Source organism: Homarus americanus, unplaced genomic scaffold (genome assembly GCF_018991925.1).
Source record: "Homarus americanus isolate GMGI-L3 unplaced genomic scaffold, GMGI_Hamer_2.0 scaffold56241, whole genome shotgun sequence".
NCBI classification, from domain to species: domain Eukaryota; kingdom Metazoa; phylum Arthropoda; class Malacostraca; order Decapoda; family Nephropidae; genus Homarus; species Homarus americanus.
Window position 1 is genome coordinate 3,217,676 of NW_024740202.1, and position 72,089 is coordinate 3,289,764.

The window sequence follows — 72,089 nt, forward strand, 5'->3', positions numbered from 1 at the left end:
GGCAGGCAGGCGGGCGGGTGGCGCGTGGGCAAAATCTAAAAATAGCATCTCGAGCCAGACACTCACCGCGTATATGTGGAAAAAATCCGTGTTAAGTGAAAGTTCAGCTCTGGCAAGGCACCGCGTATATGCGAAAACGCGCTAAGTGAAACCGCGTTAGGCGGGGTAATACTGTACTCTGCACTTGCTGGTGTTGAATTTCATTTGCCCTTCAGTTTATTTAAATCCTCCTGTAGTGCATTTGCATCCTGCCCTGAATTAATCTGCCGCCCTATTTTGGTGTCATCCGCAAACTTGCTTATGTCACTGCTGATCCCAGTAACTAGATCATTTATGTAGATTATGAACAAGAGTGGGCTTAGTACTGACCCCTGGGGAACCCCACTGGTTACACAGCCCCACTCAGATTTAACACCATCTACGCGTTCTGTCGGTGAGCCATGATTTTATCCAATTTAAAACTTTCCCTAGAAGCTGTCGCCAACACAACAACCACACCCTAAGTTAACGAGTTGCATGACCCAGTGTCAAGAAATAGTCCGAGAAGACCGGACAACTCACCAACTGCACTGGCTAACCATTACCCCGGAATACTATCCGCAAATCGATTAACATCCTGGTTCCCAATTACTGCTGGGTAGACAGAGGCAAGTGGCGTAAAGAAACTTGCCCATAGTTTCACCCTGCCTGGGATCGTACCCGTGTCCGTCACTTGCAAGGCGAGCATGCTGACCATTACACCACAGGTCGCACACACGTATGCATTAAAGATACATTTTTTCGTGCTAATTTAAAATGTGAAACTCGTCTTTTACGGCGGCAGCACCCCCAGGGGCAGGGGCGGCAGCACCCCGAAGGGCCCTCTCACGGGTGATGGCACCCCCAGGGGCAGCGGCTCTCCCAGGGGCGGCAGCACCCCGAAGGGCCCTCTCACGGGTGATGGCACCCCCAGGGGCAGCGGCTCTCCCAGGGGCGGCAGCACCCCCAAGGGCCCTCTCACGGGTGATGGCACCCGCAGGGGCACAACCAGGGGCGGCAGCACCCCCAAGGGCCCTCTCACGGGTGATGCAGCACCCCCAAGGGATGGTGATGGCACAACCAGGGCAGCTCCCAGGACGCACCCCCAAGGGCCCTCTCACGGGTATGGCACAGGGGCACAATCAGGGGCAGCGGCTCTCCCAGGGGCGGCGGCACCCCCAAGGGCCCTCTCACGGGTGATGGCTCCCTAGGGGCGGCGGCACCCCCAAGGGCCCTCTCACAGGTGATGGCACCCCCAGGGGCAGCAGCACTCCCAGGGGCGGCAGCACCCCCAAGGGTCCTCTCACGGGTGATGCCACCCCCAGGGGCAGCAGCTCTCCCAGGGATGGCGGCACCCCCAAGGGCCCTCTCATGGGTGATGGCACCCCTAGGGGCGATGGTACTCCCAAGGGCCCTCTCAGGGGTGGTGGGACCCCTAAGGACTCTCCCAGGCATGGCGGTGCCTGCCTGGGGTTCTCCCAGGGGTAGAGGGGCCCCCCAGGCAACCTTCACAAGGGCGGCGGTGCCCCCAGGAGCAGCGGCGCCCCTAGTGGCTTGATCATGGTGTCGTACATATTGCATACGTCCAGCAGTCCCTGACTTAACAGTGATTGGTGGACTAAAATATAAATCCACCAAATTACAGCCAATAGGAGAACACAGCAGTCAGTCAGCACAACACCCCAACTTATGTTTTCCTGTTGGATATTTCTTCTCCTTTTCATTGTTCAGGATGCGATGATAGTTCTAAATAGTGCAAAAAAACTGACCCCAGGGGACCTCCTTAAGGGCAGCGTCAGCGCCCCCAAGGGCCCCCCAGTGGCGATGGCACACCTAGGGACTCTCCCAGGGGTCCTTCCTAAAGCGGCGGCACCCCCAGGGGTGCTTCCTAAGGCGGCGGCACCCGCAGGGGTCCTTCCTAAGGCGGCGGCACCCCCAGGGGCCTTCCCAGGGGCGACGGCGCACCTAGGGGCCCTGCCAGGGGTGGTGGCTCACCTAGGGGCCCTCGCAAGGGCGGCAACCCTCAGGACCCTCCAGCTGCTCTAACAACAGCGGTGGAGCCCCCTGGGGCCTTATCAAGGGCTGTGGAACCCCCAAGGCCCCTTCCAAATGACCGCGACCACCACCAGGTGACTGAGGCTACATCACCACCACATACTACAGTAGCACCAGCTCTGTAGACCACATACTACAGTAGCTCAGTTATTTGTTAAAAAATAAGTTTTTCTATATATTAAAATTTCAGTGAATAAACTTTAGATTAATCACCCTAATACAATCTGACCCCAGACATCTTCTGGCTTCTTGTGTTACACTCCTAGTCCTATTACATTATGTACTATATAATAATCTTGTACCTGTAGTTCATACCCTAATGTGTACTTTATTGTATTACAAATATTGTTTCTCTTGTTTTCTGGTGTAATGTATTAATAAAGCCTCCAAGTACTCAACTATAATATACATAATGTATTAATAAAGCCACCAAGTGCTCAACTTTAGTATCCATAATGTATTTTTACTGAACATGTGATGAATTCCCAATAAAGATGAATGAATCAGTCGAAATTGTGTCTGTAAAACCTTATTGAGACGTCACATGTAAATTAATGGACTGACAGCATAAAATAATGACATTGTTAATAATAATAAAAATACAATCGTTTTCAATATGTTAATACTGTAGTGGATTTCTCCCCTACAAACGCTGTTTGTCGCTGAGTAGCCGACCCATTGAATTCGCCAGTGTATGCCTCGTGGTCTGGGTCAACCAGCGCCGCCATACATCACGGAGGTCAACTATTAAGCCACGCCTACCCCCACTATTTAAGACCTGACCTCGTGGTGACCACTCTCCTCTTCTAGCTACAGCCGCAGCAAGCTACACCTCCTCCTCCGCCTGCCTGGCGGTCCTCGCTCCCGCCGGCGAGCATGGCGACCCACAAGCTGTCCTTCTCTGAGCGTCCTCACCAACCAGCTCTCTCTACATCACGCTTGTAACCATGCTGCCTTCCCAGCACCAAGCTGTATTGTACATCCAATACAACATGTATACAGAGAGCACATTGTGAGTTTCCTTTCTCCATCCCATCCTAAGCGAACCCAAACAACTCATACCCCACAATACTCCTAAAAGCTGTTAATAAATAAAGCACATTATATACACAATAAAAAACTCGTTAAAGAATCAATACAACTGCCCGAGAGTAAGCTGATAAGAGCTAAAAATATACATATAACAAAAAATAAATACAAATAGAAGTACCATGAATAGTAAGCAGTACTCTTAACCACTGAGCCATGATAGGCTTCCAGTGGTTATACCTTAACGTCATTATTAAAGCTCAAGAAACTGGATGAAAATAGTTATTTGCAACCCAAGTGACACTACGAGAGCTCAGGCCTCCAATTGGTTAAATAAACTGTTTCAATATCAAGTGTAGACGAGCTGCTCTAATCCTGCAGCTCACAGAGTTGGCAGAGCATATGACCTATAAGAGAATAATAAAGGTATATACTATTCACTTACGTTTTAGCCCAGTGGATGAGACTCCTTCTTGTTACATACAGAGGTCCGAGTTCGATACCCGACAATTCTGTTTTATTTCTCTTTTTTTTTTTTCGTTATGAAGAACTATTATCGATATGTTATCCCCTAAAAGTTAATTGAACGATGAATTCGAATTGTTTCAATATACAGTATATTCGAGCTGCCCCAACCCTTCAGAGCAGTGGGGAGGGCACCTGAGGTATAAGAGAGAGATCAAATTCTTAATATTACGTTATTCGTCGTGGTCTAGTGGATAAGAGTTTCACCTCCCACTCATCAAGGCCCGAGTTCGATTCCCGGCATATCTGTTTTTGTATTATTATTTCTCTTAGTTTTTTCGTTATGGGACACTATTTTTGCTGTATTGTTCCATAAAAGTTAATCAAAAGTGAAATTGGACCATAAATTTGACGTTTTTACGTATTTTAACGTATATTCATGTTCGAAGCTTCAAATGCTTCAATGAAACATCAAAATGATTCAATGAAGCTTCAGTGACGTCACTGTGAACCCTCGCATATAAGGCCTCGAGTAAAACATTTCTGTCATTTTTCCTCAACAATCATCACCGACTGGTTACAGCTGACACCTGCAGGTAAAGCCAACACTCCGTACCTCTAGTCTCCATTAATATCCGTGTAATTTATTTTCCCGGGCGAGTATATGCGCAGTGACCAATAGAAATAGTTATTCCTTGGATATAGTTTAATAATAATGTTTAATATAATTAATTGTGACGTTATAAGTGTGCATTTAAGTCAATAGTTGCCGGCCGGTTGTTAGCAGTTTTGTTACCTTGTAAGATCGCACCCCAAGTTTCACTGGGCTGCAAGGCCTAAGGTATCCACCTTGCAGTTTAAACAAATAATATGGTTTAGTATTATATTAAGTGCTACTCCGCCAGTAATTTCTTTAAGTTTAGGGCAAATATTCCGCCAAACGAGCCATGACAAACGAGCCTGAACTATAAGCCGGTAACGAGCGTAAACCGTATGTAATTATTTACTTAATAATTACCCAACAATAGAGTACAATGACCACATTAAGTTATATTATACATAATTTATTTAACATATTCCCACTACTTCGAGGCCCAGCCCACTTTTGGTGGAGTCGTGTGGCCATAACTCAATAATTACACATTTTCCCAAACATTCGTCACCACCACTGTATTCGGCATTAAAAACTGCTCTAAAATTATTTAACAAATATAACGGGTTTTTTTTAGGAATAAATTGAAGTTATTTCTTAACATTTACTGATATTTTTATTTAATAGTTGGTTGCTTGCACTTTATCTACGATTTCTGGAATGGTTGGGGGAGCGGGTGTTGTGTGGGGTGGGGTGTGTGTGCTGGAGGTTCTGGGGACTGTGTGTGTGTGTGTGTGTGAGGGCTCGGGAGGTTGTGTGTGTGTGTTGGAGGGCTCTGGAGGACTGTGTGTGTGTGTTGGAGGGCTCTGAAGGACCTCTGTGTTGGAGGGCTCTGGAGGACTGTGTGTGTGTTGGAGGGCTCTGGAGGACTGTGTGTGTGTGTTGGAGGGCTCTGAAGGACTGTGTTGGAGGGCTGGAGGACTGTGTGTGTGTTGGAGGGCTCTGGAGGACTGTGTTGGAGGCTCTGGAGGACTGTGTGTGTGTGTGCCGGAGGGCTCTGGAGGACTGTGTGTATTGGAGGGCCGGAGGACTGTGTGTGTGTGTGTTGGAGGGTTCTGGTGTGTGTGCCGGAGGGCCTGGAGGACTGTGTGTGTGTATCGGAGGACTCTGGAGGACTGTGTGTGTGTGTGGAGGGTTCTGGGGACTGTGTGTGTATGGGACTGTGTGTAGGGGGCTCTGGAGGACTGTGTGTGTGTGTGTGTGTGTGCGTTGGAGGGTTCTGGGGGACTGTGTGTGTGTGTGTTGGAGGGCTCTGGGGGACTGTGTGTGTGTGTGTGTGTTGGGAGGCTCTGGAGGCTGTGTGTATGTTGGAGGGCTCGGGAGGACTGTGTGTGGTTGGAGGGCCTGGAGGACTGTGTGTGTATCGGAGGGCTCTGGAGGACTGTGTGTGTGTGTGTTGGAGGGTTCTGGGGACTGTGTGTATCGGAGGGCTCTGGAGGACTGTGTGTGTGTGTGTGTGTGTGTGTGTCGGAGGACTCTGGAGGACTGTGTGTGTGTATCGGAGGACCTGGAGGACTGTGTGTGTGTGTGTGTTTGAGGGCTCTGGGGGACTGTGTGTGTGTGTGTGTGTGTGTGTGTGTTGGAGGGCTCTGGGGACTGTGTGTGTGTGTGTGTGTGTGTGTGGAGGGCCTGGAGGACTGTGTGTGTATGAGGACTCTGTGTGTGTGTGCGTTGGAGGTTCTGGGGACTGTGTGTGTGTGTGTGTGTGTGTGTGTGTGTGTGGAGGGCTCTGGGGACTGTGTGTGTGTGTGTGTGGGAGGGCTCTGGAGGACTGTGTGTGTGTCGGAGGACCTGGAGGACTGTGTGTGTGTGTGCTGGAGGCTCTGGGGACTGTGTGTGTGTGTGTGTGTGTGTTGGAGGGCTCTGGGGACTGTGTGTGTGTGTGTGTTGGAGGGCTCTGGAGGACTGTGTGTGTGTGTGTGTGTGTGTGTGTCGGAGGGCTCTGGAGGACTGTGTGTGTATGTTGGAGGGCTCGGAGGACTGTGTGTGTATGTTGGAGGGCTCGGAGGACTGTGTGTGTCGGAGGGCTCGGGAGGACTGTGTGTATGTTGGAGGGCTCGGGAGGAGTGTGTGTGTGTGTGTGTGTGTTGGAGGGTTCTGGGGACTGTGTGTGTGTTGAGAGCCTGGAGGACTGTGTGTGTTGAGGGCCTGGAGGACTGGTGGTGTGTGTGTGTGTCGGAGGGCTCTGGAGGACTGTGTTGAGGGCCGGGAGGACTGTGTGTGTGCTCGGGAGGACTGTGTGTATGTTGGAGGGCTCGGGAGGACTGTGTGTGTTGGAGGGCTCGGGAGGACTGTGATGACTGACACATGTTAGATGATCTTGGAGTCCTAATATTATTAGATGTAGTGACTTGGAGAAGCTTAATAAAGTTGTATATAAATGTACAGGACTAACTGCCAATTAGATACAGTATTATAGTGAGCATTGGTAGTAGTAAAGTGATTAATATAGTAAGTAAAGCTGGTTGACTGTAGGTGGGTTTCAACTAATAACTTAAACTAACCTAATCAGCCCGACTTGGATGAAATGTAACTAACCTAGACTGACCCCAAATTAATAAGTTACATATTATACAGTATATATTTTATATAACAATAATAATGTAACTTCTATATCTTAACATTTGCCACAAGTTAATTGATCATTAATTAAGAGAGTTAGTGTTGAAGTTTGAAAGAATTTGACTTGTTTGAATTATTAAAAATCAATATCTTGTGTACTGTACAGTTTCCTTTACAAAATCTCATAATGTACTGACTTTATCCTCAGGTTAAGTTGGCCAAAAGTGACACCATACTGAACCTCGGGAACATAACTTAAAATGTCAGAACAGGTAAAGTTTACTTACTGAAAGTTTTATTAAGGGAAGCTTATGAGACTTGTATGTTGGGAGGGGGACTATATGGCGTGGGGGATAGGCTTGTGTATTGGCATATGGGGAGAGCAGGTGTATACTATAAGTTGGGTGTAGTGGTAAAGTTTATCATTCAAGTTTGATATGACCAAGTTGTTGAGGGGAACACCTAAGGGGGCTTGAGGGGTGGGAGGAAGGGTTCAGTAGGTGAACTGTGGTAAACCTTGTGTGTTGTGTAAGAAGCAGTGTGGAGACGTTTAGTAGTGTAGCAGTGACGGTGGAGGCTTGTAATGATTGGCTATACTGTTGTGGTAAATGTTAGTTGTTGAGGTATTAAGTAACTAAAACACAAATGCATATTAAAATTAGATCTTTTGTAGATAAAGTGCTTAAGTAAACAATTGGTGACAGTATAAGTACAAGTGGTCTGGTGGTAGATGGATATTGTATGTTTAGTATTCATTGTACATAAATTACAACTTTAATCATGTTGCAGGTGACAGCTGATGTACTTCAAGGACAAAGTAGAGGAAGTGACTGAACCTTGAGCAAGATGTAACACCCACCATGTTACTTCAGCCTACTCAGTTAAGTGACTTTGGTATCTTAGTATGGCCAACCCCAAAACTACTGGAAGTAAGACTCGAGGGGCGCTCGCACAGGGGAGGGAGGCACTCGTACAGAGGGGGCGCTAGTACAGGGGAGGGGCTCTCCTGCATGGTTGGTGGTGTGCTCACACAATGGTAAACAGTGCGTGTCAGAAATGTGATGCAAAAATAGCATGTACTGTGAAGTTGTGGTGGATGTCTATAAGACGGCTGCAGCCATAAGTGAGGAGGAATGATCATGTGTAAGGTGGTATAGGAAGGTGTTCGAGCATATGGATATCCACAAGGATGCATGTTTAGATTCCAATAAATTCTGGAGTAAATGTTGTGTATTGGTAGTGATATATTCAGGTTAATTAAGATTTATCTAAATACAAAATAATGTTGTAGGTGGTTGGTGTAGAAGATGGATGGACCAGACAAGGTGACCACTACTGTCCAGCATCCCACACATTGAGGACTACCACCTTACTAAGAACAGAACAGAATTGGTATTCTGTACACTACTAAGAATAGTGTTATGTAAAAGTTAAGTATTACAGAAACATTTTCTATATAATTTGACAAAACTTGACAAATTATTCAAAGTAAAGCATTCAAGAATGTACAGTATAAGTAAACCTTGATTAAAGCCACACAAAGGATTAAAAATAGCTAGATATTATGGTAGCCACAGTAAATATTGTTGTGGTTGCAAAAAATGTCCATTTTATAATGTATTTTTTGTCCACAGGTGAAGTATCAACAAGGTGTAGAACAAGACGTACATCAATCAAACGGATCCATTTCCCTTATTGGTTTGTAAAGTTAAGTGTAATTGTTGTTCAGTATGGGGAGGCCTCGGATGGGGTTTGTGCCGGGGCGAGGCGTTTGTGCCGGGGCGAGGCTTTTGTGCCGGGGCGAGGCGTTTGTGCCGGGGCGAGGCGTTTGTGCCGGGGTGTGTTTATAATGGTGGCACTCTTTATATATGTATATAATCAAATAAATAAATATTGAATAAACTTTACGTTTTATATTCCAAAATTGAATGATAATGATCTTTGAAACCATAAGTACTGTAAACTTAACATGAAAGTTAACTAGTGATCAACTTGGATACACCCACATGATTGTTTCTGGGTAACTTAATGCATCCATCATGTTCTATGTACAGTATACTTATCACTAAATGACATCCAAGTGCCATCCTATGTATAACTGTTACAAACTAATGGCCATGTGATCGTATATTGGGTCTGTATAATAAAACTAAGATACCCACAGATGGCACAAAAAATGCATCTTTAAGATTTAGACAATGAAAACTCGGATGAGGGATTTTGATGACCTTGCCGAGAGAATGGGCGTCTTGTCTATTTTGAAATTCATCGGCCATGTCCGTAAAGAACATTTTTGATAGTGTACAAACTATTATCTTGTTCTTGTATATATACAGTACTACGTGAAAGCAAAGTACAGAAAGAATTTTACTTACTAAATGTTGGCAATCTGGACACTGCACACCAGTTGTTGAACGGAAGTCCATTTTACCTAAATTAGAAAAGAATCTTAAAATATACAATTTGTTTATGTTCCCCCACCTAAGACTTGGTTCCTTGGATAAATTTATAATTATCCCTGTACTGTCCCTGGTCAAAACTATAAATTAAATACAAGACATCAATTATTATCTAAAGCTAAATTTTGTGTAGGGCCAAAACCTGACAGAAGATACATTATAAAACATTAAGGTCTAGTGAAATAAACTAACCTTGTGTGATAGAAAATATAAACGTTGAATTGAGAAATCCACGACGGCTGACATTGTGACGACACCGCCATCACTGGTGTGTCTGCCGAGAAGAAATGATAATGGTACTTTATTGTGTTCATCTCTCAGGACATAAGAGAGATAATCCAGTGTAACATTACCAATCATAAGTTTTCTCTGATTCTTCTGTGCTAACGTTAGATAATGTAGGTTTAAGAAACTGAATGGCCAGTGAACTGATATACTGTAGCTAGACAGTGCAGGTATAAAATGAGGCTGTATGACCAAGGATATTTTATTTATTCCTGTATCATTAACTTCTGGATTGTTGTATATTGTAATAAACGTGTAGTGAAATTAAAAAAATATATTGTATATTCAATTCTTAATTTTTTATTACCTATCTACAAACAAGCTAAAATACAAAGATCATACTACAGTACATATGTAATTTTTTCTACTTTGCTGGTCTTGGAGAAATGCGAATATGTTGCTGACAAAACAAAGATATTTTACCTTCTAAATTGGTCTGAAAAAGGTAAGTGTTTATTAGGTGGTGATAATATATACAACACTGCAGTAGCCCTCCTCCTTTATCCGGGCTTGGGACCGGCATGTTCGGCTGAACAAGGTGGAGCTACTCCTGTGCATTCTACGTCTGACTACGGTGTTGTTAGTAATATCAACTTTAACAAGATAAATTTTACCTTTTTTACCTCCAGAGACTGTTTGTTATTTGACTACGATTTTAATGGGATTGTGGACAGGATGGCTGTGGGCATTATTACACTAGTCATTACATAATAACTTAAATGCTTAATCATTATCTCCCTTAATTATCTTCTGATACTCCAAGATGTCCCACTTCTCTTATTGACATATAATGATGTAGGTTGGATTGGGTTAGTTTAGGTGAGATAAACATTTTTTAGTCTATACCTGATACCTAAACTGTATCATAACCGTTAAACATTGAGCTGTTGGTTTTCTTAATAAATATATTTATAATGTAATCATGTTTTATCTTCCTTATCATTAATTTTACATGTTCCTATCTCTACTTGGTCGATTTTGTTACAATAGTTTAAAGTTATCAATAAAATAATAAGTAGTATTTTCCGTGGCCAGAAGAACTTTGTTTTATTTTACAACCCTTCAAGATATATTATATTTATAATTTGTCAGTAAATTGAAACACATTTATACAGTAAAATCATTCATAAATATATTGAATAATAATTATTCGCATAATTCATATACAATAATATGATATATAACTGAGGGTAAAATAGTCATATAACCCCTGCCTACCTGTTACACCACACAGCAAGTCTCTTACCTTGTCCTCACAACTATTATAAGGCTCTCTCTATTACTACACCATAATCCCTGCACACATATCCTTCATAATAATACACAAATGAATCCTGACAAAACAATATTACAGCAATACGAACCAATTTACCTTAGAATATTTTTGTTGTTGTGTTTACATGGTGGAGAGTATGGCGGCATGGCCAACGCTCCCTGTTACGGTCTACACAAGGAACAGTTTTACATTAAATTTAGTTTTTAAATGCTCTAATAATTATAAAATATTCTGATATTATTAATTATCGTAAATTGTGTAAATTTTGTCACTGTGTTCTTTGGCAATAATGCCTTGATAAGTTTATATAAGGCCTCCCTCAACATGGGACACAAGACCTTCCCACTACCTAAATCAACCGAGAAAAGTAATGACAATTTAATTACTTTGCAGCTGATTCTTGACGATAATGTCATTATCGATTACTTTGTAACTATAATTTTTGTGAGTATTTAGATATATTTTACTCTAAATGACCTTAAATTCTTGTGGAAATGGGTGAATTTTTTACCAATTTTTTTTTTAACAAAATTCGCTCATTTGCCCAAAAAATGAAGGTCAAATTTGGGTGAAACACACATAAATACCAAAAAAAGAATTATGGTTACAAAATAATCGATAACGTGGAGTTCCTTAATTTAAATATGAGGTACAGGAGGGCTTAAAAATACATACACAATTTCGACTGATTTGTAGTGGAATTCTCCCCTACAAACGCTGTTTGTCGCCGCCATACACCACGGAGCGGGGGTCAACTGCTAAGCCACGCCTACCCCCGCTATTTAAGACCTGACCTCGTGGTGATCGCTTTTTCTACCTACAGCCGCAGCCAGCAACACCTCCTCCTCTGCCGCTGCCTGGCGGCCCTCGCTCCCGCCGGCGAGCATGGCGACCCACAAGCTGTCCTTCTCTGAGCGTCCTCACCAACCAGCTCTCTCTACATCACGCTTGTAACCATGCTGCCTTCCCAGCACCAAGCTGAATTGTACATCCAATACAACATGTATATAGAGAGCACATTGTGAGTTTCCTTTCTCCATTCCATCCTGAGTGTGAACATCTCATACCCCACAGATTCGTCGATTTTTATTGTGAATTAATTACACGTACAATACAAATACATTATGGATATTGGAGTTGAGCACTTGGAGGCTTTTTAATATAATACATTATACTTAGAAACAAGAGAAACAATATTTATAGTAATTATGCAGAACACCTGACAGCAGCACCCTGTGGGGTTCAGGGTGTTTGGTTCGCACTCAGGATGGGATGGAGAAAGGAAACTCACAATGTGCTCTCTGTATACATGTTGTATTGGATGTACAATTCAGCTTGGTGCTGGGAAGGCAGCATGGTTACAAGCGTGATGTAGAGAGAGCTGGTTGGTGAGGACGCTCAGAGAAGGACAGCTTGTGGGTCGCCATGCTCGCCGGCGGGAGCGAGGGCCACCAGGCAGCGGTGGAGGAGGAGGTGTGGTGTTGCTGGCTGGTTGGTGTAGGTAGAAAGAGGCAGGTCACCACGAGGTCAGGTCTTAAATAGCGGGGGTAGGCGTGGCTTAGTAGTTGACCCCCACTCCGTGATGTATGGCGGCGCTGGTTAACCTCGACCACGAGGCATACACTGGGGAAGTGGTGGGGTCGGCTACTCAGCGACAAACAGCGTTTGTAGGGGAGAAATCCACTACAATACTCCCCCTTCCCTCCAGGCGGTGTAGAAGACTTGTTGTCTGCAGGGTTGCTTAGCACATGTGAGGCAGAACGGGCGGTGCATGCCTCATGTGAGACAACGGCGATGGCGTGGATGAGCCTGTCGCTGGATACAACTGTCTAGATACACACTATCTGTGGGAGAAGAGAGGGAGAAAAAGGGTGTGTGGAGGCGATGAATGTTGTGCTTCCCTCACGGCAGGTACAGAGTCGTCAGATGCGCCTGCTGGGGTGTGTGGGCCTGGGTCAGGAGCAGGGGCTGCGTCAGCAGAAGCGGATGAGGGCTCGTGACAGCAACTGGGTCCACGACAGCAGCAGGGTGCAGGACATTAGCAGGGAGTACCTGAGAGAGAAAAGAGGGGTGTGTGGGTCCACACTCAGGAACAGAGGCCGCATCAGGGGCGGCAGGGGCTACTGCTGGGCCGGGGTCGGCGTCTGAGGCAGGACGGGTGTGCTGGGGTCGGAAGAGGAGCGACTGTCTGCTTAGAGTAGCAGAGCTGCTCTAGGGTGTCTAACCTGCGGTGTAGAGCCGATGAGAGCTGCTTCTGTGTGGATAAGCCAGTCTTCCATGTTGCTTGAAGACTGGGAGCATGATCAGTTTCTCCTCCATCCTGTGTGAGTGCGAATCTCCGGGAGTCACCATTTGTGGGGTTCAAGATGTTTGGTTCACACTCAGGATGGAATGGAGAAAGGAAACTCACAATGTGCTCTCTTTATACATGTTGTATTGGATGTACAATGCAGCTTGGTGCTGGGAAGGCAGCATGGTTACAAGCGTGATGTAGAGAGAGCTGGTTGGTGAGGACGCTCAGAGGAGGACAGCTTGTGGGTCGCCATGCTCGCCAGCGGGAGCGAGGGCCGCCAGGCAGCGGCGGAGGAGGTGGTGGTGTTACTTGCTGCGGCTGTAGCTAGAAAGAAGAGAGAGGTCACCGCGAGGTCAGGTCTTTTAAAGCAGGGTTAGGCATGGCTTAGTAGTTGACCTCCGTGATGTATGGCGGCGCTGGTTGACCCAGACCACGAGGCATACACTGGGGAATTCGTGGGGTCGGCTACTCAGCGACAAACAGCGTTTGTAGGGGAGAATTCCACTACAACATCATACAAATTTTTGGAAAAAATTGAATATTTTTTTTAAAGACACCAGACTAAACGTGACGTAATCGACACAAGTCAGAAACAAGGATTTAGGTGTGGGGGCACAAAGAGTCACTCAACGAAAGAAATGCCATTTGCTGCTGACAATATTCATAGTCTTGGAATGACAATGATATTGCTAGATAATGGCTTGTAAAAGTATTAGGCATATGCTACAGTACTAATTCACACCATCAGACGGAAGATTAATTACCATCACCTTCAATTGAACAACGTCATTATTAAAAACAGACACAGACTGACACACACACACACACACACACACACACACACACACACACACACTCCACATGCACACACGAACACACAGGGAAGTAAAACAGCAGTTTGTGTTGCAAGAAATCAGCGTCTTTAGAAAGAAGTTTTGTTTAGCATCGGTTAGATTAAACGTTTGAAGACAATATTAGTATAAATTAATGATAAACAGGCAACCTCATAAGCAGCCTACACACAGCTGTGCCCGATGCATGATGTTCTTTAACATACTTCCCGAATTTTACTTATGTTTATTCATCTAAATATAAATTCATATAGGTTGGCTCATTGCTCTATCCATTTTAAAATCAAATTAGCAGTATATACTAGCAGAAAAGCATAATATAATGCGAACTAACAAAGCCCAACCATTAATTAAGCAACGGGGAACTAAGTAACCAATCATCGATGACGTTTACATTCATTCATAATTTTTACTACGTAGTATAGTAAACAAACGGCATTCAGTTGCCAGCTGTCTCCAGCAGTGTTCGAAGAATCTTGAACGTGACTGTACACATCAGGGTATGAACTACAGATACAAGTTTATTATATAGTGATCCTCAGAGTTTAAATGTCTAACTAATTGGGTAAAGTTGGTGTGTGTATATGTAAATATATGTATATACCACTTGTAGGCAGGGCCGTCCCTAGGAGGGTGCGGAGCAACTCAGCCACTGCGGGGCCCCAGAAAAAAAATTATATATATATATACAAATATATATATATATATATATATATATATATATATATATATATATATATATATATATATATATATATATATATATATATATATATATATATATATATATATATATATATATAGCACACACCGCACCTCGACCCTACGACGGGGTTAGGGACCCAAATCCAGGTCGTAAGTCCGACATAGATAAAAAAAAAAAAAATTTTTTTTTTTAATAAAAAATCTACAATGAAATACAGTACAGTAAAAGTAATGAATAATGATGAATGGATACAGTACAGTGAAAGTAATAAATAATAAGGAATGGATACAGTGTGACTGAGCACTTAACCTTTAATGTAGTCAGCTGAATGCACATGGGGCCCCCATAATTTTCTAATTATACATGGAGACTACATTAACTGGAAACGTTTCGGTATAGAAAATGCGTGTGTCATTTAAAAAAAAAATAATAATTTTTTTTATCTATATCTGAGGCGGTCGTAAGTCCCGACGGTCGTAAGTCCACGTAGTCGTAAGTCGGGGTCTAGGTGTGTGTATATATATATATATATCTTGATAAAATCACACGGGAAAATGGGAACAACGGAGCACCTTAGCTTTCATCTTTATTCAACTACTAAGCCACGCATTAAACTAGTCACTTTACCTTCAATTATGTTCAATAATTGTTAAAATGACTAAAAAATTGAATATTAAACTTTTAAAATTATTGAATAGTATAAACTTCTTGATATTTACTAAAATAGTAAGGAATTTAAGCCCTAGAACCGATTAATGTATTGGCGGACTGATAATAAAGCTGGTTGCCCGGTCAGTGCAAGCGAAAACATGTTGAGGTCGGTTCGTAAGAACTTCGTTAACCGAATTTTTTTTCGTTAACCGAATTGAAGATCCTTATGGAAGGCAGTTCGTTAATCGAAATTACGTTTTTAGTTGTGAAGGAATGTGTGAGAAATTTTTGTGAAATGGTAATATTAAGATATTCTTATGGTCATGGGTGGGCTTGGGATCAGTTCTATAAAAAGTTTTCTTAGTAATGTTTAGGCATTTGTCTATGAAAGATCTAGGGTATTTAAGGTTTGAGCCAATATTGTAGATATATTTGTATTCCTCATCAATGAATTCCGGACTGCAAATTCTCAAAGCACGTAAAAACATTGTTGAAAATACTGACTGTTTGACTCTATTATGGTGGGCAGAATAATAATGAATGTATGAACACACATTAGTTGGTTTTCTATAAATACTGAACTCAAAAGTGTTACCTATTCTATGTATCAGACAGTCTAGGAATGACAATTTACAGTCTTGCTCTAATTCCAGAGTGAATTTGATCGAGGGGGCTAAGTTGTTAAGTTGTGGCAGGAAAGCTTTTAGGTCCTCATTACATGGCCAGAGACATAATACATCATCAACATATCTAAACCCGTCTCGAAAGACGACTTCATCGAACACATCAAACTATGTATTAAGGATTGTAAATTTGAATTCAATGGAGAACATTATGCTCAAAAATTTGGTATGGCAATGGGTAATCCACTCTCACCTGTATTAAGCAACCTATATATGGAATTCTTTGAAAAGAAACTATTAAGTACATATTGGGTACACACACACACACACACATGCAGACTGTTGTGCAGGCTCATTTCATCACACACACTCACTCACATATATGCACACAAACATATACAGAAGCATTTCTAATGTGCTTACACACACACACACACACACACACACACACACACATACATACATCCTGGGTTACCCACATCTTCATCACCTCCAGATAAATGAGAACCACAAACACTCCTCAGTGTCCTGGGTACTCAGTCTGTGGCAGGGACACCTGGAAACACATCTACCTTTGAGAAGACACAGGCAGGCCGAGAGATAATTTGTGGGTGGCAGCCGCCTCCCTACATACCAGCTGATCAAGATTCAAAGTATGGGCGGGAAAATTATTAACACGTACGGTGCTGTGATCACACTGGTGTTGCTTAACGCAAAGGATGAGGGTGCGGGAATCACACCAATAAGGATAACCGGGATATGCGAGTGTTGTCTACACCAAATATCCAACAGAAATCTTTGGTAATTAGAGGAAGTAAGTCAACACCGAACTATAGGTATAAGAGAAATTATAGAAACACAGTACAGTATATTAAATTATAAACATTTTGTGCACAAAATTGATTGATATTTAACTAATTACTTAACTGTGACAATGAAGACTTGCCAGACTTTAGCAGTGTGTAACAAATATAAAAATTTTAGCAAGAAATACCTAGTCAGAGCTGCTCACTCCTTCATAGGACGGAAAACTCAGAGATCCTCCGCTCTTAGACGCTGCTGAAGACTGCTGAGAAATACTGTCGTCAGTAGAGAGATTACAGACACCTTTACTGTAAACACTGGAACCACCAGACTCATCTTCCTCCCCAGCTTCAGACTGACCACTAGTTGGGTTAACACTTGACTCGCCTGAGTACCGATGCTCCACATATTTATTCGGAAATGATGAATTTGAAGTTTCTAGAGATGAACCAACGCACGTTTCCTTATTTTCCAACTGTGCCGTTACTAGGGTACGTTGTCTCCTTGCATTAGTTGTGGCCAGTGGCTTATGTACTTTTTCATTTCCCTGTCTTACACTGAATGAGTTTTTGTCACTACTGTTTTCCCTAATGATGTTCTCTGCTTGTACATTCATCTGAGGTGGGGAAGGATGTTTTCTCAGCATCTTCTCCATAACTTGATGCATATCTTGAGTGCCAATGGCAGTGACTTCATGTGGCTTGATGAAACCTCTTTGAACCATAGAAGCCCAGAATTCTTCCTTTTGGTACTTCACTTGGCTTTCAATACTTTCAGCAGTAGACCAATGACTTTCCAGCTGTCTCAAAGTTCCTTGTTTTTGGAACCTTTGCATAGATTCATCTTCATCCATAGTTACTAGATAATCATTAGTGTAGGGTTTAATGGGTAACTGAAGACCAGAGACACTGTTATCCTGTTTCTGAGGAATAATTGTGTTTTTGCTCCAAGTTAGTCCTCTGGATGATCCTCGGGGTACATCAGGTACCACGGTGCATGGCTTATTGCCTTCCAAAGTTGACATGACATATTTTGCTTTCTGTATAGCTGTCCCAAGGCTGATATCTGGCAAGTGGTGCTGTGACTCCATCCGTTGTGATATTTCTGAGACTACCTCTTCTGCCTTCTTGTGCTTATCTTCAATCTTGCAAAGTCTGTAATTAAATGAGGAAATTTAGACAAAATTTAATCTTTATATGACCAACAAACTTAGAACCCTTTATGGGCAAGGGGAAGAGAGAAGTGAGATGTTCACAAGTGTTCTCTGGTTACTGAACAGAAACCAATGATGAGCTGGATATAAAAACAAACAGACACTCAGACATATGGGCAACACTGTCCCCGCAGAAAATGGACACCATATATGATTTAAACTTAAAGTGAACTAGTTAAGGCACACTGTCAAGATACTGTCCAAAAATGACAAAACACTATAAAACAACAGGGCACTGCATCACAAACTCCTACACCAGACTCTCCCTAAATTAGAATCAAATTCATTGAGATGTTGTACTGTATGCATAAGACTTGAAAATAAAGTAAATCTGAGAAATATTAGAAACTGGCTGTAGACTGATAGTGGATCCAAAGTACATTCACATAGTAGACTGAACATTATCATCTGGGTGTGAGACGTGTCTGCTAGGGTTGTCTGAGAGCCTTCCAGTGGTAGTTTCCCTTTCTCTCTCCTGAAGATGTCTTGTTTTCCAAAACCTGTGCTTCTAACAGTCAATTTTACATTTTTAACAAGATTCTCGATCAGAACAGCACACATTTACCTCTCCATCAGGTAGTGGATCTGGTGAGACACTCCAGCATCAAACTTGGGTTCCTGTTCTCCTTGACTTTTTTCCTCCACAGCAGTAGTTCTGTGCTTATTTGTCTCCTCCTGAGGACCACACAGGAAGGTTAGGGCAGGTTTCATTAGCTTTAGTAATGCAATGAACAGGATTTTCCGAGAAAATATATTTCATAGAATGAGATCTTGCTGAATACTACCACATAAACCTTTGTTTCTTGTTTAAACAAGACTCGTAGTCGGTTGACAACTGCCTCTGCAGTGTCTTCAACCAGTTGATGAGAAGATATCATCTTGTACCGAGTATCTGGCTGGGGAGGCCAAGAACTTTCTTCTACTGGAGAGGAACTCTGGCCTGGAGATACATCTCCCTCTGGTGACTGCTTCCTCCTTGATGGCGTCATCTTCCCTTGTGACCAAAATATAAAATGGTTATGTATAGTGACCAAAGTGTTCAAGAGATATTCTTCAAACATTACCTTACCCAAACTATAAGTGCAATACATAATGTAAATAATTGCACTTCAAGCCATTTTTCTTAATGAATGACTGTATTATAGTTCTCACCAGTATTTTAATTTATCTATAAAATGATCTGAACATCAATAGAGACCTTCCTCTCCATGCAGACTACAAACCTATGCAATATTATTTTCATCAGTAAATGGAAACTATTCACAATTTAGACAAAATTATATTAGACAGACACCACCATATCATCAGACTGTCAGCTTTTTGTATAAATTAATATTTAAATAACTTTACTTCATGCCTTTTAAAAGACTCATGCAGCAGCCTGACATCCACCAACCTTTAGAGATGAATGCCTCGGGTGACAGCCTCCCGATGGGGCGATCACTACACCCCGACGAGTGTCCCTTATCAGACGGTGGCTCTGACCGTTTCTTCGGTACAATATCTCTTGTTTTATGATCCTTCCTGAGAGTCTTCACCCATGAGACCTCAAGAGAAGAAGTAAACAAGGGTTACTGGTAATGTCATGGCTACCATATGAAACTGAACATAATAAAAAGACATAAATGACCTCCTAGATAATATTTTGTAAGTTAATATAGCAAAGATGGTTAGGTGGTGATGCTTAGCTGGTGGTGTACATTATAGGGAGCTTAGGTGGGAAGACTATCTACGGGGAGCTACACTAGGGGGCTCAGGTGGTAACTCTACAGGATACTCACAGCTGGTCACTATACGTGTCATCAACCACCTTCAGGTACTGTGGCTCAGAAATCTTAACACAGCTTTATTTTGTGAGGCTGAATCATTACACTATGCCACTAATATTAATCTATATGTAATCAGCCATTCTTTATATATATATATATATATATATATATATATATATATATATATATATATATATATATATATATATATATATATATATATATATATATATATATATATATATATATATATATATATATATATAAGTTCAACAAGGGGAAATATCATTTAAAAGTATCAGATAGATATGACTGTTGCTGATATTTGCACTACAGTAGTTATCATATGGTCGAGTGAGACTCATGTAAGCATATGACGACTTTGGCTGGTACTGTAGAATGACAAACTACACGTACGTGCTTATTATAACAACTACTATTGTCTATTCTGTCCAATGGTGTGATAAAACTGGTATTTATATTGTATACGTAATTGCCTCACTTACCTTAGGACCTGACGATGAAGCAGTAACTGAGGGTCGTGCAATATTACCAGTAGTTCTGGTTGGGGACGCTGGAGGTACAGGTATCCTCCTCTGTGACGGAGAGACACCGGGTTTGTTGTTTTTCAGCAGGTGTAAAATGGTGTGTCTCTTGGTTTCTTCTTTTCCATTTAACAGTAAATTTCTTGAGGCTCCATTTTGCTGTGGATAAATTGGCATTCAACATTATTTAACATCAATGTCAAAAGCTCAGGTAACAGTTCCCTAAAATGTGTGTATCTGGACATACAGTATAAGACTAGAACACCCCTCCCTCCCCCACCTGCTTCAGTTTAACCTCTTGTGTACAGGCTCCCCTCTGACCTGAATAAAATCGTCTGGCATTATCCAAACAAAATATTGAAAGTGGCATCCCTGTACTGAAGGGGTTAAAGTTTCCTGGGTTATGATTTTATGGTTATTATGCATTAAGTGTTGAGTGATAAAATATCCTACAGTACAAATATTATAATGTTCCTCTTTACCTTCTTTTTCCTTTTCTTCTGTAGTCTGTGGTGTGCCAGTGTAGCTATCGTGTCTCTCACATAACTTGGGTGTAAGATGGACAGGGCATCACAGTCAATGTCTGATGTTGCCAACTCTGATGACTCAGTGCTGCTGTCTTCTCTTGTATTCTCAACACTTCGTTTGGTCATCTAAAAAAAAATCAATACAAATAATAAAAAAAATCAATAATGAGACAATTTACAAACCAATAACACACATAAGACAACAGTAAACATCCCTAACACTACCTGCCAGGCATAGGATGAAGTGAGGAATGTACAATACAGGTTTTAGGTTAAGCTGTGATATGTACAGTATAAAAATTCCACAGATGGTGATGGAAGAGGAGTTTGATTTGTGGCATAAAAAGATTAAGTTTGTTAGACCTAGACTGTGGAGGAGGTTGAGGGATCGTCACTGATGATTGGGTTAAATCCCCCAATAATATAATTTCTCCGATAATGAAGCTTCCAAGGCACTTACTCATATGTTTGTATAACCTCTGCTTCATTTCCTCCCTTTTCTCACCTGGTCCAACTCCTCATTTCATCACACAATAACAACACCAAACCTTCTTTTACTCTTATCTATTAAGATATTTTTGCCTCAGCTTCCCTCACTTGTCACCAGCTCACCTCTGCTTAGCACTTTAACTTTATTTGGCACACAACTTCCAAGTTCCTCTCACTTATCATAATGTGACTGTGTTTTCTTATCATCTTTATCACACTCTGAACATTAAAACACTCCATTGTAGTCTCCTGCTCTTTCTTCTTTGGGTAACTGAATAAAAAAGATCAGGCTATCAGTCCCATGTCCCTGTGCAGGTGACCTTTTTCCTTTGACTATATACATACAGTATATTTAACACACATTTAACAACAATTTTGTCAAGCTAAATTTCCATCAACCTCTCCCTCTCCCAGTTACCACCAGCTGCCATGATACATTGCACTATTATCATTAACCACTAAAGTCTGCCTATGTAAGACTCTGACAATATCAAACAAAGTAAGGAATCAGTGAGACTTGATGCTGACCTGTATACTCAGTTTGGGAGGTTTGACACCCACAGTGGCTGCAAGTGAGAAGAGCCTCTGTGTTATGGCGACCAGTTCAACAAATAGTTTCTTCCCAGGTGCTGACTCAAAGACATTTTCTGCATGTGTTTTGAGTGCCTGAAAAAAAATTATTTATTTTGAGTTTTCATTAATTTTATTACTTTCTTAAACATTAATTATGAATGTCCATCAATTATTCAAAAAGTTCAGTTTTAAAGAACGTGTAATTGATCCTCAAATCCTTCACCAGAACAACCTTTTAATACAGTACCTATGCTAATACAGTATGCCCATGACAGGCTTGGGGCTCAGGTACCCAGGAAACACCTAAACGTGCTGGCTGGGTTCTTCCAAACAACACCTCACTTAAGACTCAGACATCCAGAACTATACTGTACAGTAGAAGAGTTCATCCATTCATAAACGGCCAAGGTAACCTGATGACCCACACCTGAACACATTTTACCTGTGTGTGGCAAACTAATTGGTGGCCGACATCTACTGTCAATCTGTGACAACATAATATACACAACAGCATAAAAATATATTATATATACACATGTCATAAATATATGTACACATGTGTACATATGTACACATGTGTACATATGTACTGTACTCTTTGATACAGGCACACCCTTAACTCTTCAGCTGAATAAAATCATCTGGCATTAGCCACAATAAAATACCTATGGAATACTTTACCCTTGAAACGGTTAACCACATATACAGCTCCTCCTCGGCTTATGACCTACTCGACTTACGACCACCCGGACATACAACCGCCCCAGTCGTACCAAGATTTTTTTCAAATTACAGTACGTATTTTCGAGTCCCGACATTAGTGATTGCGCTGTGTAATAAAAAATTTTTCGTTTGTAATTCCCTTTAAAATGGCTGGCATGCTTAAAAGTGAGAGTTTTGTGGTGCTGAGAAGAAAAAGAGACACCCATTTTAGATTTTCTATGTATTATCTTTGCATTTTCGACTTACAACCAATTCGACTTACGACCTGGATTTGGGTCCCTAACCCCGTCGTAAGTCGAGGAGTGGCTGTACTCCCATACACACTATACTTATATGACACACTTTAATGCTTTGTCACATACTATGTACACACTACATTCAATCATGTATGGACAATATAAAAATTCATGAGAGCAGAGCCATCATAACAAAAGCGTAACTTGACCATCACAGGCAAAAAACAGGAATTTAAAAATATATAAAATATAAAAGTAAAATATAAAATATCATGAACCTTACCAAGAGAAGTCGGTGAATTGTACGTGTTGACACTGCCAAAATTCTCAGATATCTGCTGCCCTGTTTCTCTTCTTGATATGACTTTCTCTCTAACACAGACACCTAGTGGGGAATACAGACACATAACCACATAGATCATGTTATTGCACAGAGAAGCTTATAAGTCAATATCTAGCCAGAAGCTACACACTTTGGGTGCCATATAATGCACATATAATCTGCCTCTGAACTGAAGATAAGGCTTATCATTTTTCATTGTCAAAGTGTAATAACATGGCATCAGTTTATATCCAGCTAAGTCCCCTGCAGCTGGAGCAGTGAGCCAGTGATTAACCTCCTCCTTCACAAGTAAATCTACCTCTTAAACACAGCAAATAAAGAAAATACAATATAGTTGTGGGAGCTAATGAGACACATGTCACTCAGCTCATGACCAATCCATTTAACTCAGGTTCAGCCACACCTGGGATCACTTGACCAACTTAGTTATAGCTGACACACACTGTACTGTACAGGTATCTGAGTATTTTAAGACAACAAGAAAACTTCTCACCTCTCGTTTCAGAGAAAAAAGTGTACGTCCAGCAGAATGGAGAAATTCCTCCCATCGTTTCCTCTTGATCTCATTATCATATGGGGATACAAAGTCTCTCTTGGAACTTGTTTGTATTTGGATATATTCCAGTTCTTTCACACTATGGGAGATCTGGACCACCAGTCTTGTGACTTGACGAATACGAAGATTCACTTCTCCAATTCCTCTGTGGACTGGTACAGCTGCTCCTCCCTTAACTTTCTTGGAAGCTTCTCTCTGTTCAGTGGGTTTGCTATTCACATTTTTTATTAATGTCTTGGATGCACCAGTACTCTCATCACACTGTTGTGGCACTACAGCGTCACCGTTTGTCAAACTAGTGGTTACACCGGGTCCAGGGGCCTGTGGCTGATGTCCACCCGAGGCAGGAGCTGGAGGTGCATCCTGCGCCAGCCTGGCTTCAAGGAGAGCATGTCTTGCCTGTAGCTGTGCTTCCTCAATCTCTTTGGGTTTCAAATACTGAAAAAACAAAAACCATTCTGATATAGATTCTATACCTGAGGTCTCACTGTCCACCTGGCAGCTAATTGTGTTGTTGCTCTTGTCTTATCTTTAAGGAGTTCTTCTCACAAGACAAGCCCGGTGCCACTTGAAATCCTGACCCTTTTCAACACCGGTAGTAAGTCAAAGCCTTATTTCTAGACCTTACCTCTGTGTTTCCTGTTTCTGTCATTGTGTTATGTCAGCAGACTGTATGACTATCAGTATAACTCATAAGAAAAAAGAAATTAAAGTCTAAAACCTCAAACTAAACTAAGAGGTATCATACCCAGAGCTTACGGACAGCAGCAGTAATGGGCTGGCAGTGTTACACAAAAGATCATATTAAAAGACAAAAAAATCCTTGACTAGAATGAGATAATGAATACAAAAACAGTACCTAAAGGGCAAACTATAGAAAGAGGCAGTGGCATACGCAGAAAATTGCCACGGAAGGGGGGGTGGCAGCAAACAATGAGCAAAACATACTGAAGTACTGCTGAAATACAAGATAAAGTAAACTAACAAGTGCTTGGGGTTAAAAAGTTCCTTGTACAGTATTTCTCCATCAGCATATTGTAGTACTTCTGGTCTAGCTTACAGATGAGACTAGTATTGGCAGCCTCAATATACTGTATCTCAAAATTCAATTAGTAATAAATCTTAAGAATACTGTACATTGAAATCTACCTAACAAGTAATTTTTCATCACTACATCATGAGGACCAGTTTCATATTCTGGCCACATTTCTGAATATAATAAACACATACATATTTGAATGAACAACAACTTTACAATGCTTCTCAACACCAAGCTACTGACATAGTGAGGTGATCCCATTACAACTTAACAACTTGTCCCAAATATTGTAGTTATATGTTCATTCATTACACATACAAATATATGAGGAGTAAATATGAATAATTATTAATGGAGAAACAGGTTGGTTACTTTATATGAGACAGCAGCGGGCGTGTGTGAGGCCGGTGGTGGGTGAGGGGTCTTGGGCACGAGGCGATGGAGTGTGATGGCAGTAGGGAGTCTGACCCTGTGATCGAGGTGTTGAGGGGACAGCTGCTGCCAGAACCATTGTTGGTGTTTAGTCGTTGTGTCTGTGCCAACCTGCTCCATCATCTGTTAGTGACACACATTAATTAATACAGTACAATAGTTGGGAAGATATAGATTTTAATCACAATTCTAGACAAAGCTGGTACTGTATATTTGGAAATATAGAAAACTAACTGAACAATACAGTCAAGTATAGTACAGTACAGTACACACATCCATATGAATGTTGCTTAATGGACAAAGCAGTCATGAAGCCACTCCAGGAAAAACACTGCAGTTACCCATGTCTTCTCGCTTGAGCATCAACACACAGACAAGCAAAGTATATTTTTGTAAGTACCGCTCCTCCCCGACTTACGACCTACTCGACTTATGACCACCCACACTTACGACCTGCCTCAGTCGTACCAAAATTTGGTCAAATTACGTATTTTCGAGTCCCAAAGTCAGTACACAGACAAAATTTTCATCTGTAATTCACTTTAAAATGGCTGGCAAACTTAGAGTGTTTTGTGGTGCTGAGAAGAAAAAGAGACCCCCATTTTAGATTTTCTATGTGTTATTTAAGCATTTCCGACTTATGACCATTCCGACTTACGACCTGGATGTCAGTCACTAACCCCGTCGTAAGTCGGGGAGTAGCTGTACTGTACAATACTCGTATGACCAGAAGAACCTAACCTAATGACTCGTATATTTCAGGACAAATGTCTTTTCTAACCTAACATAACATTAATTTGCATAAGAAATACTTTAGAAAAAAATCAATTCAGAATTAAATACTGCATAAGGACCTATTGTCATCCTGAGGTCAAGGTCATGTGCTAATTGGAATAATATCCCAAACCTGAACAGAAACACTTCTCCCCAGTGACAGATGATTCACTGTAGATAAACCAACCTAACCTACCTAACATACCTCTCCTAGGATGGTAGTAAAGTATTAGGGTATTATTTTGTTAGGTTACCTCACTGTCAACAGGGGCACCAACACATTCAAACAGTTTATTTCGCCAGAAAAATAGATACAGAGTGAAATGGCTGACCTAAGTGAAAACCCGAGACCCTCTTAGTGACACCTGATATATACTGTACATTTATCTCTATGGCTGGTTGGACCATATTTACTCCCAATAAGAACTGGGGAGAACCAGAAATATTAAAATTACCAAATACTACAACTATTTCACGACCAAGTACCGTCTTTATTATCTGGGGATTGGTTACCACAGTCCTCCACCCTAAACATTCTTGGGCTGTTTTTACCGATACAATATTTTTAAATAATTCTAACTTAGTACAGTACTGACTCAATGTCTCTCTCTACACACTCAACCTACGTGAAAGTTTGTAAATATATAACTATCTACAGTATATGAATAATTAAAAGGAACTCATTAGTACCTGTTAGTCTACCTCACCATCACCTTTACTTCACCTTATCTCACATAGTCTATATCACAACACATTTTAAATATATAATAAAATACATTTACACCTATTTGGTAATTTTATGGTGTATTAATGTATAAAATGTTGATATAGTTAAGATATAAAGGATAAAGGAATGTATTAATCCGGGTGTTGATGACCGGCCGCTGGACCACAACACTGGCCAGGTCACAACGTGTATGGTAACTATAGTCCTCTCTCTGTCTCACCTTATTTAAGATCAGTTTACAGCCAAGTGATCAGTTAATAAGATGATTGTATTGGTAATTAAGAGAGATATAGAGTTAAGGCTGCCGAGGCTCTTCACTCTTAAACTTGGTTATGGTGTAGTTTAAATTGACATTCAGCGAGGGTGGGGGGACCAGACTAAGAACATAAGAATGGAGGAAACTGCAGCAGGCCTATTGACCCATACTGGGCAGTCCCGTTTACACCCAACCCCTATTGCTCATATAAGCATCCAACCTATGTTTGAAGTTATCCAGCGTATTCGAGTTAATGATGATATTTGGTAACTTGTTCCACTCGTCCACTACTCTGTTTCCAAACCAGTGTTTACCAATTTCGCGCCTAAATCTAAATTTGTCTAATTTAAAACCATTGTTACCAGTTCGCTCCTGGTTAGATAGTTGGATAAAATCATGGCTCACCGATAGAACGCAGAGGGTCAGCGTTGATGGTGTTAAATCTGAGTGGGGTCGTGTAACCAGTGGGGTTCCCCAGGGGTCAGTACTAGGCCCACTCTTGTTCATAATCTCCATAAACGATCTAGATACTGGGATCAGCAGTGACATAAGCAAGTTTGCGGATGACACCAAAATAGGGCGGCAGATTATTTCAGGGCAGGATGCAAATTCATTACAGGAGGATCTAAATAAACTACAGGGGTGGTCTGAAAAATGGCAAATGAAATTCAACACCAGCAAGTGCAGCGTACTCTCGAGGGACTGCAAATTAAGATACTTTAACCTGTCTCTGTATTCAAGGTTCCTAATGCCCGGGATTAGTCTTGTCATTCTCCTCTGGATTCTTTCCAAGGATTCTATATCCATTCTGTAATACGGTGACCAGAACTGCACTGCGCAATCCAGGTGAGGTCTCACAAGCGCAAGATATTATCTTAAGATGACCTCACTAGTTAGGGTTGTCAACAACTGGAATGGGTTACCTGAGTGGGTAGTGAATGTGAAGACGGTGGAAAAGTTTAAAGCAAAATTAGATAAATACTGGAAAAATCAACAACAAGTATATAATTATAGGGCACAAATATCCACCACACACAGCCACCGTCTGAGTAGAGAAGAGGCTATTGAGCTGGAGTCACAGGCGTGAGCCTCTTCCAGAAGATCATCTGTGAGTATGTGAGTATCTTGTAACTAACACTCCTTTGTATGAACCCAAGTACTTTATTAGCCTTGTTACGAGCAAGAACACATTGTATACTTGGCTTAAGATTCCTACTTATCATTACTCCAAAATCTCTCTCGCAGTCTGATTTCTTAGTGGCATCGTTGTTCATTTGGTAAGTGGTTCCCTGTTTACGTCTCCTAAACTGAGTACTTTACATTTGTCCACATTGAATTTCATCTGCCATTTAAATAATAATGTTTAGGTGAATTTGAAGTTATAAGTAGGTTAGGTTAGGATAGGAAGGTTAGTTCACTTCATATTATGCAAGATAATTTTAGTACAGTATATATTTGATACTTTGGAAAGTTCCCAGCCTCACTGAGTGTCAATAACAGCATGTGATTTTACGGCTGTTAATCGAAAAATTATCCAATTCTATTTTCCTGAACACCATTCTATGAACACTGTGCAGTAATGTATTCATGAATTTATAAATCTTGTTGATAAATATTGAGTATATATACTGCATTAATAATTACACGTGACCAAATAAAGTAATTTTCTGTTGACAGTGTTATTGCAATATATACTGTACGTATATGTAAATCCTGTGTGAACTGAAGTAGAAGACGAAGAAGAAAACAAACACAAAGAGCATCAGCAGCTCCACACCTAAGCCAGCAAGATGAAAACTGACGAGAACGACGTGATGGAGGACGAGGAGATGGGAGAGAGTGAGGCAAGGACTGAGGAGAGTACGGAGGACAACCAGGGACTAGAGTGTGACTTCTCTGCCTACACACTGTTCCATGAGGGCAGTACAGGTTAGTTCACTCAGGTGCTACAGACAGGAGGAGTCAGAGGTAATACTTGACCTCAGTAGTACTGGAAGGTCACTTGATCAAACTTAGTCTCATCAAACTTCATAAAAATACATTTATTAGCTTTATGACCAAGAAAATATTTGGAATTACCACAGTATCAGTGAAGTGAGTTATTGATATACTTTATAAATATACAGAAGAATGATCAGCTGTTTTATATTTTGTATATTAAATAATCACTCTCTTGCAGGTGCCCCATGCCTGAGTTTTGACATTCTACGGGATAATCTTGGCGACAACCGCAACTGTAACACTCCTGTATCGTGTTACTTTGTGGCGGGGACGGAGGCAGCCCGCACTCACGTCAACAATATTATTCTTATGAAGGTGAGATATAATTACCAGGCATCACCCAACAGATTGCAGGACTGTATACTAGCAATATTTACTCTCACATTTTGCATGACTCACTGTGTGGCTAAAGTAAGTTAAAAAAGGTTTGTATGACCATTAAATAGACTATCATCAGTGATTTATCTCATCTAAATTTTTGGAGTTTCATAATTTTGTTTGTAAAAGTATAAACATGTAAATTTCTATGCACTGTACTATAAGTGGTCATGGAAGGTAGTTTAATTTATAACAGTTCATAGTGTATTTACTCATAAGCATAAACCTTATGTTGACAAGATGTAGTGTATAATATCTAGATAATATGTTGAATTGTTTAGGTTCTCATAAAATGTCACTGTTGATAAGTTAAGGTAGATATCCACTCGCCCTTCACCACTTGTTACACACCAGCTATATGTACAGATCAGTCACAGCATGAAAATATACTTAGTTAGACTCTCTTCAGTGTGACTTTAAATGTACCCAGGAAATATACCAAATGAAATTGATATATTTGAACAGAATTAAGTAAAAGAAATATTTATAATTATCTGGAGACATTTGAAAGACTTATCAATCCACATGATATACGGTATTATTTCTGGCCCTGCTTAATGCCACCAGTGTTTCTTATGGTTCAGCGAGAGTCGAATGTTAAGAATCCAGGTAGGCAATAGTCACCTCTGGCAATTTACCATTTCTCTTAACATGAGGATCAAAGAGATACAGTGAGCTAATCCATCTTATGTCTGTGTAAACGAGATGTTAGACCAGAAGAGAATAAGTCACTGTGTGTGTGTGTGTGTGTTCAATAGCTGATAATTGCTGACTCCTTAGTTTAGTACAGTAAGAATTTGTTATAATATATTGTTTAATGTTCACAGATGAGTAATTTGGTAAAGATAAAGCATAATGACAGTGACGACGACAGTGAGCTGGAAGATGACGAGGATGAGGGAACGAGGGACGAACCTGTCATAGCCTCGGCGATTATCGGACACGGTGGTTGTGTAAACAGAATAAGGGTTAGTAGTTTGCTGGTGGAGTAGAGGGCAGACATTTTTTTAGTGGAGTGGAGGGTAGACATTTTTTAGTGGAGTGGAGGGTAGACATTTTTTTAGTGGACTGGAGGGTAGACATATTTTAGTGGAGTAGAGGGTAGACATTTTTTAGTGGAGTGGAGGGTAGACATATTTTTAGTGGAGTAGAGGTGATATTTACATTACTTTGTGTATTAGTTCATTTTTATGTGAATCCTTTTGGCTGCAGGCTTGTGTAAAAAGTAGAATTGGCTTGCTGTTGTAAAAATAAGTAGGAAAAATAGAATCAATAGTGGCTTGTGAAAAGGATGAAATTTCACACCTCTTGTTGCAGGAATGTAGACAGACATATCTGTATGCAATGAATAGCCTTGAAAAAGAAATATGTACAGTACATCTTCTTAAAAATACAGTACTGTATTGACTATCTTTATTATATTATACACTAGTAGATGTATCTTTGGGGATGTACGGTGACTATATTAAGGTGAAAGTTTGTGCATTATTATTGACTTGATCTCTCTTCTTCTCAGAGTACAATAGTCAATAATGTCCCTCTGGCAGCTTCCTGGTCTGAGCTAGGTAATGTTCACATCTGGGACCTGAGTCGTATGGTGGATGCCGTAAATGACCGCCAGGCTAACATAGCCTTTAAGCAGAATTCAGCATATGAAAGTCCATTATTCACTTTCAAAGGGCATCCCTCGGAAGGCTTTGCTGTTGATTGGGCCCCATCCATGCCTGGTAAGTCTTCAAACATTCTTAGTAATTTGTTTTGATACGTTCTCTTGATGAATTGAACATCTCATGAACTGTTTCCTACAGGAACACTTGCTACTGGGGACTGTGAGAAAAATATCCATGTGTGGAAACCTAGTGGAGGCGGTTCATGGGCAGTGGGGACAACACCTTTTGTTGCACACACAGCATCTGTTGAAGACATCCAGTGGTCACCTAATGAACCACATGTGTTTGCTTCCTGCTCAGTCGACAAGAGGTAACGTATACACACAAGATGTAGAAGTGAAGGATGTGTTGGGCAAAAGGCCAACCATGGTTTGTTTCGATAGGATGGGCATAATAAGAGAATGGAGAATCAAAGGTTAATAAACTGTGTTGAATTTGGAAGTGGATGGTCAGAGAGGGAGGGGAAAGATAGAGGTGATAAAGGGATTGGTTGAGGGAGGAACTAGAGTCTAGATGGGAGGATGATACACATGTAAGAGTCAGTTGCGTTCTTGAATGTTCAGAAAATACGGCATCAAGTGTATTTTGGGGTAGGTGATGCTGAATTGTGTGAAGCAACAGGGGTAAACTGGGTGGACATGTCAGTGTTGTGTTACAGAGGGAAACATCAAAGCAAAGCACACCTGTTAAAGCAGATAGATAGAATGAATGGCAGCAAGTGATGGTAAAATCTGTGCTTCTGCTGATCGTAGTCATCCTGCAAGTTTGTAAGAGTGAAGAGAATAAATATAGGCAACAAAGAAGGCTACTCCAGAAACATTTACACCTTCACTGTGATATTGTTGATATACAAAGAAAGAGTTTTTCCTCCTAATCCTCAAATTTCTCTTCTTACTGCCACCAGTATCAGAGTCTGGGACACCAGAGCAAAGCAAGACAAGGCATGCATGCTGACCGTCCCCGATGCTCATGAGTCTGATGTTAATGTGATACATTGGAACCGCAATGAACCTTTCATAGTCTCTGGTGGTGATGATGGCAAAGTACAAGTTTGGGATCTGAGACAGTTACAAGTAAGTACAATTTTGATCTTAGTGTGTGGTGTTGTACTGCACAGTATTCTGAAGGTCATACAACTTGCAAAGATTTTTGTACAGTACTGTGTCTTGCTGTCTGACCTAACCTGAATAAAATTTAATTTGGGTATTATTTTCAACATTTTACTAATATAATGCAATACTGAATAACATCCATATAGGACACAATGTTTTATTAAATTGGTAATTTAGATCTTTTCCCAAAAGATGGAGGATTTACTGTACCTGTATTATGAAATATCATTGTGTGGCCGAGTCCAAACTTGCCAACTCACCTTTCCTGTAATCTCCTAAGGAGGGAGGGTAGAGGCAAAGGTTATATCTCTAGTAAACTAGGAGGAGGAAGCCCCACAAACACACAATGTAACATAGGCTAGCACAGCTATTGTCTTTCTTCATGGGTCTGTCATGATAGTTTTCAAACATCAGCCCAGCTCACTCCTAGCAAACTTTCACACTAACCCATGAAAGGTGGTGGCTAGCCAAGCTGCTTGGAATAATAGGCTCCACCAGTAAATGGTATTTTGCAATTGGTCGTATGATGTCCATCTTCCTGTATATCTCTATAAGAATTAAAGAACTTTTGAAGTGACTAGTTAAACCTATTTACTATGTTTTTAATTACACAGAATGGTAATGCTGTTGCTGTCCTGAAGCACCATGAATCATCCATAACAACAGTTGAGTGGCATCCAACTGATGCATCTGTCCTGGCTAGTGGTGGTGAAGATAATCAGATCCTCCAGTGGGACTTGGCAGTAGAACGAGACACAGATGTTCAGGACGATGATGAGGCGGTAAGTTTCTTTCCCTTCATATAAGTTATTCGAGGTAATTCATGGCTTTACATTGTTCCAGGAGACTTGTGGTTTTATTCTTCAGTCTGTGGGTAGCAACCAAAGCTAACCCACGAGATGGAAATAATCTGCACAATTAATACCACACTCTAATTGTAGCCCCAGCTCTTGAAAGGGGTTGGGGGGGTGTTATCAAGTCTTGAGAATTTTGCCATCTTACGAGATGTTGATTCATTCACCTGTTGATGTGTTACAAAGTGCTCAAACCTGATCAACTATTGTTTGTCAAATCTCTTGATAGTGTGAAATATATTTTGTTACAATGAATGGAGATGAAGACTGATGCCAGGATGGAAGGAGCTTGTTGGTGAAGAACATATTACAATGGCATAATATGCATACCGTAAATGTACAGAGGCACTCGTGTGTACAGGATACTGAGCAAAAGTGGAGGTGAATAATTCCTATTTAAACAAAAACATGGTAGTATTTTAGGCAGTTTACATGATACCATTACTGTACCTGTAAGCATTCAAGTGTCTTCTATCAGCAGATGTACAATATAGTGTATTATGTACAAGTTAAAGTTTGATGTAATGATTCAAAGACTACAGAGTAAGTGTTCCAACAGGATGTGCCACAGCATCTGCTCTTTGTTCACAAGGGCCAAGATGAAGTTAAGGAGCTACACTGGCATCCACAGGTCCCCGGCCTTATTGTCTCTACTGCTCTCTCTGGTTTTAACATATTCAAGACCATCAGCACCTGAGAGGTAAGTGTGCACCTGTTTGTTTGCCTCATATGTCTTGTAACTTTGGCAACAGCAACAAATTTTTATAAATATACTATGCAGTGAAACACTTACATCACCTCATTTAGTTTTGCAATTTGTATTTTATCGTGAATTTCTGAAAAGTTCATGTCAAACTGGCGCTACAACCTTGTCGTTGTCTAATATCACCTCACATAACACCTTAACTATCTTATAATCATAGCCCCTCCCTTCCCTCAAATTCCACTGTATGTATGAATAAGACTGTCACAATGTCACATGATACAACCAAATTAAATTGTGTTGACCCACTAGTGTCTCTCAGTTGGTTCAAACATGTAAGTGGGTAGAAAGGTACTGTACCGTAGTCCCCACACATGTTCAGCATAGCAACTTACTCTCCCCACCCAACCATGGCACATTAGTCTCCTAGCCATTAGTGTTACTGCTCATGCTATTTGCTTGCCTATAGATCATATGCAAGTGAGACCTTTTACAGGCATTGTTTTTATAAATATACAAGCCGTTGTTATTGTATGATCATAGCTGCTTAGAATAGACTACAGTATTCATTTAGATAAAATACCATATGCTATACTTGGTTTGGAATCTCTACTTGAAAAATATAGTTTAGATAATTAGACTAGAAATATGTTTATCCATAATTTGTTGCAAGACATTAATTCTGAAATTAATCTTCAGGTCAACTGCTTGGTGTCTCAGTGTTGGGAGATCAGCTGTGTAGTTAGGACTTTTGTGACCGAGTTTTAAATTACTGAACATTGCCACTGTAAAATATACACTTAACAGATTAAATATAAACAACATTGATTGGAAATTATACTGAAATTGGTATTTATTTTTGAGGTCGTTGATGATCAATCTAATTTCTGGATAATTACGAACACCACCGAGGAGTTACTGTAGTCGTGCTGCTCGTGTTGACGGGTCGGGCACGGCTCAGCTGGGAGTCAGGGGATGAGGGGTTCGTCTGACTGTTCTTGTTTATGCCAGTATTTTAAAAATAACAAATATGAATGTTATCTTTTTTCTGAATGACATTAGCATATACTGTACTGTAGTAGTGAAACTCATCAGTCTTTGGAAACAGTGTTGTTGAAATATTATAAATAAAAATATAAGACTATTACTTCTTTCAATACCTGTTTGTAAGCCAGCCTTGTTGAGATACTGTAGTACAAGTGTTTGTCTCTTGTTTATTGACCAACTGCCTCTGAACTGTTTCTCTGTACATGACTCTGCCACTACCTGAGGATGACCTACATGACTCAACACCATCCTCTCCTCTCACAACCATGTCAGTCCAGGCTAAAGCCATGGAGACTTTACACCTCAGACTAACATGACACATCGCTCACCTCAACTGGTGGGCCATCATCTTGAAATCCAGGTTTCTCTTGATTACCGCTGCACTCCAGTTTCTAGCTGGCCATCAGCAGTCTAATGGGAGGAGGCAGAGAGTCTGAGCCTTCCAGCCATTAACTAAGTCTTAATGTGGAATTTCAAGATTGATCCTTCATTTATGACCTGTCACTCCTCTGCTGGGTACAGTGAGGTAAAGAAATGTTACAAGTGGTAGTGAGACGATGTACCCCAAGTCATGTGAAGGTCGGCTCCAACACAATACTAACCCACAAATTGTCCTGTATCACTGAAGTGTCACGTATCTTCCCAGACATAGGGAGTCACTGTCCCAGATGATCATATGTTCCCCCCCAAATACTGTACATCACTACTAAACTGATCCCAAACAACTGCTGGGTTACTTCCCTCATCCTAGAGTAGACCAGGGCTTTAGTGTTGTCTTTATACTTCACCCACCTAGTTTTGGGCTCAGCTATACATTGAGATTTGAGAATCAATCCTTCATTTTTAGTCTAAAAATCACAATACATTATCTTGAAAGTGAGGAATTTGCATACAGTTACAATTACTGTACTGTACATGTGTTAGAAAAATATTGCATATTTACTGTAGTTGTAGCTGGTGTTTTGTTAACGATTATCGTGGGGTAAGATGGAGTGTTGCTCCATTCACAATACAGTACCTACGTTGTTCAACTCATAGTATAGAATACGTGTTTGTGTCCGAGACAATAATGTTAATTATATAAAAAATAATTGGTCTTCTTACATTACATGGAAAAACTTGCAGTAATTTTCTGATCATTCCAAGAACAGAAATGCAGCATAGTTTTGTTTCTAATATAATAAAATATTAACTCTACTTTGGCCGGTTGGGGGTGGGGGAGGCCTTTCTGAAGTCCTCTTCTTGAATTCTTTTACACAGGAAGTCCGACCTTTATTGACTTTTCCTGAAATTACACAATATAATACAAACATATTTTTATGCCTCAGTAATATATAGAGGAGCATACTGACATACATATGTCAATCTATTCATCAAAATGTATCTGCGAGTTGGCGGGGCTACACAAAATGCTTTTAGTATAGAGTGGTGAGACTTGGGTGACTCGGTTATATTCTTTCTTAAATACTGATTATAGTGTTTAAGGCATTTGATCTATTCTTTGTTTACTATTCTCCCAATGCTTTAGTAGTCATGTAAGGCTGTACACTTAATATTTACACATTTAATCTCAAAATTTAAATCAACTAAACTTATAAAATCAATGAACAGAAAACTTATGCATAGGTAACTATTATACTTATCTATTAATATTTCATAATAAAAATAAATATGTTTCAGTAAATTATATGACTACAGTAATAGTGTATGAGGTGTAGGCTTCCTCACCAGCTCTGATAGATTTCCACAGAGATTACATAAATGCTTGTACAGCGAAACCTCTAGTTAGTGGACTATGTAGAGGAAAGTCCGTTATATCGAGGGTCCGGTAGATTACATGGAGAGAGAAGTTCATTATATGGGGGTTTCACTGTATTACAACAACATCGTCCTCACACATCAACAAGTAAGGAGAATGTTGGTGCTGTAATACAAACATTCGCTCGATCTCAATGAAAATCTTTAGTAGGCGAAGACCCACTTGGTCGTCAACCCTGGCCACAATTGGGTTAAGTAAAAAAAATACAATGAATGAGACAAAAACTGGTATATTAAAAGAATATATAACAAATGCCATCATCATCATCATTCACAAGATCACACGCACAAGATGAACCATCCCAATATGCATAAGTTTTAGAGCTCACATTTTGTACAAGAGAAAAATAAGTTACTGAAGTCAAATAAAACAGCTAAATTTATCATTAAAAAATCAATATATCTAAAGTTCTTGATATTTCTCACATGTAACCCTAATGTACAGGTCACAACTCAGATGAAATTCTATGAAGTCTCATTCCTGTAAAACAGTGTTCAAAAAATCAAATCTAATTTAGTTTGTACAGTCTGAATTACCAGTTGAGGCCGTGACAATAAATGATGCCTACTGTAGTGTTGAGACTAGTTGACATGGCTGGCAGTTTATTATTGGGTTCAGAGGTGAAGAATAAAATCATGAGAAATTTTAACTTGTATGCATAATATTTTTAGTTATATTAGTAGTAGAATCACTGAGTAAATTCTCAATATAAATATGAGTACATTATTTAACGACATAAACCTTTCAATAAATGCTTAAATACATAAAATAATTTATTACAAACTTGTCCCATAATCATCATATAACTATACCATCATTTTGGAATGCAAATAGAAATACAGGAAGAATTGTGCTACATGAACCAATTTCTTACTAAATAGTGATTCCTCACATTGGAGAATTATTCCATATACCTGTAACACCTTAAGGTACGGGCATAAACAAAATACCTTGGTGTACAGTCTTCTTATCACTTGGTAGCTAATCCCATTTACTTCTCAATAAACCGCTGACAACAAATAATATTTGCATTTCAAAATAATAGCCACAATTTAGGATTAATGTGAAACTACAACATACCTCTAGTCCAGCTAGGTCATGTTAGTTAACTGCTAGGTAAGTAACTAAGAGGATTGAAACAGGATGGCACTAATTCTCAAACTCCTCCCCACTAAACTTTGGCACTTGGTTTACTTCACTTCCTCTTTATTATGAAAATGAGATCTGAAGAACTTATCATTTTCTCTTCCTGAGAATTATTATGTGCTTTTATTTTGGAAGTGGTCTCTCCCTTGAGTGTTAACTTGAGGGTATCAGTGCCATCACGTTCTGAACCTCACACCCTGCAGGGTCAACTTCCCATCCTCAGAGTCAGCTGACAATGTGTCTGTGTGAAACAAGAGATAATGTCAATGTGTAAGATCACTTTTTTCACTTCAACGAACACGGAGCAAAAATGTAAACAGTCAAATATGAACAACTAGTTCCTGTTATCATGTCACCATTTATTTGTTTTTAACATTTGATATGACAGTAGTGAAGTGTCTTACAGAACACCGATGCTGTGGCCCCAAAGAGCTCAGTGTATGTGGTACTGTACCTCAGTTGTGGGCAAAATGGCTTTAGATTTCATATGAATCTAAGCTACTGTCAAATTCTTCATTTCTTAAGTTTAAAATAGTTTAATTACTTACATAAAGTGCATCCGTTCAATGCATTATTTTTAAGTGATATAAGTACTGTACTGTACCATGATAGAACCAACTAAAAAGACTTTTCCTTTCATAATTCCTGTGCTGTACAGTATGTACCAAAACAATGTACCAGTAAACATCAGTACTGTTCTGTCATTAACTAGAACAAACCTGAGAAAAAAAATACATCAAGAAAAACTATTTACCTCCATTGTAAGTTCTGGTCACATTAATAGTGTCATTAAACTCGTTTCATATACAATATTTAACCACGGAATTTTGAAGAGGTAAAAACACAAACACTGTGATGTTACCAGTAACTAGATCAAAATGTTTGTCCAGTGATGAGAGTTGTTCATATAATTATTGCCAGTATTAAGAGTAAAGATTCCTTCTTCAATGTCAGAATTTATCTCCAATTTTAACAAATTAACGTTGGTAATAATATGTGTAAAATTCTGAGTTTGAGGTGTTAGGGCGAACAAAGACTTTTAACGTGAGTCACTAAGAACGAGTCATTTTACAGTGACTAGAGGAAGGACAGTCTGTTCTTGCTCTACTAAGAGATATTAACTATAACTGGCACAGTGGCTGATGTGTTTTATGAGATGTGGCACCTCTGTGTTTGTTTACATGGTATTAAAACTCTCAGAATGGCTCTGAGGAACCTCACAATAGTAGCCAGACTAAGGATGCTAGATGAACATTCCACACAGTTGCCACATCTTACAAACAGTGCCAGCCACTGTACCAGGTATATGCACAGGTGACTGTACCTGCCAGACAAGGTAAGCAAGCAACAACCCTTAAACTGTTATAAATTATTAATGCTTACTGCTGCAGCATTTTCTTGATGAGGTAATAATTAAGGTCATCTGACTTCCTGCACTTTGTTAACAGTTGAGAAAACTGACAATTACTTTCATTACCATGAAAATGACTATAAGTTTATATAGAAAAATACTTCCAAGTCGGAGACATTAGAATTCTAAAATATTTTTACTGCTTTGTGGACATTGCAGTGTTAGTGACAAACTTGCTACAGTACAGTAGTGGGTGGGTGAAGGTCAGACAGGGAGTAAGACAACACTATGTTATCTCCAACATTAAATAATATTTATTAATTAAAGAGCAAAATTGTTAGTAGTGAAGAAGGAATAAAAATAATGATACAGTACTGTAATATGAAGACTACAGTACAGTGCAGTATGTAGATGATCCTGCTCTTACTACAGCAGGTCAAGAGGCAGTACAAAACCTGGTCAACAGATTAGTGAAAAAGGTGAAGAATAACGCTGTACAGATGAAAGTACTATAATAAGTGCTTTCAAATTAAAAGTAAACCTTAAAATACAAACACTGAATTTTGGTAAGCAAAAGGGAAATTCAGCACATGAACTATTTTGTGAATTTGTGGCAACAGACAAAGAAAAACTACAACAATACAGTATACAGTATTAGGTTAGGTCAGGTCAGGTAAAAAAAAATAACATTAAATAATCTTAAGGATCTTCTGTAAAGGGACATTAATTTTAGTGTGAGAAAAAGGCTGCTTAACTGTTACACATAATCAGTATTATTGTGGACACTCAGCAGATAAAATGTTGTCAGGATATACGAGAGAAATACTAGAAACATAGAGAAGGAAAATGAGATACTTTAGCCTTATAGTGTAATTAGAGATGCAATAATAACAACAGAATATTACCCCCCCCCCCACTAGTAAGTCGAACCGAAACCAGGGTAAGAGACACCGAGATGGAATTATGAAATTAAAAACTGTATCCCTGGAGAAATACAAAACCAGGGAGGGTTACTAGAGACAGCCCAAAGATATTGAGAGTGGAGGGCTATAGTCGCACAACCCTCAGACCTTAGGATATGTCACCTTGGTTAACTGAGTGAAGACAGGTGTTGAGCAATGTGTTATGGCTGAGTTAATTATCCAGGTATCACAAGGGTTCATTTAGGGGATAACTTAAGTGTCAGAATAATAATAATAATAATATCAACTTTCTATTAACGAATCTGATCTTGGAGCGAAGCAGGGTTATTAAGGTGGTACATATGGTATACACACACACACACACACACACACACACACACATGAGCCTACAGTATGCCAATATTATCACTGAACCCCACAAGCTGTATAAATCCAGGATAACTATTACAAGTCTATTTTGTTATGTTCCTGTTTATGTAAGGTGTTGTCTAGTGGTCCACAAATAATGCAGTGATGTACAGTTAAACATTTGATGGAATAGCTGTAAAAATTCTCAGCCACTTTTTACCCATCCCTTGGCATAAATTAAAAATGTAATATTACTGTAATAATCCCTTACTATATAACATGATCGTACTTAGTTATACAGTATGGAAGATTCAATAAACTATTTGCCTCCACAAAACATATAATACCTGTATGCATCATCTGCTTAAATCTGAACCTTCCACATAATGACATACAGTACTGTACAGTATTGGAAAATACCAAAAAATACACTACAATATTTTTGTGGGGAAATTATAGCAACAATAGGTAGAAAGGCATTCAAGCTTTAAATGTACATTGTATATTGCTTAAAATATACTTGATAATGTTGTTAAAAAGGTAACAAGCCATGAGAGGTCAGCTGTATTGTACCGACACAGTCAAACTTCTGACCCCTGCAGGTGTCATTTGGCTCATATTATACACAATTATGGCTATGATCATGTCTACAACTTTCCTCATTTTCTGTGCTTAATATGCCTTGTATAATGATAATTCAACATTAAACAACATTAATTATTATTAAAAAAATAACAAGATTGTTTTTTTGGTAGCGACACACGTGAGACCCCAGGCCACCCCCCACTGATCATGACTTCATTTACATTCCTACTTTATGTCATCTTTCATCCAGTTCTTTGTTTTTTACATTCCAGTAAAGCCCCATTACTTTAGTGTATTATTATCAAAAATAATATATTTGTTTCTATAAAACTTATCCAGTAAAACCTTGATAGTTTGGACTTGTGTACCTCAGAATACTGAATAAGTTGACCTCACATATTCAGTGTTATTCTTGGTGTCTCAACTATCCCATTCTTCTGCTAATGATCTGTATTATGCTATACTGTAATGTAATGGCAGTGATGGTTTAGGTCCCACCAGGGAAGTGAGCAGTCGGGTACAGTACTTCACAAACTACTGTAGACATCATTGAGCATTGTGGGCAAAGTGAAAGTGATCAGAGGTTGTAGGAAGCATATAGTGTAGAGGGAGAGACAAGGACAGTGTACGACACATCAAGAACAGAGACAATACCCGAGGGTCTGCTTCTGGAGAGCAAAGTGACACTTCCTCGGTGAGCAATATCCAAACAAAACCTTTGTCCAATGATCAACAGAGAAAGGTTCGTCCGTGATTGGTTGACACTACTTCCTCACTTGTTTTTCCTACAGTATCTTTCTAGTGTTTAACTATACTATATATTGTATCTTTAATTCCTCATCTTAAATTTTTATGTTGTATACAGATAGTTCCAAATTTACAATAGTTAAGTTTACTAAAAATCTAAAGTTACATAAAAATTGAATATGTCCCGCGAGTTGATTTGCAAGTAAAAAATATGAAGTAACCTCCCCCGCAAAAGGCTAGTTTTCTGTAATTTATTCTGAAGTAATAATGTAAAATATGCTAAAGTAATGTATATTTTCCTACCAGTATACTTGCTTCTTTCATTAACCTAGTCCGTCATTCTCTAACACAATGTTATTAAGTCTACCATAAACTTTCAATGTGTCATCACCCTATAACTTATTCCTCAAACACACTGAGGTCAATTAGACAAGTCACCACCACAGTCACTCGCCCATTTGCCTCATTGTCTAATATCTCCTCATTTACTCTCGTGTAATGTGCGGCAAAGTAAAAAAAAAAAAAAGTATTCTTAAATTTCAAGTGAATGACAACAGGGTTCCTGCCATGTAAACAAAACAGCGGAAAATTAGGATGATGCAATAACTCATCAGGGATTGAGTACGGCATTTACTGTACTGTATTTATTATAGATGTTGGCTAAGCATATCATACTGTTCATTTAAGGTCAGGTTTTGTGGCATTTTAAAATGTTAGGGGGAAAATTTTTTATATACCTGTAGTAACTTATCCCATCTTTTATTATGTGAATCTATGGGAAAATGAGAACCAATTTACAAAAGGTTTTTCAGGAATGGAACCTTGTCATAAATCAGGGACTGCTTGTATTTAATAAGTTATGGTTTAGTGGACTGTACCTCTTTGCACTGTGTTCCTAAAATAGTTGAAGACAAGACAGTACATGCAGTAATTCATACAATGAAGGTATAGTAATCGCATCTTGGAATTCTTACACTTTTCAGACATATCTTCAATGGTAAATACTGTAATTAAAAGACTATGAAAACTTTAATATCACCTGAAACCCTCATGACCACCACACCTCCTACAATGACTGGACAAACAGCAGGCAAGTTAAGGTGTATACAGTTTAAGAGTCCTGACTACCACCAACTCGGTCATATCAGTAATATTATTGCCAAGGAAGTGTGGAAAGAACTCTGTACAATACACAAGCTTGATAACTTGATCCAACATAAACTCAAGCTTAGGATTTGATAATTTTTGCTGGTACTGATAATATTGGACCAAGTATATCTAGGGACTGTCCAGGTCCCTAGTGCATGACCACTACCCCTCAGACCTAAATATTACCTTACAATGAGTTTTTGATAAAGACATAATTTGTAGTAAGGAAAACTTTCACTTATCTAGTAAGGACGAGCCCTGTGGTGTATGTGAAGTTATAGTGTGATGTACGGTACTGGGAGATGTACTGCTGGGGCAAACTTCATTACACCAGAATATCCACTGTACCACAGAATGACTAACCTGGTAAAGTGATGTTCTACTGTATTAATGAGCATTAAATTCTTACTCAAACAAGCATGGGAACTTCTTAATTCTTATGGGGGGACTTACAAATAATGAGAAGATTAGTACTACATGAGGTTAACTTTACTTGTAGGCCAGCGTAGGATTGTCTTATAGCTCCACAAGTTGAATATCAAATATGAAGAACTTATAAGCATCAAATAATTGTCTGGGAAAGATTATTCTGTCACAAGGCAGATAGAAACAGCAGACAGCGATCACCAAGGTAAGACAGATGTTATTAAAGGTGGGTATGTTCCAACTATACCACACTTTAATCTAATTATACAAGTGAAAATTACTAAATTATTATGACATCTTGTTGTGACATCCTCATATGTCTAGTGTGATTAACATCCATTGGTGTTAGTGTGGTCACAACTCCCAGATGAACAAACAAGTGTTATCCTTCGTCCCCTTCCTGAGAAACACCAGGAAGACAAAAAAATATAACAATGAGCAAGATAACAATGGCTACTCAAGTCAGAGGAAGAAAATAGGAATATATGAATCGAGATAATATATAAAAGCGAGCATAAAAAATACATACTGGTTTACAGGAACACAGAGACTAACAGTTTTATGGTGCCACACTGCCAGGGGAGGGGAGGGGGAATGGGCCATAGCTCCTCAATAGATAAAAGGAAGATACTTGTCTGGGATATTATTGGGATACATTTTATACCAAGTTTCATCACAATCCATCTCTTGTTTCCTCTGATTATTGCATTCAAGACACCCAGACACACACCACAAGGATTCATAGTATCAACATTATCCTCTCAGAGATAACAGGGCACAAATAAATATTGACCATCTCATGCAAAGTGAGTTACCATCTCTTTTAATTTGTCTTGGAAGTATTAAGGTTAGAGTTACTAAATGTAAATCTTCAGGTGGTGGTGATATCCCTGTTGGGGTCTACAACACATGAGGTACAGACGCTACAAGACACACAAGAATGGGCCGTCTGGGTCTTTTCGTCTTCTGTAATAATCAAACTTAAGTTACGTCATATTTCTTGCCTGAGGACGCGATCCCAATTGTACAGAAGGTGCCGTTTTGTCTGTTACCTCTTCATATGTGTGTGTGTGTGTGTGTGTGTGTGTGTGTGTGTGTGTGTGTGTGTGTCTCAGGGTGAATATATGAACATCTTAATGCATCAATATATGAGTATCTTATATGTGAATATATATGTATCTAGTATGTGTTTAAGAGGAGTACAGTGTATTGTTTGTCTCGTGTTATTATTGTCGCTCCTCTAATATACCGATGGAGGGGGACGAGGAAAGGGTTATTATGGTGAACAGCAAACGACACGATCTAATGTAAACTGCAGCATCAACACCACTTTCTAGAACGCGACTCACTTAAATGTCTCTCAATCTTTATCCAACAGTACGAAAAAGCTGCTTATCTGTAATGGCTCTGGTGTGTAATTTATATCATTTTTATCTGATACAATTAAAGAGATTTCCAAAGTTTTATAAAGTTTGGCATTGCAATATAAAGTGGAGAGAGTGTCTGTGTGTGTCAACAGCTGACTCAAGAGGCTAACGATAGGAGGGAACTCACACATGGACCAGCCTTGTGCTTCTTACAGATAAACAAACACACAGACACACATATATACACACACACACTTACCATACACTGGTAGACCAATATCAAAGAGGTCAGGCAACCACACAGCTAATATTTATACACAAGAATTTTATAACATCAGAGACTCTAAAATAACAGCAAAAGCCTAGAAGAGACAAATAGTAATTAATATATATATACTATATATATATATATATACTATATATATATATATATATATATATATATATATATATATATATATATATATATATATATATATATATATATATATATATATATATATATATATATATATATATATATATATATATATATATATATATATATATATATATATATATACTGTTCTAAATAAGGCAACATAACACTAGGTGGGTGCTGGGGGATAAGGGGAGGTGCTGGGGGATAAGGGAAGGTGCTGGGGGACAAGGGGAGGTGCTGGGGGACAAGGGAGGTGCTGAGTAACTGTGAGAGAAATCAGTATCTCAGTGGTTTCATTTTGGTCTTATACTAAACACAACTTTAATGTCTTGTTGGGCTACACAGTGCTGCAGTAATATGAGGAGTGTTTGAACCCTGAGCCCATCAAACACTCTCCTTGTAAAACTAAAGAAGGCGAACACAATAACATAACGTGCAATATATTCTTGTAAAAGTTGTGCTCTTCTCTGTAAAGCCAAAAAATTGTCATCTCTTACATACAGGCCTTTCACACAAGTTCCCTCCCACCTTGCAAATGACAGGAAGCACTAAGAATGGGAAAACCTTATATATTTAAAAAATATAATAAGATATATGTATCTGTGTATATGAACCAATATCATTTATAAAAATTCTTATTAGACCTCTTATATATATTAAAAAAAATTAAGACTCAAATAGCCTCTGGTACTTATCATAAGGTGCTACTTTGAACACTGATTAACCTTGCTTATTGATGAAGGTGTTGAGTAAGGGGTATTGTGCTGACCAATAACCAAAATAATCTCATTGTGTTTCCAGATTGAGGATCTTCAGGGTGACTTGAGGAAGCTATACCTTTGAATAACGATCAACACTTCTTTGCTCTCTATCACAAAATGGAACACAACTCTGGTCTGTAGGCAGTTTTATCCTAACTCAACACCTGCATGTCTCACCAGGTTGGGCATCTAGTTTAACAACACCAAAGCTACGCCCATCGTCCTAACAGACTACTTGCGACTATTTATTTAAAGCCTATGGTCTGTCTTCCAGTAAGGTTCAGCTTTCAAATAACACACAAATTGAGCCTTACCATTCGATAATCTTTAAGACTAATTTGGTTTGTAGGAGCAGTCGCGAACACTCGCGTTGCCGCCGTTAGATTAATGAACAAGGGCAAAATATTGTCGAGCGAGAGAAACAAATGGTCATTACAGTATAAGAAGGGCACATATATATTATACCAGGTGTCTCATTGTAATAAATTATATCTGGCAAGGAGTCAACAGTTGTTCTTTACATTGTTGACCGTTGTGAAAATATCACCACTCGTGCTCGTTAACTTAACACGTGCGTGGTAATCTTTCCATTCAGGTACACGAGACACACCGTTAAACATACAAATCTCTCTTAACAATCTGGGTAGACTTCCCACAGAGCGTCACCCATATCTACTACGCTAAAGCTCTGTTATCATTTGTGGCTGAGGGAAAGCTGCTTGAGTTCTGCTGACCAGCCAACAGCTATCTGGTGCTGTCACCAAATCTTCCTACATTTGTATTACTTTCTACCTCTGCTTCATGTAAAAATAGTTGAGATATTTTAACATCTTATATAAGAGATTTTATCTTTTAAACTTTTCCCAAGTGTTATGCTACTGGTTGTTGATCAGCTATGAACTCCACAGTTAATGTAAAATTAATTATTTAAAGAATACCAAGGGAGAGTTAATAGTAACAATGACAAGAGTATGAATGTTCTACTGTACGCTGAGCATTACATAATATCCTGCACCACGGCAGATAATATCTTCTGTGGCAAAATAACTTACCACTAGACTAGCTGCACAGAACTTATGACACCAACTATTGAAAACCTCGTCAACTCTGGATCCTCAACTCTCTCCAGCAGTGGGGAAGAGACCGACTTTCATTTGAAGACTTTGGCTGTCCGAGACTACCCACGACAAAAATGTAACTGTGGTAGTATAGTGCCATATACACCACTAAACTAGTACAGTCAGTCCCCAGTACCAAGATAAGGAGGGATATAAGTCAACAAATGGATACACCAGTTGATTACCATAACATGATGGATCAAGGCCACAAGGGTGACACAGGCCAGGGGTTGTGATCACAGGCCCAAATGGTTGTTACTTTACTATCATAGGGTTGTTATAACTTGTCCAGGATTGAGATCACCAGTTCATGGTCAACATCACCAGCCTAGGATCATGATCACTGAGGCAGAGTTGTGACCAGTTGTCCAGGAACCGAGTCACAACCACCAAGCCAGGGTTGTGATCACCAGCCCAGGACCACTAACACCAGGCCAGGGTTGTGACACAGGCCAGATCAGGCCAGGACCACAAACACCAGGCCAGGGTTGTGATCACCAGCCCAGGACCACTAACACCAGGCCAGGGTTGTGATCATCAGGCCAGGACCACTAACACCAGGCCAGGGTTGTGATCACCAGCCCAGGACCACTAACACCAGGCCAGGGTTGTGATCACCAGCCCAGGACCACAAACACCAGGCCAGGGTTGTGATCATCAGGCCAGGACCACAACACCAGGCCAGGGTTGTGATCATCACCAGCCCAGGACCACTAACACCAGGCCAGGGTTGTGATCATCAGGCCAGGACCACTAACACCAGGCCAGGGTTGTGATCACCAGCCCAGGACCACTAACACTAGGCCAGGGTTGTGATCACCAGCCCAGGACCACTAACACCAGGCCAGGGTTGTAATCACCAGCCCAGGACCACTAACACCAGGCCAGGGTTGTGATCACCAGCCCAGGACCACTAACACTAGGCCAGGGTTGTGATCACCAGCCCAGGACCACTAACACCAGGCCAGGGTTGTGATCACCAGCCCAGGACCACAAACACCAAGCCAGGGTTGTGATCGACACTTGCTGGGAATGAAAAATTGTCTTCAGTTTAATACCGTATATAATAATAAATGCGAGTGACATTTAAACGAAAAATCCAAATTTATTGTTGTTTACAGAGGAGAAAATTTTCATAAGAGAGAGTTAAGCAGACAAGCGAGGGCTGCAGACTTAGAGAGTATGTATGTGACTATACCACCAAGTATGAACCACACACACACATACACACACTCGAGTCTGTTTTAGCTCGGAGGATTAAGTACAAAAACTCGAATATCTCTTAGTGGCTTAGAATAAATAAAAAATTTCCACAAGTTACTGCTTCCAACTCAATAAAACTATTTATACTCAGAAGACAATAGAAAATACTTAAATAAAAAATTATATCGGATTTGGTGGTCGTGGGAAGTAGCCATCAGTGAAGTAAGAATATCCATACTAATAAAAACAACTGAAAGCAGAAGACATCCGCACATGTCCGGATACTGCGAGTCATACCCTCGAGGATACCGCCCAGCCCCTTCGTACACTGTCACCACCACGAAGGGAATTTTGAACCCAATCACTACCGAGCTAGTCTACGCGTCGGACGTTACTAGCTCGCGTCCTCCGCTGGATTGTTATTTTCCCTATCGGCTATGTCTTCTTCCTTCGTCTCGTCTTCCTCTTCGTCCTCCTCGTCAGCCTTACACAGAGGTTGATTCTGAGACACTGTAATAATGGCGTTAGCGGCCTCTTCTTGTTCCTTCCAGTACTGGTAGTTCCATCTCAGGTGTTCTATCAGCTCAGGAATATCTGCCAGAGCTGTAAAACAAAACATTCAATTTACACCTGAATTGTCAGAGGAATACGCACTAGAAACATTCCGTTGATATTCAAGAGACCGATCATACAATTAAAATTTAAAGACGTCAAATTGATTACCGAGACATTGTGTATTTATCTTTATTATGACTAAATGGAAAGAAGACAACAATAACAGCCACTTTACATGAACACAGACGTCTCAAGGGAAGAAAACTTTTGTAAGAACAGTTACTTTACTTCAGAAGTCTGTGAGTAAATAATGTTTAAAAAAGTTTCTAACCGAACTGCTTAACTTAGCTAATCAGAAGAGAAGCGGTGTTTCCAACGTGGTATGGCCATCATTCTTCTCAACTTTTTCTTCTTCTTTCAAGTGAGGGAATCAAAACCAAAATATGGACAACATGAGGGCATACTGTAAAGGTGTTAATAGATCATATTAACTGATTCCTGTCATGTCTAGTATCTGGCTTTCTGTACGTGAAAACTAAAGTGAGTCCTTCCTCTGGTGGTAATTTCTCTGTCATTTCCGTGGCTTTGTTATGATTCCCTCACCTGAAAGAAGGGAAATATTAACCCCTCGTGTGTGGGGGTCTCTCTCTGGTGAATAAAATCGTCTGACATTGGCCAAATAAAATATCAAAAGTGGTGTCCCCATAATGAAGGGGTTAATTTTCCTAGGGTGTGTTACCTATCACCCAACCACTACAATTTAACTCATTCACAATTCATTAAAGAGACATTTTGACAACCTTATATCTGTACAACAATTCCGAGCAGCAACTAAATAACCTGTTTCCATGGTAACAATGGCTGTGATACCTGAGTGAGGTGGGCGATGATGGCGTCTTTTTGTAACAGTACGTATATCAAATATTTTACGTAAGCTGTGACACTAGTTGTAATAATTCTGATCTTTACACACATACAGTGGTCCCTCAGTTAACAAGCACAATTCGTTCAAGAAGGTTGCTCGTTAACCGAAAAATTCGTTAAACGAAACTATTGTTTCAATGGGTTTTTGGGTAATTGGTTCCAGCTCACCGAAAATTGCCTAAAGTCAACAAAAAAAGTAGTAAAGTACACTTACTTTGAGGTGTGTATGTAGAAGGCTCCTGGATGATGATGATAATGATGATGGGAATTAGAATGGGGGTGGAGGAGAAGGCAGAAGAGAAGGCATTGGGGTGGAAGCGAAGTCACTCCATGGCGCTATTTCACCCATAAAATTTTAGTTCACTTGGTGTAATTCAAGATTGTTTTCTTTAAATCAACACTGCACTGCATTATATATTGTCAATATGTGAAATAAATTTCAAAATGACCAATAATTTGACTGGAAACACAGAAAAAAGCATTTATGTTGAAGAGTCTGAAGCAAGATGTTACCTCCACTGAAAAGACACAGAGACTGACGCCTGTATGGTGTGTTGACAGGCTGTTTTGGCGCACTAAAAACTAGTTTCCCTGTACTTAAATTATGTTAAATAATTGTTAAAATGACTCACAATTTTAATATAAGACTTTTAAAATTATTCAATAACACAAACTTCTTGATATTTACTAAAATAGTAAGGAATTTAAGCCCTAGAACCGATTACTGTATTGGCGGACTAATATGACAGCTAGTGTGCAAGCGAAAACATGTTGAGGGGCGCTCGTAAGGAATTCGTTAATCGAGGGAATGCTCGTTAACCGAAGTTAAGAATGTTATGGAAGGTAATTCGTTTACCGAAATTTCGTTAACCGAGGCGTTCGTTAACCGAGGGATCACTGTACACATATATACTTTAATACCATATACACTTGTGGTGCGGTCACACATATATACACTATATCCTTGACCACCGAAGGGTCAAGACGTACCTGGCGCTCCTCTCGGAGCAGCCAGGTCAACTGTTATGTTGGCCCATACCAACTCCCTCTCCTGAACCCTCCTCCCCACCGGAATATCAACAAGTTCACGCCAGAAGTTACTATTTCATTTAGGAAAGAAATGGAACCAGTGTTAAACAGAGGTGAACAGTGGTGAACAGTGCTTAAGTCAGTGAGAACAACTCAACAGTAACAGTGGTACCCAAGTTGACCTTTCACACAGTGAGGTCCCAGGTACCCAGTGATAACGGCCCGTGAGACCCAACTACCAGCGATGTGTTAATCCGTCTACGATAGGAAGGCCTGGAACCACACCTCACTCATATAACACCATCTGTGAGGGAATTACTACACCACGTGAGGCCCCTCATAACACCATATGTGAAGGAGTTACTACACCACGTGAGGCCCCTCATAACACCATCTGTGAGGGAATTACTACACCACGTGAGGCCCCTCATAACACCATCTGTGAGGGAATTACTACACCACGTGAGGCCCCTCATAACACCATCTGTGAGGGAATTACTACACCACGTGAGGCCCCTCATAACACCATCTGTGAGAATTACTACACCACGCCCCTCATAACACCATCTGTGAAATTACTACACCCCCTCATAACACCAGGGAATTACTACACCACGTGAGGCCCTCCTAACACCATCTGTGATTACTACACCACGTGAGGCCCCTCATAACACCATCTGTGAGGGAACTACTACACCACGTGAGGTCCCTCCTAACACCATCTGGGAGGGAGTTACTACACTACGTTTTTGCTGTTCAACACCTACATTAATCTGTATGTTCACTGTATGTTCCTTTACCTTTCTCTAACGAAGGCTTTTGTTAAACCACCAATGTATGTAATAAGTCATTTATGTCCAATGTATATTTTCAGCCTTCAGGCTGCAGAACTTTTTCAATAAACCGTCAATTATTATTATTATTATTATTATATACAGTACATACATTTTCTAAACAGCGGAGGAATGTTGAGGAGGCAGCTGTATTGCTCTTCCAGTGAAACTCTGCCTAATACAGTACAGGTTAGAGTCTTACATGTAACCTCACCTTATTGTCTGATCCATACCTGTATTTCTGGAGGCTGCCATTCCTCTAGTATTGGTAGGATTAAGTTATGTTTCCAATCTCTTGTTGTAAGTGATGCAGCTTTTGATAGAAATGTCCTGCTACCCATTCAAAGTACTAATACTGTATTGTCACTACTTACTGTCTTTAAGCAAATATAATCAGGGATTCAATAGAGTTTACATAAGAGAGGCTTAACTCGATCCTCTTTGGAACTGATCTGGGAATAAATGTTTCTGGGAAGTAGAGTTTATTCCTGCATACCTCACCTTCAGTAAACACAAATGACTGCATGGTTGCCACTTAATACTGCCCATTGATAGACCTTAATGTTAAAAGATCAATATTCTGACTTATTTGCTCCCTGTCACCAGCAGCACTGGGAATATTTTATCCAAACCATAGCTGTGTTAAGGATGACATGTCTGTGTGGCACAACTGGAGGGAATTAATCCAAAGGTCATGTTGTCTATAAATGAACTAGACAAAGTTATTATAGTTTCAGGATAACCACAACCACCCTTCATGATCTTTCTGAACTTGAATGGTAAAAATTACATTAATTAACAAACACTTTACTTTAAATATGATGAATCTAAATATGACTGGGAATAAAGCTACATATACAGCACTGTCACTGTGGTCTGGAAGCATATGATAAGTTGACACTGGCTTAAGAACTGGCAGGCTTTGTTGTGGGATATTTGCCTGGCCTGCAGGTCATAAGAACCTTTGTGAAAACATGAGACATTGACATTATTACACCACTCAGAACATCTCACCGTCCCATGCATCAAACATGTCATTGATGAAGAAGTCAATGAAGCCAATCTGAGACTTGGGGATGGAGCACGTGGTGCGGTCAAACTGTGGCATCACGATCGGCAGGCTGCGTTTCTTCTCTTCTTCAGTCTGATTGGATAATGAAATAATAGGTTTTAAAACAAATCTCATGACTTTGCGTACAAACCAATTTATGTAAAGTCATTTATAATTAATATCATAAAGTAAAACATGTATAATCTCTCTCTCTCTCTCTCTCTCACTATAAGACTTTTGAAAGACTCTTCCCACCAGTTCATCATCAAGACTCTAAAGAAATTTAACAGACGGCTACAATTACCCTTTTACACCAAAAACAAAAATCTAGTTAATGATTCACAAGTCCCTAATCACTTCTCTCTCTCTCTTACTAACTACAGTAATAAACATCATTCTTTACAGATCTGTTAATGCAAAACCGATGTATACCTGATTGAAGTACTCGTTAGCAATGCGATGAGCCCAGTCGATGTACAGGTGTAGAGGCCTCATGGGGTTACTCACGTCTGCACACTTGATCATCATCCTCTTGATTATGACTAAGTTCTCGGGGGTGCCAAAGGACATCAAGTCTGGGGAATCTCTTGCCCCCTGGAAGGTTAGCCGGCCACATCAAAATACTGTACTTCCTTATGAACCAAAATTTACTCAAACATAAACTACGGCCATTATGATTTTCTTTGCACTTATAAAACTATAATTTCCTCCAACTGACTGACTGACTGGTTCACATAAAATAATGACAAATAGACAAAAAGTGAAACCCATTACAGTATTTATTTTTTTAACTACACAGAAACAAGTCCCTGACCCATGTAGAGACTCCTAAGACTCACATATTCTAAACTCTTTGGGTGTGACGGCCACCTTGGAGCTACTACAGCAACATTACCCTGAGGCGTGTGATAAGAACATAAGGAGTCTGCAATAGGCCGGTTGGCCTGTGCATGGCAGCTCCTGTCGAGAGTTACAACCACTCTCTGTCATCCATGAATCTATCTAGCCTCCTTTTAAAACTTTCCAGCATTCCAGCACTTACTACAAAGTTGTTAAGCTTGTTCCACTCATCTACCACCCTATTTGTGAACCAGTTCCTTCCTATCTCCCTCCTAAACCTAAACTTATCCAACTTAAAATCGTTGCTACGAGTCCTATCCTGCTCGGATATTATAAGAACTTTATCTATATCTCCTTTATTGATTCCTTTCACACACTGCCGTTAAAAAATATTTCCTCACTCATAATCTATCTCCAATTTCTTTGTATGAATAAAAACTAGCCAATATTATGACTTACCGTAGTCTATACTGTAATAAAAAAGTTTCTACATTGGTTTTAGTTCACTAGAAACAGTAGAGGTGAGGTAAATATCAACCTTTTTCATGATAAAACCAAATTTTTCACAAGATTATCAAGTTCCCAAGAAATATGAATGTCAGAAATGGAAATCACTTTCTGTCATGACATACTAAAATTATGCTCTTTATTCTACCCTAAACCTGAAACTGTACAAAAGAATTCCAGTGACCTTGAGCACATGACCTAAGGCACCAACAGTAAGCTACACAACATGCTGAACTTTCTATATAAATCTCAAACACCTGACCTGATACTTCAATACCTTAGAACAACAAAAAATTGAATGAAAAAAAGTTGAATAACTGGCTAGAAATGAATCTATTTGTAGTAGAGTGTTTACAGTACAAAATACAGATGGTGAATGTTGAATAAAGACACTGTAAGAATGATGGTGATGATGAAACATTATTAATGGTGCTGGTGATGGTGAGATGGTGGTGTTGCATGCTGATGAGAGTGAGAGATTGATGGGACAATGTTTGATGATGTAATGTTGATGTATTAGTGATGATAGTGTTGATGACAGCAAGGTGTGGTGTCAGTCATGTTGATCAGAAGGAGATAGTGTGGTGACATAACCCACAACTGGCTGCTGATGTTAGATATACAATGAGACAACAAGTGGAGACGCTCACATCAAATGATGTCGTGTCATCATCCTTAACCGGTGTCTTGCTGTTGCCCGACATGTTGATAAACTTGCTGAGGTGCTCGAAGTGTTTGGTCATGTCTGTTGCCAGCACCATGTCGATGACGCTCTTGCGAACATGCTTGTAAGTGTCTCGATCCAGGGCTGCAACGTGCAATTGCAGGGCATGCATCAAGGTATTGCTAAGTGAGGGGTGAGTGCACAAGTTGACAATAATAAGGTACAGTACCATCTTGCTCAATAAAGCTCTGTAGACTTGCACATGATGGTCACACACCATCATACAGCAAAAAAAAAAAATCAATATAATGTACTATTGAGAATAAAGACAAAAGATGTCATCCCCACCTGGATAAATAACTCACAATTTAGCTTTTAAACCTTAAACAGCAGCTAACACCAACTGATGTTAGCTGTAGGATGTTTAATGTTTCTCGTGTTCCAGGTTTTGCACACATGGGGACGGATCAGAGAAGCCTTACCTGCCACCTAAGGGTTAAGCTCAACAAAACTCATGGGAAAGATTTCCGTGTTAATGTCCCAAGAGATGCAACTTACAAATGACCTGATGAATACCTGTGTCTGTGTATAAACTGCCAACAAAACCTTAACACACTCAATACTATCTACTATTATTCACTTCTCAAATAAAATGGTACAACAAATTCTCTCCAATATTTCTCATTTCCCATCACCGGTCAACTGAATGATAATAACATAAAGTTTATTAATTCATTACAATTCTCCTTTTCTCTCTTCAGGTTTATGACTTTTACTAAACTATTGTTAGACTTTAAATAAATAAATAAATAAATACAGTAAATAAATAAATAAAAAAAAAAAAATAAATAAAAAAAAAAAAATAAAAAAAAATAAAAAATAAAATAAATAAATAATAAATAAATAAATAAATAAATAAATAAATAAATAAATAAATAAATAAATAAATAAATAAATAAATAAATAAATAAATAAATAAATAAATAAATAAATAAATAAATAAATAAATAAATAAATAAATAAATAAATAAATATATATATATATATATATATATATATATATATATATATATATATATATATATATATATATATATATATATATATATATATATATATATATATATATATATATATATATATATATATATATATATATCAGTTGCCTCTGAAGATGTCTTGAATAAAGACGAAAGCTAAGGTGCTCCGTTGTTTCCCTTTTCCCGTGTGATTTTATCAAGATATATATTTATATATATATATACTGTAACAATAGTAAGTTTGTCATGTGGATCCTCAATTGAATTCATTTTTGCTTTTGTTTGTATATAACTGATAAAAGCAGATGGTGGCAGGCTGCATCCAGTGTTATGGTTGATTCAAGAGCTGATCATTTCCCTTTAAGGTCCCACTGCTCTTTTATGATTTATTCTTATATAATGATCAATATCAACTAAGCCCTGTCGACACAATTATAGCATAACAGTACCAACTAATACCATGTTTATTCTGCCTCTTCTACTATATTTAAGCAATACATCTCTTATTAGTGTTTATAACTGTACTCAGCTCCTATTGGGTACCATAACAACATACTCAGTTAGGTTATTACATGTGAAAAAGAACCAAAAGTTTACTAAATCTTCTTAACAGCTCAGCAACTGTGTTAAACTCATCCCCCACCTCCAAACAAGTTAACTCTACACATCTATAAACAATTTTAGTATCATTTAGGGACACCAGACTCACCAATTATTTATCTATAGTTCTAATACCTGGTGTACAGTCACTTGCATTAATATCTGGCATTGTGGCTGATGCTTTTTGAGAGATGTGGCACCTGTGGGTTTGTTTACATCGTATTAAAACTCCTGGAATGACCCCTAAGGAACGTCGCAATAATAGCCAGACTAAAGATTTTAGATAAACATTCCACACAGTTGCCACATCTCACAACAAACACCAGCCACTGTACCAGGTTATTAGTTTAAGTGACTGTACATCCTGATGGACTGTAAGTACTGTGCTACTACAGGTGATCAGCAACTAAAAAGCATTTGTGAGTGACTGTACCAAACTACCAGCAACCCTTCACTGTGAACTATCAAAAATACATCAGTTTGAGAAAATTAAAACAACAAAATCATCTAAAACACATTTATAAAATAATTTTGTAAAGTATAACTAACATGCATGGTGTAGATACTTATACCATACACTATATACAGTATAATTATAATATATTTCACAACCCTCAGTCCCCCTCAAAAAATCTTCCTCTCAATCATAGTTACAGAGTAGTGAGAAATATTCCTCCTAAAGTCTATTGTAAAGTCTATTGATTCTAGTTTAAACAAAAGCACAATAAATAAATCCATGACTAAAGAGATTTATAAGTCAACACTACATAAAGCACCACACTTTACTCTACTTATTTACCTTTATAAGTAATCATCTACTCCTCCTCCTTCTCACTACACAGGTTAAAGGGTAACTATCATAACTTCCTGCCTTCAGAGCTCAAATATAACTTGTCCACTGTATAAGTTAGGTAGAGCAGTTGTCATGGTTACATCCCATTTTATCTACTTCCCATTTTGTCAACTTCCCATTTTGTCTACTTCCCATTTTATCTACTTCCCATTTTGTCTACTTCCCATTTTATCTACTTCCCATTTTATCTACTTCCCATTTTGTCTACTTCCCATTTTATCTACTTCCCATTTTATCTACTTCCCATTTTATCTACTTCCCATTTCGTCTACTTCCCATTTTGTCTACGTCCCATTAGGTCATCATTAACTGGCAGTAAACAAAATGACCATAAACCATTCTCACTAAAAACAGATACAATAATAAAAAGATAATTACTATAACTGATAAAATTATAAAACAAAATAGAAATAAAGACAGAAGCTAAAATGCAAACAGACATAGGCTAAGTAAATATGAGGTCTGACAAGTAAAGCTATACCGAGAAGAAGCTACAAAAATAAACAAAGATATGAGAGCTTAATATGAATGAGGTTATTATATAATACTAAAAAAAATATTCTTCCCTAGACACTATGAGGTCTTTGCTTCCCTCTACTGTACTGTACCCTGACCAATAGTATCACACCCTCACTCGCTCCTTAACACGTGGGAAGTTTAATTGGTGGAAAATAACCCCCGCCTTCGTCCCTGCCCCACCTAGAACACACATCTGACATTTCCTCCTGCCTGTACAAATATATTCTTCTCGTAAAATAAAATACAATTTCTCACAAACTGATTCGTAAGTGTATAATGAACACTCGAGTAAATTAAGTCCCCCCCCCCCTCCCTCCCTCCCTCCATCCATCTTAAAAATGCCCTAAATAACACCTGGAGTCATATGAGAAACTAACTCAAATGAGAAGCTATTGAGGTGTTGACGCTGGGACCCCTCCAGAGTGGGTTAAGGTTGTAGACTTACGGATCTTGCCCTGGACAACCTGGTCTGTCAGTGTTACCACCTTATTGAAGTGGCTGCTGTTGCATTAGGAGATATTTTGTCTATTTTTTTACATCTGCAGCGAAACCTCTATTTAACGGACTATATGGAGAGGGAAAACCGTTATATCGAGGGTCCGTTAGCTATGAAACCCCCATCTAACGGATTATATCGATAGAGAAGTCTGTCATGCGGAGGTTTCACTGTGCTGTATTGGATCTCAGGAAGTTGCCACAGAATATAAATTTTGGGATCTGTTTATTAGTCCACTACAAGACCTATTACTAAGCCTCACCGGATCTTGAGTCAACCACCTGATCACATGAGACTCAGTGACTGCCCCTGGTGTGAATAGGTGAGAGAGTGCTGCTTCTCTTACCTGCCTGGATAATATGAATGTAGGACGTTTCGACCAGGATGATTACGACCTAATTTAACCTAACCTAACCTTGGCAACAGCAATCGTCGGGTGGTCCAAACGTCCGCTCACCAGATACTATACCCTGCTGCTGAGCATGTTAAATCCTGTGGCTAAAAAGGTGGGAGCTGCCAGAAGATGTCTAAGTCTCTTTCCTCCTTTAGTCATGAATAGAATCTAATATTTCAATCCTTCATGTCTATCTTTGTTCAGTCTTCAATATAATGTCATCAAACTAGATTCTCATCAAGTGGAATATAGAAACACTGACACCTGAAGCTCGACTACTCTCCACCTCCATCAACCTTTCCACCTCTCTGTACTAGAACACTATTGTACCTGATATTTATATGGTTACACAGTTTGGGTAGATTATCTTTTTTATCTACTTCAGGTTTGTTGTCGTCCACTGCAATTAAAATTATAAAGAAACACTGGACTAATCAAGTGAGTTTCCTTCTACACTCTTCAGCCCTTCCATCTCACTCATTAACCCTTTGAGGACGATGGTTTAACCTTTTGAGAACGATGGTTTAACCTGCTGAGGATAATTGTTTAACCTTTTAAAGACGATGGTTTAACCTTTTGAGGACGATGGTTTAACCCTCCAAGACTAAAAGGGTTAAGTGCAGTACTGTTTATGCTATCATCAACATGCAATATTTACAAAACTTGAGAATAGTATTTACTTAAACATACCAACTGAGCTACTCCAAATAATAAATATTATGTCAACATATTTATACTGCATTAAAAATATTAATTAACTACAGAGCAAATGTCTAATGGCAACTATTTACGGGTACAGTACAGTACTGCTGACTGGCTGGTGACCGGCTGTTGGGTAGTAAAGCAAACTGTTAAGATTGGTCTAATATTTTCTTACCAGTTGTGATTCAACAAGCCAGCTGTGTTAAGTAAAGAATTGTTCAATAAAAAAATGTTTGCTCATGTAACATCCACAAACAGTACATTGATGTTTTACCTTATGTTTATTACAAAAGATACAGTCCAGTACACTCTATACACTAACTCTGGCACACAGTACATATCAATATCACATTTTTCTAAAACATTATCTTCACACACAACTAAATCACTAATTTCTTCACAAATATTTAATGAAGAAATCAGAAAAAAAAAATCCAAAGGTTAATCAGACATACAGTAAAATAAGGTACTTCTCTGTCATACACAAGTTATTCAACACCCAGTACTGTAAGTTAAACACACAGCCCTCAACACATGTGGTCTACTCTACAACACAACTAAAATAACTACACTCTACAGTACAGTGGATATGTGTCTGCATAACTGTATTTCTATGAAAGGATATTTATGTATGTACAGTATGTATGTATGTATGTGTGTGTGTTATTACCTATTAACTGGATAGAGATCACGTAAGATACCTATAATTAATGCATATATTAATCTATAGTAATTATAGATCAACAACTATTAGTGTTAATAGTCAGTTAAGTGCAATAAATTACTACCCCATACACACAGAAAACAACAACTATGACGTTTGTGACACTTTAACACATCTCCTATAATGTTTGTGACACTTTAACACATCTCCTATGATGTTTGTGACACTTTAACACATCTCCTATGACGTTTGTGACACTTTAACACATCTCCTATGATGTTTGTGACACTTTAACACATCTCCTATGACGTAGTGACACTTTAACACATCTCCTATGACGTTTGTGACACTTTAACACATCTCCTATGCTGTTTGTGACACTTTAACACATCTCCTATGCTGTTTGTGACACTTTAACACATCTCCTATGCTGTTTGTGACACTTTAACACATCTCCTATGATGTTTGTGACACTTTAACACATCTCCTATGACATTTGTGACACTTTAACACATCTCCTATGACGTTTGTGACACTTTAACACATCTCCTATGACGTTTGTGACACTTAACACATCTCCTATGATGTTTGTGACACTTTAACACATCTCGAACTGTTATCTAAATCACTGAACTCAAATTATATGTTATGGTCAGTAAGGAGTGAAATACCTTTATAAATGTTGACACGGTCGTCCGAGTGCGAGTACTTGAAGGACACAGCCGCGTGGTGAGATTCCAAGACACTCAGGTCATTGTAGAGGATAGCTAGTTCATTGTCTGTGTTGCAGAGGAATGCACTGAAAGGAAAATTATTATTATAGAACATGTAGCCCGTGTTATCCATGGAGGCAGTACCATGAAAAAGAACAACCATAACTAATACAAAAAATAAATAAATAAATAAATTGAATGCAAGATGTCACCTCTTACCAATACATCATCACTCACAGCAAAACTCATTCCTCTCTACCAACAACTACTCTCAGTGTACCTGTTTTTGCCGGGGTGATCGACGTCGTGAACAACCGCAGCGATGAGGGACGCCGCAACGTCGAGAGGATCTAACAGCTGTCCCAGTCGCTCCTGGTTGAGGAAGTACGCAGTCGCTTGGAGGACATCGGAAGCATGAGTGGAGTTGTGGTAAGTATTGTCGGAGTGGTAGTTCGCTTCTATTAGCGTCAGCCAATTTTGTATGGTTTGTTCATCACAGCCTAGTGTATCCGGCACGTGAAATTTACACATCAGACTCATACCGAGCCACACTAGCGGTCTGTTAGTGAGAGAAGGAAAACAATATGAGTACTGTCTTCCTCATCAAGTATTCCTCATTAGATTACCTTGAAGGACGATGTTATTTACACTATAGAGATACAGTGGGGTATGCTATAACGAACGGATCCTACTACGAATATTCCTATAACGAACGGTTTTACCTATAAAATTGAGAATGCTATAACGAATGCAACTTCTACAACGAACGCGGCTGAATACGGGACTATTTCGTCTGGCGCATGAATATTGTTGTACCGCGGCTCACAACAGGAGCGTCAGGCGCCATCTTTGTCTCATTGTGTAGCCAGTGCACCACTGTTATTGTTGAAATTTCGTCTTTTGATGTGGAAATTTGTGTTATTTGTATAACTATTTTGTTATACAAGTGTACAATTGCAACAATGAATCGTCCAAAAAGAGTGAGAAAGCTAATAACCCTTGAAACTAAGAAAGAAATCATAAAGAAACGTGAGAATGGAACAAGCATTGTGAAACTTAGTGATGAATATGGGATGGCTAAATCGACTATATGTACGATTTTGAATAAAGAGGAGTTAAAAACTGTGCAAGTGGCTAAGGGAATCTTTAGACTTAGCAAAGCAAGGTGTAATGTGATTGAAGAGATGGAAAATTTACTCTTAGTGTGGATAAAGGAGAAAGAAATGGCAGGTGACAGCATTAGTGAAGCTATAATTTGTGAGAAGGCTAAACAATTGTTTGAGGACCTTAAAGCCAAGACTCCCAGTGGAAGTGATAGTGATGTGCCAGTGTTTAGGGGTACCTGCATGCTGAACAACACTAAGGTAAGGTAAAGTACCGTATCTTTTACATTTTCCACAGAAAATTTTCAGTGTTAAGTGGTTGTATTTGGGGGCCTGGAACGGATTAATCCTATAACGAACGAATGCTATAACGAACGAGGTTCTAGAACCAATTAGATTCGTTATAGCATACCCCACTGATACAGTAAAAAATTAAGTTACAGACATCTAAATCTATTACACGGAGAATAGGGGGAATTCTTGGAAATTTTTATTGTACTGATGATGTTACTTACTGTACACATTGACTCTAAATTGTCTACATTAACTACAGGTACAGTAGACACTTTTTTTATACAGTATTAAGTATAAACAGATGTCTATATATACATCAGTGTAAGAACATATATCTTTACCCTTTGTATCCGAGTTATCCTCCGAGCTGAATAAAATCATCTGACGTTAACCAGACAGCATACTACTGGTCCTGGTACAGAGTGTCGTCCCGTAGCACAGAGCTCTATGTACACTCACTCACCTTTTGTCTGAGATTTTTTCAAGTTTAATGACGTCAAAGTTCCAGGACAAATCATCTGCCAGGAGCTCTCGTATCGCTGCAGAGGCTTGTTGATGGAGGGCTGGTAACGACTGCCGCGACAGCTGACTGACCTTGACGGCTGTGTCGTTACTGCTGCGACGACCAGAAAGCAGTGGCTTTGGGCCTTGCTGTTGAGATCCAGAAGACTTATTTTTTTATTACTGAACAAAGAACAATATAATAAATTCTATCTTTTGACAGACAGACAAAACCAACTCAATCTCCTCTACAAGATGTATTAATGATCGTGTACAGTGTATAAGTGATAGATGTTAGAACACAAGAATTAGTGGGAGTTATGTATCTTACTACAATAATAATAATAATAATAATAATAATAATAATAATAATAATAATAATAACCCATTTTCTATATTAATCAATATATGTAAGTGTCTCCATTACATCTCCTGACACTCCTAAGTGATAGCGAAAATAATTACTGTATTACTAAATAATTATAATTTTGTTCACACAGTTCTGTTTCCTGTTCATATTTAAGCTCATATAAACTTTAGGTGTAATTGATGTTCTGTTATTTCTATTTATATTCAGTACTTTATTTTACTGTATTATTTCCCTCTACTGTATATAGTACTCTATTTTACTGTATTGATCATAGCTGTTGAAGGGTGATGACTGGTTCCTACACCTACAGCAGCCATCATCCACATTACCAGCTGCAACGTTTACTTCTACCTCTGAGTGTGGGAAGTGTGGAATAACCAAGAAGTGAGATGAAAGTGAGATAAAGCCCAACATGAGGCAGATTGGGAGAGAGAAGCAACAAGCTGAGAAGATATTTGGAAAAAATCTTTGCATTAGGTATTGATTAAGATGTTAGTTATAAGAGACCTCAAGATGCATCGCTACCAGCCACACCTACCGCGAGGAGTCCCCCAAGGAGGTCAGTTGCTACGGGATCAGCGGGCACTGGTCTGACGTTATCTGGGGTTGCCGATATCAGCTGGGGAGAGTAGAGTTCGGTTGAGCGCAGTATCTCCAGCACCTTCTCCAGGGCTTGTGCAACGTAGGCCGGGGAGTTCTCTTGAGCGGCGTTGATGATGTTGAAGACTCTGGTGATTGGAGCCTCGATGGTGAGAGAGTGGAGTTTGACCAAACTCTGGCGACGGATGATGTTCTGAGTCCCTGCGGGTGAGTGGACGCGTCACCACATTGAACTGGTCTAAAGGCTCTGGTAAACTTTAATAATTTTCAGCTTAATGACGGAGCAATTTTGGATAAAAGTGACATCATATATAATATTGACAATCCAATAAAGACAGTTCATACATACAGTTGTAAAGGAAAATAAATCAAAGGACTGTGCACAAGAAAAGCTGAAAACTGCTACAAAGTGTTGACCTAACTACAAAAGTCTCACTCAAGCATTTAGGTTTCCACGAAGCATTTTAAGTACTGTACATAGTTACCTTGTACCTCTAAAACAATGAAAAGATTTACTTAAAAGCTTTTATTATACAAGCTGTGCGTCTTCACCATCTGTGCCCTGTATGATACCAACCACAAAACCGTGTGACAAACTCTAAGGCATTGGTGAAAGTTCTTAAAATGCAGAATATTACACAATTTTACACCAAGATGACAATTTATTCTGCTACTACTGTACTGACATATACTATGTGTGTGTGACACCAGACGAATTAAGTTACAATGCTGTTTGACAACAGAGCCATGCATGTTATAACATTTATGATGAGACACATTGTATGTATGGACACATCTCAAGAGTAATAACTACTTGGCAAACAGCACATATTTTATCATCATTCCTGGTGTGGTTTTTGAAGGAGTTATCAGTCATGGAGGGGCTGCACTGCTGCACCCTAATCATGCACAATTCTCTCACGACGGCAGATTATCACATCGACACGGTCACAACACACATGGTAAGCAAAGCCGAATTGTGTCTGACTGGATGTGTCTTCTCTCTACACTTGGTGATACATAATGGTGTTCATATGTCCTCCGTGTTGCCAGTAGTATCAAACAACTGTGATATCTTCTGTGCCGACTATCTCCCCTAAATTTAATGATGGTATTAATGACAGCAGCTACATAAGACACGGTAATTACTGCCCCGCATAACAGACAATTCGATGTAATTAATGACTGTAATTCAATAATGTAAAATAATTTGGTTTATTAAGTCATTTTAATCCACACTAACAGTAGATGCCTCGTGTTGATATCTTTTGTATGTTGTTAATAAAGGATTTTAGACGTTGGTGATATTGTTTCTCACGTGGCTGTTTAAAGGCATATTAAAAAAATCTGATCACCGAGTCTCATTCTTGCGCTGTGGCGCCACTGATTAGGACATGACAGACCCAACTGACTCGAGGTGTTATTGTTCATCACCTTCCTTTGTCGAGATACTAACATATACAGTACCAGTAGTCTGTTCATTATCTAGCCGTCAGACTCGTCCCCGCCCAGCAATATGATGTATGGTTTTTGTGATTGGATAATGTAGCAGTATCCTCTGTAGAAGTAAATTTTTATGGGTCAATCTACAGCACTTATTGTTTTATGACTGGCCAATCACAAGCCAAGATGAGAGAAAGAGGGCGGGGCTATTTGACATTTCCATAATCAAGAGACTATAGTACCTACCACTACTGTACTCAGATCATTTGCTCTTCAACTCCTGTGCTGTACTGTATCAAGAGGTGCCTTGCGTAAAGTGAAAGATGCAGACAATTTTCTCCAAGCACATGAAGCACGAGGGGTGCAAGTTGTGTCGTGAAGTGCGCAGTGAAGTACTAGAACTCTTTTAATGTAAGGTGAAGCAAACTGTGGTGTAACGTAAACTAAAAACTAAGAAAAAAATAGCAAAAGTTCTGTATAATTTACAGTGTTCTTCTATGTTAAGGCGAGTGAATAAAACGTGTGCTAATGCAAAACTGGGGAGAAGGCATCGAGTCCCATACTAAACCTATGACAGAGGATTAGGGACACTGTTAAATAAGTTGCCTTTCCCCCGCCACCCAACAAAAGCTACATCACGTGACTCAATAAGCAATCGGAAACATTATGGTATTACATCAACATAACAATAGTCTTAATCCTTTTATTGTTCAAGTTAAGATATTACAGTACCGATGAATTTTGCTTTTATTTCAGCACTGTACCACAATATAAGTCTTTTTCCATTTCTGCCAATTCAGGGAACTTAAAAGGAAACTGTATCAACTAATGTAGCAGTGAGTCAAGCTGTAGTAGAGAGTCAGGTACTAGTGTTGATTATAGTGTTATCTTTTGAGGTAGAAGCTATGAGCACATTTACAGGAGTTGCAATATTGATAGTGAAATATTAAACGTAAAGTGTGTGTAGATGATAACTGATTTGATGGATGGGTTCCACATATTTTCTCCATTTTTTTTTTTTTTTAGCCATACCTAAAGTTTTCTTTTTAGTCAGAGTATAACTGATGAGCGACCTATATCACTTTATATTACAGACAGTGGTATTTAACTCTTTGGCTGCCTCATAACACCACTCTGAACATGAACCTTGAATGACAATCAACATTATTCATTAGGATAAATGTTGAAAGATGAATTTTTTAAGATTATTCTAAAGTTCTTTGTCATTTTAAATCCTCCTTCATAACATAATACAGTGACCCCTCGTTTAACGAACACCTCGGTTAACGTAATTTCGATTAACGAACTGCCTTCCATAAGGATCTTCAATTCGGTTAACGAAAAAAAATTCGGTTAACGAAGTTCTTACGAACCGACCTCAACATGTTTTTGCTTGCACTGACCGGGCAACCAGCTTTAGTATCAGTCCGCCAATACATTAATCGGTTCTAGGGCTTAAATTCCTTACTATTTTAGTAAATATCAAGAAGTTTATACTATTCAATAATTTTAAAAGTTTAATATTCAATTTTTTAGTCATTTTAACAATTATTGAACATAATTGAAGGTAAAGTGACTAGTTTAATGCTGCATCCAGCCTCTTAACACAGCAAACAGGAGTTAGTCTCTCTGTTTTCACTGGAGGTAACATCTTGCTTGAGACTCTCTTCAACTAAACGCTTTTTTTCTGTGTTTCCAAGCAAATTATTGGTCATTTTGAAATATATTTTACATATTGACAATATATAATGCAGTGCAGTGTTGATTTAAAGAAAATAATCTTGAATTACACCAAGAGAGCTAAAATTTTATGGGTGAAATGGAGCCATGGGGTGACTTCTTCCACCCCAATGCCTTCTCTTCTTCCTTCTCCTCCACCCCCATTCTAAATCCCATCATCATCATCATCCAGGAGCCTTCTACATACACACCTCAAAGTAAGTGAACTTTTCTACCATTTTTGTTGAATTTAGGAAATTTTCGGTGAGCTGGAACCAATTACCCAAAAACCCATTGAAACAATGGTTTCGGTTAACGAAATTTTCGGTTCACGAACGACCTTCTGGAACGGATTGAGTTCGTTAACGGAGGGGTCACTGTACTGTACTATGTCTCGTACTGTCTCCCTCACCACTGTACAAACCATCATCTCCTCCACCAAAACAAACTTCTTATGAACACTAAGATTTCTCTCCAAATCTTATCCCTGTATTAACCCTTTGACAAGTTTGTAACACACATACACCAATCAGTGGGTGTGAAGGCATCTCAGCCCTCCAGGAACATCTGTATATCCTGATGATAATTCTCCCACGATCCAGTACAGTGCCACTTAAGTGTTATCGAGGCTCAAGGTCATGCTCGGCCTCATTCGCCCTGAAAGCTATACACACCCAAGAGATAAAAAGGAGGTGTGATGACTGGTAGAAAATAAAGACGTGTGTGTGTGTGTGTGTGTGTGTGTGTGTGTGTGTGTGTGTGTGTGTGTGTGTGTGTGTGGTGTGTAACTTGTCAACAACGACCTGTTAGTCACTCTCATCAAAGAATTTCCCTCAAACTAAACTTGTTGGGCGTACTGAAGCGATGGGATTTTAATTTTTTCCCCTTGTAAAATATGAAATTTTATTATATTATGCATGACAGAAATACTTTCTAGAATCTTATGATAAACACACTGTAATAAGCATGGACAATACCCACACACACTAACTCACTCTGATAAGCATGGACAGTACCCACACACACTAACTCACTCTGATAAGCATGGACAGTACCCACACACACACACTAACTCACTCTGATAAGCATGGACAGTACCCACACACACACACACACTAACTCACTCTGATAAGCATGGACAGTACCCACACACACACACACACTAACTCACTCTGATAAGCATGGACACTACCCACACACACACTAACTCACTCTGATAAGCAGGACAGTACCCACACACTAACTGCCCACAGATGACAGTAATATTCCATCTGGAGCTCTAAATCATTATCATCACTTATGTGGGTTTGTCATGATTACTCTTTGGCCTACATAAATGACTGGCAACCGCTCACTGGTAAAGTAAGGCTTGGCTCTGAATAAGTCCAAAGCTTCATTGGAGCAATCTTGGCTACAGTTCTAAGAAAGTTTGTCTTGGTATGACATTAAGTAAGGGTGATGCCTAAGGCTTCTGTGTTATATGATGATAGAGTGGTCACAATTTATTCAGAACTGTGCAGTACATCACAAATGTTACGACATATTAAGCTATGAATCTGGCTTCGCAACACTGAAGGAAACTAAGACTGGCTGGGCTGTGCATTACCTCATTCTGCTATGTATGTGATGTTTTCTTGTTGTGATGAGGTTGTCAATTGTCTGGTATTACAACAGGTATCTTGTGAGACCGAGGCAAAATATCTTTACAAAAGGCGATTGCTCTACACAATACCTCTACATTAAACTGTACATAATGCTCCACTTTTGTGATAAAAAGTAGGTGAACAAAGTAAAAGTAATCTTCCCTTTGATAGATTTTGATGGAACACTTTTTGTACATCATATAAATCATTCCACCTATTAACTTAGTGGAGTTAAGAGGAAGTACCAGTTTGTTAATAGTTAATGGAAACAATATGGAATGAACGAAGATGTATAAACTCCCATTCAAAGTTCTCCTGTATATATTTATCACCACAAAAGTGCAACTCAAACTTGATCTCTGCTACTGTCTCCTACAACACAGATTAATACAAGTTGAAGTAGTAGTTCTCTGTTGACGTAATACTTGAATGTCTCTCTTTTATTTTGGCTTTAGCTCTACTCAGTCCGGAATAGGGTGCTTAGTGAGGGCATTCTCCAGCGTGTACCCAGCAGCACAGATAACACCAGTGAATACAGGGATATAACACAACAGATTAAAGTACTCCACCAAGTAACTCCACACATGCCAGACAATTATTTGCTTGTGATCCCCCAATGAAAAATTTTATACATTACCCATTTTCTGTGATTAGAGAATATACAGTGAGAAGTATTACGCATCACAGTTTATACAAGTACAGTTACTACATATGTTGAAGAGTCTTAGGTCACCCTTGTCTCCATCCCACTTAAATTAGTCAACACAGCACACACAAGAGGACCACAACCAAACAAACACATCTAGCACACTGGGACCTTCACACAAAACAGCCCCCTTACCCTCTACAAAGTTCAGACTCTCAAAGTTCAGGTTGCGGTTAAAGGTAAACTTCTCTCGTTCAACGGGGGCACTCAAAACGCGTCCCGGGTGATCGTTTTCTACAGGAGGCCCCCCTAGTAAAGTAAAAGCTGTCGGATCCATAAAGTGAGTTGATTCAGATCCTGGTAATATAGAGGCTTAAGTGCAGTCACAACCTGTCTTTTAGTTCAACAGTTTAAGATAAGAGATACTGTACTGTAACTCTCTCTCTCACTCATTTATTAAACTCTTTCCTACATCACTTCATCTTTCTTGCCTGCACATTTTCTGGAAACTGCAATTAAACTTTGTTATAAATTAAAACCTACTACACTGGACCCCTGCGTAATGGAATGGACTTGTTCTTGAACAAGTGGCCGTATCGAGGATTTCCATAACGCGGGGGTCCGGTGTATACAAATATCACTGAAAAGAAAAATAATAAATAAGGAGAAGCTTCACTACCCAACAACTGGATCTGTAATAACATGTGATATATCAATAAATAAAAGTGGAAAATTTTCTCATAAAAACTTTGCAAGACAAAAGGTTAAATTTACAGAATTTAATTAGTTCAATATACAACACTACAGAACTATTAATGTACAGGTAGACAGATACCACTACGTACAACCATAACCCTGAGTCACACCAGATAATGAACACCTTAAGGCAGCCACGTGGTTCTCTTTGCTCACTAAATATCTCTGCTGTAGAATGTTGGTGAGTGTCAGGTCTACTGATACAGGAGTTTAATGCTCATTTATTATGTCATTAGAAATCTTATTCTTTGTTTTCGGTCATATTTAAATTTGTAGAGACGAACTGCAAAAATTCACGTATTAATCATATCTGTCCAGTATGTAATATGATTCCCAATTTTTAGGAATTAGTACTGTAATATACTGTACTAATTCCTAAAAATTGGGAATCATATTATGTACTGGACAGATACTGTACTGTACTATATTGGACTACATCTGAACACATAGTGAATTTACCTGACTTAATAAAATAATTTTAAACAAAAGGAAAGGGAATCAAAATCATGAAAAAAGTCAAACTATAAAAGAAACACAAAGTAGAGCACTGTATCAATATATGAAGCATTACTTAGTGACTAGTGAAGTAAAGTACAGTACTGTATCAATATATGAGACATTACTTAGTAAAGTACAGTACAGTACTGTACAGTACTGTACTTTACAGTACTCTGATAACCTTAATTTCCATCACTATCACCAACATGCTTCCTGTCCTCAAGTATGTTTCACTACATGCTGAACCGGGAGAAATATATACAAGTATGTTTACATTTTACACAATACTTCTCCATTGGCAAAAATGGAGGATTCATTCTGAAATCATATTCTGTAAGTGAATGAAGACCAAGTAACTTTGTGGAGACAACAAGTCAAGAGCTCATAAAACTAAGCCCCACAGCCTCTGCTTGTGCCTGGCATCTACAAACCATTTTCGGTTAATGAACAGATAATACTCCAACTCCATACAGAGGTCACAAAGATATTCCCTTGGTAATAAAGTACACTGTAAGGGGAGAAGAGTTAAAGGGATCAAACCTGACCAGCCACCATCGGTCCAACTCACTTCTGCACTCCACAGTCTGGGATAAAGAGTTGCTCAAACCTACACAACTACAAGGACTATATCAGGGCCTAATCACCTGATAAATAAGATGATAAATAATTTAACTCCACTTTTGGGGCAGATGCCACACAAGCACTCTGAGCACTTGTACTTGCCTGACAACCTGACTGTGACTCAGCTGGAAGAAGGTCAAATTGCCTGTCTGTTGATCTGATATTCATGACTTGTTTCCTTCTCTTTTGGGAATTGGCTGTGAAGGGAGAAGTGTAACTAATTCACAAACGAGTGTCGGTCTTATAGCGTCTACGGCTTAATCAGAACTCACGGTTATGATTAATGAGCAATAAAAAGGGATTATAGGACTACTACTCCTTTAATGGCTACAGGGAAGAGATAAATGACCTTCGACATCACTTGCCAGAACACACCCCTGACACAGCCTACCTTACCCAGGAGGCTGTAGGAATTGAGGGACACCATCCCAGTAAACTTAATACAGGAGAAATTAGCAGGTGTTAATGTGAGGCCCCAACAGGCACAGTGTGTATCTACAGTGGAGAAGGTATACCATCCAACTTGAGCACAGTGTATAGTACTGTACAAGAGGGTGGTGGAAACAACTGTTGCCAATTTGGTGATTCTAAATTGGATCTGGAGACCAACTACAGTATAGTGTACCACTTCCTCTCTTCTATACTTTAAGTTCTATTGAGATACTGTATTAAGACAGTGATTTTCTACCAATTTCGGGGGAAAGTCAAGACGACACAATTATGTACTGTACTCCAATTTACTTTAGTAACACTGGAGCCTCACTCATGGAAACAGCTGGCAGTCATCCACCTTGGTCATTTGCAAATAAAATACAGATAATAAACAATATGTCAGATGTGCCATAAACACGACTCACCTCAAAAATACACCTTTGTATACTGTACACTGAAGTGTATCAGGAAACATGTGGTAAAAGTAAAGGAGTGCAGAAGAATTTTTTAGCAGCTGACAAAAGGCTAGAGGTTGATATACTGTGAAGACTGATGTCTGTGATAAGTCTGGGACTCAAGGGTTGAAGTCAAGGCAATTGGTAACAAGGTTCACACAAGAGTATCTGCTGGCTCTCTGTTTTTAAAAATAATCAGTGAATTAATGTTAGAAATTAATTCATAATCCATAATTCAGCTTGGTCAGTAGCAACTTACACAAAACTGTACAGTACAGTACAGTACTATGATGAGAGAGCACCTCTGTCTCAGAGGACAGGTGCCCCCAGATGAAGCAGCTCTGCCAAGAGTTGTTCTGGTACCATAATCTAACAGGTCACTTGTCATCATCATAAGCCATATGAAAAATCTCTTACTATTTCTAATTTTCTGACCCAATAATTTATTTCCTTTTTTATTAATCTATAATTGTTTGTTCCTTTAAAAGTAAAATAACTTTTTCTATCATGAAATAATCCTATGAAACATAAATATATCTCCACATGATCACCAACTTACCATCG

The 72,089-nt window shown here is 39.2% G+C and overlaps 4 protein-coding genes across 8 annotated transcripts in view; 2 read left to right on the top strand and 2 right to left on the bottom strand.

The window, feature by feature from the left end:
- The first annotated feature begins 639 nt into the window (after nt 1-639).
- Nucleotides 640-2,581, top strand: LOC121875351 (translation initiation factor IF-2-like). The gene is made up of 2 exons (XM_042379883.1): nt 640-1,062; nt 1,262-2,581. The coding sequence occupies exons 1-2, from the start codon at nt 874-876 to the stop codon at nt 1,574-1,576; spliced, it is 504 nt and encodes a 167-aa protein (XP_042235817.1). The 5' UTR covers nt 640-873; the 3' UTR covers nt 1,577-2,581.
- A 13,771-nt stretch (nt 2,582-16,352) lies between these two features.
- LOC121875353 lies at nt 16,353-26,551 on the bottom strand. The gene is made up of 11 exons (XM_042379886.1): nt 26,435-26,551; nt 25,115-25,297; nt 23,641-24,141; nt 23,088-23,189; nt 21,801-21,938; nt 20,739-20,909; nt 20,218-20,415; nt 19,339-19,489; nt 18,728-18,936; nt 18,508-18,617; nt 16,353-17,883 (listed from the first exon to the last, which is right to left on the bottom strand). Exons 2-11 carry the CDS (start codon nt 25,295-25,297, stop codon nt 16,920-16,922), a joined length of 2,727 nt encoding a protein of 908 aa, XP_042235820.1. The 5' UTR covers nt 26,435-26,551; the 3' UTR covers nt 16,353-16,919.
- Nucleotides 26,552-26,758: 207 nt separating this feature from the next.
- On the top strand, nt 26,759-34,793 carry LOC121875354 (glutamate-rich WD repeat-containing protein 1-like). 2 transcript variants are annotated; one of them, XM_042379887.1, is made up of 10 exons: nt 26,759-26,868; nt 28,609-28,860; nt 29,111-29,247; nt 30,138-30,278; nt 30,827-31,037; nt 31,119-31,290; nt 31,885-32,053; nt 32,707-32,874; nt 33,506-33,646; nt 34,349-34,793. In XM_042379887.1, exons 2-9 carry the CDS (start codon nt 28,722-28,724, stop codon nt 33,641-33,643), a joined length of 1,275 nt encoding a protein of 424 aa, XP_042235821.1. In that variant the 5' UTR covers nt 26,759-26,868; nt 28,609-28,721; the 3' UTR covers nt 33,644-33,646; nt 34,349-34,793. The 2 variants fall into 2 exon arrangements, with proteins under 2 accessions (XP_042235821.1, XP_042235822.1); XM_042379888.1 differs by lacking the exon at nt 26,759-26,868 and adding an exon at nt 28,028-28,047.
- A 13,144-nt stretch (nt 34,794-47,937) lies between these two features.
- The window catches only part of LOC121875355 (high affinity cAMP-specific and IBMX-insensitive 3',5'-cyclic phosphodiesterase 8B-like), a 42,021-nt gene continuing 17,869 nt past the window's right edge, over nt 47,938-72,089 (bottom strand). For 2 of the 4 annotated variants that reach the window (XM_042379889.1, XM_042379892.1), the window contains 10 exons: nt 72,085-72,089; nt 68,959-69,087; nt 63,251-63,513; nt 62,305-62,492; nt 60,725-61,003; nt 60,403-60,530; nt 54,450-54,607; nt 52,885-53,046; nt 52,416-52,545; nt 47,938-48,663 (listed from right to left, as the gene is read on the bottom strand). The exon at nt 72,085-72,089 is cut by the window's right edge and continues 138 nt beyond it. In XM_042379889.1, the coding sequence (XP_042235823.1) occupies nt 48,455-48,663; nt 52,416-52,545; nt 52,885-53,046; nt 54,450-54,607; nt 60,403-60,530; nt 60,725-61,003; nt 62,305-62,492; nt 63,251-63,513; nt 68,959-69,087; nt 72,085-72,089 (1,651 nt within the window). In that variant the 3' untranslated portion in view covers nt 47,938-48,454. The remainder of the gene's footprint in view (nt 48,664-52,415; nt 52,546-52,884; nt 53,047-54,449; nt 54,608-60,402; nt 60,531-60,724; nt 61,004-62,304; nt 62,493-63,250; nt 63,514-68,958; nt 69,088-72,084) is intronic. The other 2 variants (XM_042379890.1, XM_042379891.1) reach the window with 2 other exon arrangements.

Excerpts from the sequence above, each read along its gene's own strand:
- LOC121875351 (XM_042379883.1), top strand. The coding sequence starts at position 874 with ATGGCACCCCCAGGGGCAGCGGCTCTCCCAGGGGCGGCAGCACCCCGA. Across the intron at positions 1,063-1,261 it reads CCCCAAGGGCCCTCTCACGG|GTGATGGCACCCCCAGGGGC; the intron begins GTGATGCAGCAC and ends GCCCTCTCACAG.
- LOC121875353 (XM_042379886.1), bottom strand. The coding sequence starts at position 25,297 with ATGATGGAGCAGGTTGGCACAGACACAACGACTAAACACCAACAATGG. Across the intron at positions 20,416-20,738 it reads AGAAGAAAAGGAAAAAGAAG|CAAAATGGAGCCTCAAGAAA; the intron begins GTAAAGAGGAAC and ends ATTTATCCACAG. Across the intron at positions 19,490-20,217 it reads CTTCATCGTCAGGTCCTAAG|GTCTCATGGGTGAAGACTCT; the intron begins GTAAGTGAGGCA and ends TCTTCTCTTGAG.
- LOC121875354 (XM_042379887.1), top strand. The coding sequence starts at position 28,722 with ATGAAAACTGACGAGAACGACGTGATGGAGGACGAGGAGATGGGAGAG. Across the intron at positions 28,861-29,110 it reads GTTCCATGAGGGCAGTACAG|GTGCCCCATGCCTGAGTTTT; the intron begins GTTAGTTCACTC and ends ACTCTCTTGCAG. Across the intron at positions 32,054-32,706 it reads GGGATCTGAGACAGTTACAA|AATGGTAATGCTGTTGCTGT; the intron begins GTAAGTACAATT and ends TTAATTACACAG.